This window comes from Bufo bufo, chromosome 3 (genome assembly GCF_905171765.1).
Source record: "Bufo bufo chromosome 3, aBufBuf1.1, whole genome shotgun sequence".
In the NCBI taxonomy this organism is placed as follows: Eukaryota; Metazoa; Chordata; class Amphibia; order Anura; family Bufonidae; genus Bufo; species Bufo bufo.
Genome location: NC_053391.1, coordinates 533,278,612 through 533,350,700, shown reverse-complemented (window position 1 = coordinate 533,350,700; position 72,089 = coordinate 533,278,612). Strand labels below are relative to the sequence as shown.

The 72,089-nt window shown below is 44.1% G+C and overlaps 1 long non-coding RNA gene across 1 annotated transcript; it reads right to left on the bottom strand.

Moving 5' to 3' along the window:
• Window positions 1-32,476: 32,476 nt before the first annotated feature.
• LOC120995895 lies at window positions 32,477-54,605 on the bottom strand. The gene is made up of 3 exons (XR_005777692.1): window positions 54,466-54,605; window positions 47,123-47,130; window positions 32,477-32,487 (listed from the first exon to the last, which is right to left on the bottom strand). It is a non-coding gene; the product is annotated as an uncharacterized LOC120995895 (long non-coding RNA).
• Between the last annotated feature and the right edge of the window lie 17,484 nt (window positions 54,606-72,089).

Below are 72,089 nucleotides of genomic sequence, written 5' to 3'. Positions count from 1 at the left end.
AAAAACGCTTCTGGAGTTGATGGAAGAGGATGTGGCACAGGAGGAGGAGGAGGAGGAGGAAGAGCGATCATTTCATAGGGTTTCCGGCCAGTCATTCACAAGTGGCTCTGAGGGTGGGTTCCTGCACCCACAAACCCAAGGTACACAATTGTCCAGCCAGGCCACAGTTCTGGAAAATGATAAAGTGGAGGGTGAGGAGGAGGAGGAACCTTGTTCACTGCAGAGTGGCACCCAAACCAGCTCATGGCCATCACTAGTGAGTGGCTGGGGGGATACAGAGGACACAGACGATACACCTCCCACAGAGGATAGCTTGTCGTTGCCTCTGGACAGCCTGGCACACATGGGTGATTACATGCTGCAGTGTCTCCACAACGATCGCCGAGTTGGCCACATTCTAACTTGTGCTGATTACTGGTTGGCCACGCTGCTGGATCACCATTACAAGGACAACGTACCGTCGTTAATTCCCTCACTGGAGCGCGATCGTAAGATGCACGAGTACAAGCGCACGCTGGTAGACGCGCTGCTGGTGGCATTCCCACCTGACAGCATGGGCACAGTGGAAGCACAAGGCGAAGGCAGAGGAGGAGGTCGTCAACGCAGCTGGGGCACCACCAGCACCTCAGAAGGCAGGGTTAGCATGGTCGAAATGTGTAAAAGCTGATATAGAACTTCTTAGCAGGAGACAGCATTTCAGCAACATGGTGGAGCAGTATGTGTGCACACGTCTACACGTACTCAGGGCCGTCTTTACCAAGGGGCAAAAGGGGCAGCTGCCCCGGGCCCAGTTGCTCCTGGGGGGCCCAAGGCAGCTGCCTCTTGAGCCCTGCTAGCCACTGCCCCGGGTGTCAGGCTGTCAGCTCTACAAGGATTCCAGGCATCATGATCGTACTGTGTTAAAGTTGTGATTTAGGACCTTAATGACATCATCACCATGTGACCAGTAACCTAGCAATTACTGGTCACATGGCTATGAGGTCATCACAGGTCCTGTGGAGTGTTGCAGAAGTTAACTGTGGAGCTTTTTTGTGTGAAGATTACATCAGAAAAAGGTGACAGGGGCTGTTATGTTAATATACTGTAAACTACTGTATAGTGGGGTGCTGTATACTGTGGGGGGCTGTATACTGTGTGGGCTGTATATTGTGTGGGACTGTATACTGTGTGGGACTGTATACTGTGTGGGGGCCTGTATACTGTGGGGGCCTGTATACTGTGGGGGGATGTATACTGTGTGGTGGGCTGTATACTGTGTGGTGGGCTGTATACTGTGAGGGGCTGTATACTGTGTGGGACTGTATACTGTGTGGGACTGTATACTGTGTGGTGGGCTGTATACTGTGGGGGGCTGTATACTGTGGGGGGCTGTATACTGTGTGGGACTGTATACTGTGTGGGACTGTATACTGTGTGGTGGGCTGTATTCTGTGTGGTGGGCTGTATACTGTGTGGGGGGCCTGTATACTGTGTGGGGGCCTGTATACTGTGTGGGGGCCTGTATACTATGGGGGGGCTGTATACTGTGGGGGGGGCTGTATACTGTGGGGGGGGGGCTGTATACTGTGGGGGCCTGTATACTGTGGGGTGCTAAACTGCATACTGTGTGGTGCTGTATACTATAGGGTGCTATACTGCATACTGTGGGTTGCTGTATACTATAGGGTGCTATACTGCATACTGTGGGGTGCTGGGGTGCACTGGAACACTAGGGTGAGCCGAGCCCTGGTCTCCTTCCTGCAGAGCGGTGCCCACTTCCAGCCTGAGCTCAGCTGCCCAGAGCACTGACTCTGAGCCGCTGGAGTCTTCAGAACTGGAAGTATTTACAGTAATTCACTGGACTCTACCAGATGTGTGGATTTTTTGTGTGTGTGTTGTGGTGGAGGGCGTGATTGCCTGCTAAGGTGTGGGAAGGCGGGATCCAGGGGGCCCAAGTAAATTTTTGCCCAGGGTCCAATCGATATTAAAGACGGCCCTGCACGTACTGAATGACGGGTCTGCTCCCTTCAACTTCTGGGTTTCCAAATTGGGCACCTGGCCTGAGCTTGCCCTTTACGCCTTGGAGGTGCTGGCCAGCCCTGCAGCCAGTGTATTATCTGAATGTGTGTTTAGCACAGCAGGAGACGTTATCACAGACAAGCGCAGCTGCCTGTCCACAGCCAATGTGGACAATCTTATGTTCATTAATATGAACCAGGCATGGATCCCACAGAACTTGTCCGTACCTTGTGCAGAATAGACATGTATACCAGCCTTACCCAGCCATTGCTATACTACAGCGCAATTGCTAATTGTTGTATTTTTGATATTTCCCACTCTTTTGGGGTGTACCATAATTAAAAAAATATATATAAAAAATTGAACGAGAAAACAGTGTTGGCTACCTCGTCCTCCTCCACCGCCGCTTCCACCTACACTGCTATGTCCACAGCCTCCTCAACCTCCTACTCCATATGGACCTCAACCTCATACATCCAGATAATTTTTTTTTATTTGTACGTATTTTATTTTATTTTATGTCATTTCACTAATTTGTCTGTTAAATTTTCGGATGAAATTCACCAATTTTTGGCTGTGATATACCCCTGCTCTACCTAGTAGACAGGTAAACAAATTTCACTAATTTGTCTGTTACATTTTTGGGTGAAATTCACCAATTGTTGGTTGTGATATAGCCCTGCTCTACCTAGTTGACAGGTTAATAAATTTCACTAATTTTTCTGTTATATAGTTGGGTGACATTCACCAGTTTTTGGCTATGATATACCCCTGCTCTACCTAGTAGACAGGTTAATAAATTTCACAAATTTTTCTGTTACATAGTTGTGTGACAATCACCAATTTTTGGCTGTGATATACCCCTGCTCTACCTAGTAGACAGGTTAATAAATTTCACAAATTTTTCTTTAACATTCCTGGGTGACATTTTACCATTTTTGCCGTAAAAAAAAACCCTGCTCTGCATAGGTGACAGGGACCGAAATTTTAAAAAATCATCTGTTCCATTGGTGGGTGACATTAACCCATTCCTGGCGATGAAAAACCCTGCTCTGCATAGGTTATAGGGAATTCAATTTGTAAAATTCGTCTTTAATTGGCCCTTTCAGTCGATCCTTCCGCTTTAATAACTTGTCCCACATTTTAGCTTGATCACATTGCAGCACTTGACCTCCCTTGGATGTGGTCTCCCTTTCTCACGCTCTTCTCCGGCGTGGAACCCTGATTCGCCGCTATTCGTGATCAACATGGTAGGCTCAGAAAAGAACATCGAAAGTTGATAGAGAAGATATCCAACTGATCATGGAAGTCACGGGGATGTGCGATCAGTCAGAAGTTATCTAGAGTTAACAAAGCTGCAGCAGGGCCTCTCCTGTCTAACGTTTCCAAATCCAAAATACCGCAGTTAGCGTTGAGAGAACCCGAACTGTAAAGTTCAGGTTCGTACCAAATTTTAGGTTTTTCGGCACCAGGACCCGTACCCTAACATTTACGTAAAAGTTTGGGTTCGGATTCGGTGTTCGGCGCTTTCTTGGCGCTTTTTGAAAGGCTGCACAGCAGCCAATCAACAAGCGTCATACTAGTTGCCCCAAAAGGCCATCACAGCCATGCCTACTATTGGCATGGCTGTGATTGGCCAACTGCAGCATGTGACCCAGCCTCTATTTAAGCTGGAGTCACGTAGTGACGCCCGTCACTCTGCTCGGATTAGTGTAGGGATAGACTGTAGCTGCTGTGAGGGAGAGATGAGGGAGAGATCAGGGAGAAATCTTATGAAGAACTGCTTCTTTACTCAGCATTCTACAGCAAATGTGTTTAATGGGTGCATTGCACAATTGTTTTAAGCATGCCATGAGCCAACTACTACTGAAAATGAACTTTTTTTCCTTCAGTTAGTCAATATCAATACATAATCGGCAGCCATGTTATGCAATGATAGTGCACCAGCACAGGATATCTGCATGTCTGCAAGTCCAGAAATACTGCTTTGAGACACTGGGGTTAAAAAAAAACTTTTTTTCATATAGTGCACATCTAGGATTAGACGTGGTCCACCTAACCACAGATACGTGGACCAGTAAGCACGGCCAGGGACGCTATATCTCCCTAACTGCATACTGGTTAAATGTAGTGGCGGCTGGGCCCCAGGCGGAGAGCTGTTTGGCGCACGTCCTTCCGCCGCCAAGATCGCAGGGCATCATTCTTTGCCTCCTGTTGCCTCCTCTTCCTACTCGGCTTCCTCCTCTTCTTCTACCACCTCCTCATCCGGTCAGCGACAGACCTTCACCACCAACTTCAGCACAGGCAGGGGTAAATGTCAGCATGCCATTCTGAAACTGATGTGTTTGGGGGACAGGCCCCACACTGCGAAGGAGTTGTGGCGGGGTATAGAACAACAGACCGACGAGTGGTTGCTGCCAGTGAGCCTCAAGCCCGGCCTGGTGGTGTGCGATAATGGGCGAAATCTCGTAGCAGCTCTGGGACTAGCCGGTTTGACGCACATCCCTTGCCTGGCACATGTGCTGAATTTGGTGGTGCAGAAATTCATTCACAACTACCCTGACATGTCAGAGCTGCTGCATAAAGTGCGGGCCGTTTGTGAGCGCTTCCGGCGTTCTCATCCTGCCGCCGCTTGGCTGTCTGCTCTACAGCGTAACTTTGGCCTTCCCACTCACCGCCTCATATGCGATGTGCCCACCAGGTGGAAATCCACCTTGCACATGCTGGAGAGACTGTGCGAGCAGCAGTAGGCCATAGTGGAGTTTCAGCTGCAGCACGCACGGGTGAGTCGCACTGCGGAACAGCACTTCACCACCAATGACTGGGCCTCCATGCGAGACCTGTGTGCCCTGTTCCGCTGTTTCGAGTACTCCACCAACATGGCCAGTGGTGATGACGCCGTTATCAGTGTTACAATACCACTTTTATGTCTCCTTGAGAAAACACTTAGGGCGATGATGGAAGAGGATGTGGCCCACGACGAGGAGGAAGAGGGGCCATCTCTAACACTTTCAGGCCAGTCTTTTAGAAGTGGCTCAGAAAGAGGATTTTTGCAACAGCAGAGGCCAGGTGCAAATTTGGCCAGCCAGGGCCCACTACTGGAGGATGAGGAGAAGGAGGAGGAGGATGGGGATGAAGCTTGTTCACAGCGGGGTGGCATCCAACGCAGCTCGGGCCCATCACTGGTGCGTGGCTGGGGGGATACGGAGGACGCAGACGATACGCTTCCTACAGAGGACAGCTTGTCCTTACCTCTGGGAAGCCTGGCAGTGACTACATGCTGCAGTGCCTGCGCAACGACAGCAGAGTTGCCCACATTTTAACGTGTGCTGACTACTGGGTGGCCACCATGCTGGATCCCCGTTACAAAGACAATGTGCCGTCCTTAGTTCCCTCACTGGAGCGTGATCGGAAGATGTGCGACTACAGGCGCACGCTGGTAGACGCGCTCCTGAGAGCATTCCCGACTGACGCTGGGGGACAAGTGGAAGCACAAGGCGAAGGCAGGGGAGGAGGAAGAGGTCGCCAACACAGCTGTGTCAGCACCAGCACCTCGAAAGGCAGGGTTAGCATGGCCGACATGTGGAAAAGCCTTGTCACCTCGCCGCAACAACCGGCCCCAACTGCTGATATGGAGCATGTTAGCAGGAGGCAGCATTTGAACAACATGGTGGAACAGTTCCTGTGCACACGACTACACGTACTGACTGATGGTTCTGCCCCATTCAACTTCTGGGTCTCCAAATTGTCCACATGGCCAGAGCTTGCCCTGTATGACTTGGAGGTGCTGGCCTGCCCTGCAGCCAGTGTACTCTCTGAACGTGTATTTAGCATGGCCGAAGGCGTCATTACAGACAGACGCAGCCGCCTGTCCACAGCCAACATGGACAAGCTCACGTTCATTAAAATGAACCAGGCCTGGATCCCACAAGACTTGTCTGTACCTTTTGCAGAATAGACAGTTTTAAAAGCCTCAACCATCCATCCTTGTACTCAAGTGCACTTATAACTTTTTTTTTTTATATGTCCCAATATTTTGTGGGATACCCCTATGTAAAAATGCAAAATAACACACATCTGTGTTGACTACCTATTCCTCCTTCGCCGCCGCTTCCACCTAGACCTCCACGTGAGCCTATACGGCCACATCCACCCATTCACCGCCTCCTCAACCTCTTCCTCCTACATCATTCTTAATTTTTATTTTTGTTAAGGTCTTTTATGTTTTTTTTATTCATTTCCCTATCCACATTTGTTTGCAGAGCATTTGCCATGCTCTTAAGCACATTTTGCTGCCTTTTGCAGCCCTCTAGCTGTTTCCAGGGCTATTTTAGAGCCATTTTAGTGGCCAAAAGTTCAGGTCCCATTTGACTTCAATGGGGTTCGGGTTCGGGGTCAAGTTCGGGTCAAGTTCGGGTCCCGAACCCGAACTTTTTTTTCAAGTTCGACCAAACCTGCCGAACCCGAACATCCAGGTGTCCGCTCAACTCTAACTGCAGTGACATTTCCTATAATTTTTTATTAATCATTCCAATAACAGGGCATCTTAAGAGTCCTGTATTGTTATTTATCGTCACTATCTCCCCGAGAAACGGGAGTGGGTAATTGCCGCGCGCCCCCTCCTTTACTTGGAAGCTTTGGCTTCAATAATTTGTCCCACATTTCAGCTTGATCACATTGCAGCCATTGACCTTCCTTGGATGTGGTCTCCCTTTCCCACGCTCCCTCTCCGGCGTGGAACCCTGATTCACCGCTAACCGTGTTCAACATGGTAGGCGCATAAAAGAACATCAAAAGTTGATAGAGCAGATATCCAATTGGATCGTGGACATCACGGGGACGTGCGACATGGTGGAGCAGTATGTGTGCACACGCCTACACGTACTGACTGATGGGTCTGCCCCCTTCAACTGCTGAGTCTCCAATTGGGCATATGGCCTGAGCTTGCCCTTTATGCCTTGGAGGTGCTGGCCTGCCATGCAGCCAGTGTATTGTCTGAACGTTTGTTTAGCACGGCTGGAGGGGGTTATAACAGGTTATATTTAACCCAAATAAAAAAAAAAAAAAAAAAAACAATATCAAAAAACATTGTTGGCTACCCCCTCCTCCTCCACCGCCGCTTCTACCTACACCACCACAGCCTCCTCAACCTCCTACTCCATAAGGACCTCGTCCTCCAAGATCAATATTATTATTTTTTATTTTTATGTATTTCATGTTATTTTAAGTCATTTCCCTATCCACATTTGTTTGCAGAGCACTTGCTGTGCTTTTAACCACATTTTGCTGCCATTTGCAGCCCTCTAGCCCTTTCCGTTACTTTTTTATTGCCATATTAGTGCTCAAAAGTTCGGGTCCCCCTTGACTTTAATGAGGTTCGCGGTCAAAATCGGGTCAAGTTCAGGTCCCGAACTCGAACTTTTTTGTGAAGTTCGGCCGAACCCGTCGAACCCGAACATTCAGTTGTCCGCTCAAATCTACTAATAAGACCTACGTACAGTCGTGGCCAAAAGTTTTGAGAATTACATAAATATTGGAAATTGGAAAAGTTGCTGCTTAAGTTTTTATAATAGCAATTTGCATATACTCCAGAATGTTATGAAGAGTGATCAGATGAATTGCATAGTCCTTCTTTGCCATGAAAATTAACTTAATCCCCAAAAAAACTTTCCACTGTATTTCATTGCTGTCATTAAAGGACCTGCTGAGATCATTTCAGTAATCGTCTTGTTAACTCAGGGGAGAATGTTGACGAGCACAAGGCTGGAGATCATTATGTCAGGCTGATTGGGTTAAAATGGCAGACTTGACATGTTAAAAGGAGGGTGATGCTTGAAATCATTGTTCTTCCATTGTTAACCATGGTGACCTGCAAAGAAACGCGTGCAGCCATCATTGCGTTGCATAAAAATGGCTTCACAGGCAAGGATATTGTGGCTACTAAGATTTCACCTCAATCAACAATTTATAGGATCATCAAGAATTCAAGGAAAGAGGTTCAATTCTTGTTAAGAAGGCTTCAGGGCGTCCAAGAAAGTCCAGCAAGCGCCAGGATCGTCTCCTAAAGAGGATTCAGCTGCGGGATCGGAGTGCCACTAGTGCAGAGCTTGCTCAGGAATGGCAGCAGGCAGGTGTGAGCGCATCTGCACGCACAGTGAGGCGAAGACTTTTGGAAGATGGCCTGGTGTCAAGAAGGGCAGCAAAGAAGCCACTTCTCTCCAAAATAAACATCAGGGACAGATTGATCTTCTGCAGAAAGTATGTTGAATAGACTGCTGAGGACTGGGGCAAAGTCATATTCTCCAATGAAGCCTCTTTCCGATTGTTTGGGGCATCTGGAAAAAGGCTTGTCCGGAGAAGAAAAGGTGAGCTCTACCATCAGTCCTGTGTCATGCCAACAGTAAAGCATCCTGAGACCATTCATGTGTGGGGTTGCTTCTCATCCAAGGGAGTGGGCTCACTCACAATTTTGCCCAAAAACACAGCCATGAATAAAGAATGGTACCAAAACACCCTCCAACAGCAACTTCCAACAATCCAACAACAGTTTGGTGAAGAACAATGCATTTTCCAGCACGATAGAGCACCGTGCCATAAGGCAAAAGTGATAACTAAGTGGCTTGGGGACCAAAACGTTGACATTTTGGGTCCATGGCCTGGAAACTCCCCAGATCTTAATCCCATTGAGAACTTGTGGTCAATCCTCAAGAGGCGGGTGGACAAACAAAAACCCACTAATTCTGACAAACTCTAGGAAGTGATTATGAAAGACTAGGTTGCTATCAGTCAGGAATTGGACCAGAAGTTGATTGAGAGCATGCCCAGTCGAATTGCAGAGGTCCTGAAAAAGAAGGGCCAACACTGCAAATACTGACTCTTTGCATAAATATCATGTAATTGTCGATAAAAGCCTTTGAAACGTATGAAGTGCGTGTAATTATATTTCACTACATCACAGAAACAACTGAAACAAAGATCTAAAAGCAGTTTAGCAGCAAACTTTGTGAAAACTAATATTTGTGTCACTCTCAAAACTTTTGGCCACGACTGTATTTTTCCTATTAATACACCCTGTAAATGGCTGTATCACCCAGCACTTGAACCCCAAAGCAAGGTTTGCTGGAATTTCTGAGCTATCATATAGTGCAAACCTAAACACAGCAATTTGGATCCCCAATTAGTGCAGCAAGGTGTAATAGTAATCGCTCCTATTACCCAGGCTGTACACTTGCCTATTGGACCCTGTTCTCCTTTTATAGTGTGGATAATGCCTCCCTATCCTTTCCTTACACTATGAATAATCTTTCCATGAACTTCTAAATTGTTTTTTCAGCACAATAAAGTCTTCCTAGCACTGTCCCTAGCGCCTGTCACATCTCTCCCTGCACTAAGTACACTGGAAAATGGCAGAATCTAAGATGGCTGAGGCTATTTATAGGGCTGTGACATCACATGGGCCGGCTGGCTGCTGATTGGCTGCATGCATGGCATTGTGAGTGATCCCTCGTTCCCAGAGTTCTTTGCTCCATGTCCTAAGAGGTACAGCAGCTATTTTAAGAAAAAAGATCATTCATTACCATGAAGCGTGAGTAAATTCAACTTCAGTGCGAATCAAATTTTAGGATTTTTCAGATTCGATTTCCACTTTGTCAACTTTGATTCGCTCATCTCTAATCTTGATTGAAGATCCCTCGTGAAATCTTGTGCATGGGGACGTATGACATCACCACGCCAGCCACGCTTTCAATTTCGCACTGGATCTTTAAGCAAGATGGCCATGGTGGGCTCTTCACAATCAAATAGACAGGGTCATCTCAGAGGCCGACGGGTTCTGGGTGTCAGATCAGGTATTTATGACCTACCCTGAGGACAGGTCATCAATTTTAAACACCTAGAAAAGCCCTTTAAGTTATTAGAGTTATATAGGAATCAGCAACAATTTTTTATTTTTTTTTCAGTGTGGAATTTATTGAAAACAGTACACCTAAGTTAAATACAGTACAACTAAGTTGTAATACTCAAGTTGTAAAGTTGTAATGTCAAAGACTATACAGTACCTGTATGCCGTTTCCTGGCTAGATGAGTGTTGATATAGGCTTTATTATCAGGCTTTTAGAAAGGAAAACAGAGTTACACAGTAAGGCTCTATTCACACGTCCGCAAATGGGTCCGCATCCGTTCTGCAATTTTGCGGAACGGGTGCGGACCCATTCATTTTCTATGGGGACAGAATGGATGCGGACAGCAAACAGTGTGCTGTCAGCATCCGCATTTGCGGAGTGCGGCCCCGATCTTCAGGTCCGCAGCTCCGCAAAAGATAGAACATGTCCTATTCTTGTCCGCAGTTGCGGACAAGAATAGGCATTTCTATAGGGGTGCCGGGCGGGTGTGTGCGGTCCGCAATTTGCGGGTCCGCAACACACCACGGACGTGTGAATGGAGCCTAAGAAACGTCTCCAAGCCAGGATTGAGGAGAATGGGTAGGTTGATATCTGCGGCAGATAAATTCTGGCAGAAGAGCAAACTACCAGAATTCACTGTATCCGGCATAGTCAAACACTGCCACACAATGCCGAGCACAGCCAAATCCTTATTTCCTAATGGATAATGCCTCATTTACACATCAGTGTTTTGGTCAGTGATTTCCATCAGTGATGTTGAGCCAAAACACAGAACAGATGCAAATCTTTCCCTTACACCTTATGTCTGTGGAGGCTCCATTCCTGATTTTGGCTCATAATCACTGATGTATTGGGCACTGCTGGATCCCCATTACAGTGAATGTGGATCTAGTAGTGGGTGGCAGTGTCCAATTATGCTGGATATATAAACTCCGGTAGTCTGCTCCTCTGTCGCAACAGACTTCCAGATTTAAATGTCACAGATGTGAACCTACGATAACAGAGAACCATGTCAGCATTTCAACAAACAAAACAATATCTAGAGACTGTTATTGGTTGCTGTTTGCTAAGTGCATAGTCAAAGGCTCAACGGAGGGAATTTTTCAAGACCTGCACTCTAGAATTCTGGTTTCACAAAGTCACAAAATAAAGCTTTTTGACTTTTGGGCTTATTTGTGCAAAATGGTTTGTAAAATTTTGCATTTTTACACCAGTCACTTCACTTTTGAAAGTGAGTGAGAAAGAGGACATGATTATCTTGTCCAGATGATTTAAGCCAACTGCAAAATTTTAAAAAGTTGTAAAAATTGGCATAATCTTACTCCAGTAAAGGAATGGCGTAAAAAGTGGAGTGACATCTCAAGACATTAGGCTTCAGACCTAAAGATGCACCAAATTTATCAAGGATTGTGTGATGTGATAAATGTACCACAAAGTATAGAAATAAAGACTTCTGCCTTAGACTTAAAGGGGTATTCTAATTATATAAAGTTATCCCCTATCCACAAGATATAGGATAACTATTAGATTTATGGGAGTCCTACTGCTGGGACTTCCATTGATCACGATAATACTCTCCATTCATTTCTATGGTAGTTCCGGAGATAGCTCATTACAGCTCTTGGCGATCTCTGGAACTCCCATAAAAATGAAGAGAACTGAAATACATCTTAAATCTCTGCAAGGTGATGAGGACTTTAATAGTAGAATAATTAGGCTACACTCTACAGGATATTCCTCCTCAGTAGACTTCAAACTGTGACTGGTAGTGGTCTGGGACAAAGATGTAGTCATCGGATGCATATTTTGTAGAAGAAAGAGTGAAATCCTTGAAAGTAGTGTTGAGCACGAATATTTGAATAGTGAATTTTTCTCGCGAATATAGGCACTTCGATAATTCGCAAATATTTAGAATATATTGATATATATTCGTTAAAATAAATACTCTTTTTTTTTTTCCATCTAAACCCATTAGTAGTAAATGTAATGGGTTCAGATGAAAAGCAAAAAAAAAGAATATCGCTATATTCTACATATTCGACAATTCTATCAAGCCAACCCAATAGGAAGGTTGCTTAACACCCTTACGCAATTCGATTAATGCGCATATTTAATTGCCAATTTTGGCATAAGATAAACTATATTAAATAATGAAGAATATTTTAATTCAGTACTAAGATATTTTAGCCTTCTCACATTGGCCTTAATGGTCCATTACCAGCCTACTTTTTGCTTGTGGGCCAATGTGAGAAGGCTAAAATATATTAGTCAGTACTGAATTAGAATACTCTTCATTATTTAATATAGTTTATCTTATGCCAAAAATCGGCACATAAATATGTGCATTAATCAAATCGCGCAAGGGCGTTAAGCAACTTTCCTATTGGGATGGCTTGGTAGAATTGTCGAATATGTAGAATATAGCGCTATATTCATAATTTACTAATATAGCGCTATATTCTACATATTCAACAATTCTACCAAGCCAACCCAATAGGAAAGAACGTCCTTACGCAATTCGATTAATGCGCATATTTAATTGCAGATTTTTCGCAATATATAAACTATATTAAAGAATATTTTAATTTAGTACTGACTAAGATATTTTTGCCTTCTCACATTGGCCCACAAGCAAAAAGCAGGCCAGTAATGGACCATTACTTGTGGGCCAATGTGAGAAGGCTAAAAAATCTTAGTCAGTACTGAATTAGAATATTCTTCATTCTTTAATATAGTTTATCTTATGCAAAAAATGCGCACACGAATATTTCAATGATGATTTTTCGCAATAGAATAGCATTGTACAAATATAACGAAGTCTCGAATTAGCGAATATATCATGAATAGTTAGCAAAATTTCCGTGAAATATTGTGAATTCGAATATGGCACCTGCCGCTATTGTAAAGGTTGGAATATGAATATTCATCAAACTTGGTTAGATAAGCCCGGTCAAAGTACAATATACACCGAATTTATACAGGTAAAATGCCAGTGATTTTTGCCACCATGTCTGATACCAAGCAGTGGAATAGTAGAGCACTTACTCTTTCTAGTTCTGGAGGCTAATGTCACACACTGCAAATAAGTTAGATGAGAGCCATCTTGACACCAAAGCTTAATATGGGGCAACTAGCAGCTCATGTGGCTAGATGTAACAGAGGCTGCTGTACGGCTCTGTTATCCCGCTTACCGCCGTTGTCCTGGGCGCCGTGCTTAGCTGTGATCCTTCCGTCCACCGCTGCAGTCCTGGGCTTTGTCACTGTACGTGCTGTGGTGATGAGGATTACGCTTCACAGGTTCCACTCAGCTCTGGCCACAGCATGCTTTCTGCTGGTTTCTTGTTACACTGCCCTAGGGGCGGCGCGCATCACTCCTTGGGCTGCATGGGTTGGGTCATGTGACCTCGCTAACCAACCCAGGCTCTCCTGCAAGTACTAAAGTGGCTCAGCCAGCTTACCAGATGCCTCAGTGTCAAGGTCCTTGTGATTGCTAAGCACCAGATACTCATGTGTGCTCCTGTCTTATACCTTGTTCCTGGATTCTGCTACTCGTCTGATCCCTGATTGCTTGCCTTGACTCTCCTGTTGCCAACCCGGATTGCCTGACCTGTTCCTGTGCTGCTTGCCCTGACTATTTGCCTGTCTGACTACGCCTCTGCCTCATCCTCATCCTTTGGTCCTGCACTGTTGCTCCTGGTAATGACTTCACCTGCCTGACTACGCTTGTACTTCTTGTACCTACTCAGGTACCTCCTGATCCGCCTGGACCAGCTGCCTTGTGTGCCTATCCTCCTCAAGAGGTAGCAACCTGTTGTTCCCCTCTGGAAAGTCTAAAGTCAATGTTTTGTTAATCTGAATTTTATGCGATGGATCAGAACACAATAGTCTAAGTTGGTGAAGTGAAATGAGAAAAATATATAAATAAAACTCTTTTTTAGATATAGAAAACAGAAAATTGGCATGTGTGTATGTATTCACCCCCTTTGTTAGGAAGCCCATAAAAAGCTCTGGTGCAACCAATTACATTCAGAAGTCACATAATTAGTGAAATGATGTCCACCTGTGTGCAATCTTAGTGCCACATGATCTGTCATTACATATACAAACCTTTTTTGAAAGGCCCCAAAGGCTGCAACACCTAAGCAAGAGGCATCACTAACCAAACACTGCCATGAACACCATGGAACTCTCCAAATAAGTAAGGGACAATGTTGTTGAGAAGCACTAGTCAGGGTTAGGTTATAAAAAAATATTCAAATCTTTGAAGATCCTCAGGAGCACCATCAAATCTATCATAACCAAATGGAAAGAACATGGCACAACAGCAAACCTGCCAAGAGACGGCCGCCCACCAAAACTCATGGATCGGGCAAGGAGGGCATTAATCAGAGAGGCAGCACAGAGACCTAAGGTAACAATGGAGGAGCTGTAGAGTTCCACAGCAGAGACTGGGGTATTTGTACATAGGACGATAATAAGCAGTACGCTCCATAGAGTTGGGCTTTATGGCACAGTGGCAAGAAGAATGCCATTACTTTTAGCTAAAAACAATAAGGCATGTGGGAGACTCTGAAAATGTATGGAGGAAGGTGCTCTGGTCTGATGAGACTAAAATTGAACTTTTCACCCATCAAAGAAAACGCTATGTCTGGCGCAAACCCAACACATCACATCACCCAAAGAACACCATCCCCACAGTGAAACATGGTAGTTGCAGCATCATGCTGCGGGCATGTTTTTCAGCAGCCGGGACTGGGAAACTGGTCAGAGTTGAGGGAAAGATGGATGATGCAAAATACAGGGATATTCTTGAGCAAAACCTGTACCACTCTGTGCGTGATTTGAGGCTAGGACGGAGGTTTACCTTCCAGCAGGACAATGACCCCAAACACACTGCTAAAGCAACACTTGAGTGGTTTAAGAGGAAACATGTAAATGTGTTGGAATGGCCTAGTCAAAGCCCAGATCTCAATCCAATAGAAAATCTGTGGTCAGAGTTAAAGATTGCTGTTCACAAGCACAAACCATCCAACTTGAAGGAGCTGGAGCAGTTTTGCAAAGAGGAATGGGCAAAAATACCAGTGGTAAGATGTGGCAAGCTCATAGAGACTTATCCAAAGCGACTTGGAGCTGTGATTGCTGCAAAAGGTGACTCTACAAAGTATTGACTTTAGGGGCAGAATAGTTATGCACATAGACTCTTTCTGTTATTTTGTCCTATTTGTTGTTTGCTTCACAATAAAATATAAAAAAATCTTCAAAGTTGTGGGCATGTTCTGTAAACTAAATGATGCAAATCCTCAAACAATCCTTGTTAATTCCAGGTTGTGAGGCACCAAAATGTGAAAAAAGTCAAGGGGGGTGAATACATTTGCAAGACACTGTATGCATTATCTGGGGGGTACACTTTCTCATTACAGAGAGTGCTTAGTATACATAGTATGTGTGCAAGCAGATGTAATTTTTAGTGTTGATCGAGCACTAAAGTGCTTGTGTGCTCTGGCAGAACACATCGGTATGCTCGAGTGCTCTACCGAGCACAATGGAAGTCAATGGGAGATCCCCAGGCACCCTCTGCTCGGAAGAGTAGAGGATGTCTGGTTCACGAAAAAAGGTTAGAAATTGATGGAAATCAATTTGGCTTGAAAACAGCATTAAGAGGATGGCTGGATGTGTCTTGAACTTCTATTATATATGACATACAATAGACAACCACACAAAGGCTATATGCCAAAAGCCAGGTATGTGGAAGCCAACAATCTATCCATGAGACTGATAAGAGTCAGCATACCTTACAATGGCAGCCTTGTGAACTATGAGACATTCCAAACCAGCTCTCATCTGACTGAGATCCAGTAAGCCTCAAAGTTGCTTCACATCTGTTGGATGGCTTGGGTGGACCTCCACACCAAGATCAATATCATCAGGGTGACAAAAAGTTTTCTGAATGTCCTAAAATAATATTCAATAACCTTTCTATACAGTTTTTTCATGTAAAAACTAATTTGCATAAACATGGGCATATGGGAAAGACATGCAAATGAGCAGAATCTGCCTTGTTTTTCAGCTGAAAAACCATTTGCATGGAAAATTTGCGATCTACACTACTCATGAATGACACCATCTATTGGATTCATAGTCTTGTCATAAGACTATGAAACCAATAGATGGCGCTGTTCATGGGTCACGAACAGCGCCATCTATTGGTTTCATAGTTTTATGACAAGACAATTAGACTATGAGTCTTATGACAAGACTATTAGTCTTGTCATAAGACTATGAAACCAATAGATGGTGCTGTTTATCTTGTTGGGACGCTAGTAAGTGGTGCACCCTGCTCAACAGAGTCTACACACCATGTAGCACTCAGCCTTTTGCATGGAAAATTTGCGATAAAAATTTGCGATTAGAATATTTGCGATCTACACTACTCATGAACAGCGCCATCTATTGGATTCATAGTCTTGTCATAAGACTATGAAACCAATAGATGGCGCTGTTCATGAGTCATTACAATCAGGGCAATAGTCCTCAGATAGACCCTAGCAAGCTTATATTACCACAGATAAAGTGCTAGAAGATGTGTGAATGATAGCAGCAATCAAAAATGGAGATGGAAACTTTTAAAAACCTTATGGCGGTGGCTGTCCCTCAGTACGTGGTTCCCAGCCACCACTACTTTTCCAGGCGAGCTATCCCTGCCCTGCACAACCAAGTGGGGGACAAAATCAGGTGTGCACTGCTCAATGCCATTTGTGGCAAGGTCCACATAACCACTGATTTGTGGACCAGTGTGCACGGGCAGGGACATTACATCTCCCTAACTGCACACTGGGTAAATGTAGTGGAGGCTGAGCCTGAGGCGGATAGCAGTTTGGTGCATGTCCTACCACCACCGAGGATTGCAGGACGTTTTTTATCATTGCCTCCTCCTCCTACTCCGCTTCCTCCTCTACCGCCTCCTTATCTGGTCAGCGTAACACCTGCATCACCAACTTCAGCTCAGCCAGGGGGAATGACAGCAGACTGTTCTGAAACTCATATGTTTGGGGGGAAAACCCACACCGCGCAGGAGCTATGGATGGGCATTGAACAACAGACCGATGTCCCTTGCTGGGACATTGATGCATACCTGGAAACCTTTGACATTATGTGCAAGTCTCACTGTATTGCAGAAGAGGACTGGACACATCTACTGGCTGGGAAACAAATTCTACCTTTCTTGTCCTCTCAGAGGAACAGCAGTTGGACAATGCTGGGGTTAAGGGGGCCCTATTAGCATGTTATGCCATCACCCCCAAATATCATAGACAGTGTTTACATGATCTACTAAAAGGGATTTATGACACCTATTTGGGATTTAGCAATAAGCTGGTCCATGACCTGAACCACTGGACTTGTGGCTGTGGGGCAGAGACTTTTGAGGACCTCCACCAGATATTTCTGAAGGCCCTGTTCTTGGAAAGGTGTCCAGTAGGAACTAGAGAGTGAGTGATGGACCGGGAACCCCAAACATTGGAGGAGGCAGCCTGCCTTGCATATAGGTATGTGGAAAGTCAGTCCACAGCTCAGGGAACCCCAAACATGGGAGGAGGCAGCCTGCCTTGCATATAGGTATGTGGAAAGTCAGTCCACAGCTCAGAGAAGGTTAGCACCAACTACTATAACACCAGCCAAGTCAAATGGCCGTACCACCCCGGGGGCCTCCTCCCAACTTTTACAGGCTTCCTGTCAACTATCTGCAATGGCTTCTGCTGGTTTAAATGTGGTTGCCTAGGGTATCTTCAAGCAGCTTGCATAGAGGCCAGGAGGCCACCTCTGGTTCCTCCTATCACAAGAGCTCCAGTGGCACACCTAATTGCTTTAGTCAGTGAGGAAGGGATGGGCAGCTGAACATCTAATGGACTACAGAGCATGAGAGACCCTGAGTATGTGGTGATACAAATCCACTGGACTGTCGATAAAAAGAGGGGAAATCACATAGTTCCGGTATAGGTGAATGGACAACCAGCTGAAGGCTTCATGGACTCCGGAGCTCTGGTAGAACCCCATGTCGTCACCTTGGACAAAGTAATCCCAGGACAGAAAGCAAGGATTGACTTGTCTGGAGGAGAGAGACATTAAGTGCTAGTTGCCCAAGTGACTCTGGACTCAGGGGAAGGACCCATTAATCACAATGTAGGTGTAATGGACCTAATCTACCTGCGGACATACTCCTGGGAAATGATGTTGGGATCATCTACTGCAGCATTACCAAGAGACAGGCAGCAGCAGGGAATGGCTCACAAGAGGGCACCCATCAGGCCACAATGGCATCCAGAGGAGCCGCTGAACAAGTCTGCAAAGATCCCAATCCCATTCTAGATGGCCGCAGGGCAAATGTGAACCTCGCTTATATTGGATCTCAGCCTAGGACTCTCCAAGATGGTTTACCCATAAGGGTTCAGCAGCTACACCCAGCCTTCATCCAGAGACCTATTGGGCTGACACCAGCATATATCTTCCCACCCATCCTCAACCAGCCATGTGTGGTCATTCCAACCAAACTACCTCTGTATATCCTATATAATCAAATCCCTCTGTGCCTGCTATATGTCCGTGCGTGTGTGCCAAAGTTAAATGCGTATGCACGATGTGCCAAGCTAAATGTGCATGTGCGATGCGCCGAGTTAGATGCGCATGCATGATGTGCCAAGTTAAATGTGCATGCGTGATGCGCCGAGTTAAGTTTGCATGCGTGGTGTGCCAGCCAATAGAATTGCAGCTCACCACACAGCCGCCCGGACCTCCCACAAGCGCCGCCATCCTGTCAGACACAGATCCAGCAGCTGCTGCTGCCAGCAGTATTAGCGACAGTGCCCGCAGTCTCAGCCACCAGTCAGTGTCAGTCATCTTAGCCATCAGTCAGTGCCAGCAGTCTCAGCAATTAGCCGCAGTCAACGGTCTCAGGCACAGCCGCAGTCTCAGCACGACCTGTCAGTGCCAGCTGTCTCAGCCACCAGTCACAGTGCCCGCAGTCTCAGCCACCAGTCAGTGCCAGCCGTCTCAGCCACCAGTCAGAGCTAGCCATCTCAGCCACCAGTCACAGTGGCCGCAATCTAAGCAACCAGTCAGTGCCAGCAGTCTGAGCAATTAGCCACAGTTAACAGTCTCAGCCACAGCTGCAGTCTCAGCACCACCAGTCAGTGCCAACCGTCTCAGACACCAGTCACAGTGCCCACATTTTCAGCCACCAGTCAGTGCCGGTTCAATCAGCCATCTTTGATTGCCACCAGTCACAGTGCCAGCAGTCTCAGCACCACCAGTCAGTGTCAGACATCTCAGCCACCAGTCACAGTGCCAGTTGTATCAGCCATCAGTCAGTGCCAACAGTCACATTGCCAGCAGTCTCAGCACCAGCAGTCAGTGCCAGCCATCTCAGCCACTAGTCAGTGCCAGCCGTCTCAGCCACCAGTCATAGTGCCCGCAGTCTCAGTCACCAGTCAGTGCCAGTCGTCCCAGCCACCAGTCAGTGCAAGCCATCTCGGCCACCAGTCAGTGCCAGCTGTCTCAGCCATCAGTCAGTGGCACCAGCCACATCCACCAGTCACAGTGCCAGCAGTCTCAGCAATTAGTCGAAGTCAAAAGTCTCAGCCACAGCCGCAGTCTCAGCACCACCAGTCAGTGACAGCAGTCAGTGACAGCCGTCTCAGCCACCAGTCACAGTGCCCGCAGTTTCAGCCACCAGTCAGTGCCAGCCGTCCCAGCCACCACTCAGTGTCAGCCGTCTCAGCAATCAGTCACAGTGCCAGCAGTCTCAGCCACCAGTCAGTGCCAGTCGTCTCAGACACCAGTCAGTGCCAGCCGTCTCAGCCATTAGTCAGTGCCACAAGCAACAGCCACCAGTCAGTGCCAATCGTATCATCCATCAGTCAGTGCCACCAGTCACCAGCCACAGAAGTCTCAGCATCATCAGTCAGTGCCAGTGACGTATATTAGAACCACATATGAGCCAGTATCACAGTAACAATACTGGGACTTTCTACTAACAACATGACACCCAAAAAAAAAGACATGTCACGTAGGACAAAAGACACAGACAATGAAATCCTACATAAGCAACTTCTCCTGGAGAAACGGTCAACTCAGCAAGTAAACATCAAAAAAAGAAAGGCTGAACAACAAAGAAAAAACAAGCAAATAGATCAATAAAAAAAAAAAGAGCATCTCAAAAACACTAAAAGAGAATGACTCAGAAGAGCAAATAGATCTATGCAAGAACTGGAAAATGAAGGTAAACAAATGCCAAAAGACAAAGAGTTAGGGGAGCAAGTCTTACTGCAGATGAATGAAAAACACTAGGTCAGCAACAAGCAATAAAAAGAGGCAGGATAACAGATCTACAAACAGACACAACACATTTATCAACAGCCACACAGGAGAGGATAAATGATATAAGAGAAAGACAAAAACGTAAGAGACATGCTGAAATATAAAATGCTGGGAGAACAAGTCTTACATCAGAAGAACGACAATTACAATGTTTGCACCAAGCACAATTACAGAGACTGGCCCGGAGTAAAAAAGTAGAAACAAATGAATCTAGGGCCGCAATAGAAAAAATGGCACTTATAAATGATATAGTTAATATTAATGAGGGTGACATTATACCCCACACATGTGGAGATTTAAATCAGATATGCAATTTTTGTCAAGCAAAACATTTTGAAGGAGAAAGACCATCTGATCAAAAGTTTACACAGTGTTGTTGCTCAAAAGGAAAAGTAAATCTTCAACCAATTCGAACAAATCCGTTTATACAGCAGCTCATGATGGGTCAGCATCATTACAGCAAAAATTTCATGCAAAATATAAGGTCAATAAATAGTGCTCTAGCATTTGCATCTATGGGAGCTAACATTAGTCCGCCTTCTGGCTATGGGCCATACTGTTTTCGAATCCATGGTTCGATTTGTCACAGAGCAGGAACACTGCATCCTCAACAGGGTGAAAACAGACAGTTTGCACAATTATACATTTTAGATCCTTCTGAAGCTGCAGAACAAAGAATGCAAATTTCTGCCAACTCAGGAATAAATACAGAGCTTATGCAAACATTAAGTACATTTATGGCGCAATTCAATCCTTTTGCCGAGGCCTGCAAAATGTTGTACCAAGTTGAAAGAGAATATGAAGAGGATGTCGAAAAAAATGACAATGTTATTATGTAAGTGTCCATGACAATAGTACAAGATTGTGAAAATGACCAAAGGCGCTATAACGCACCAAAATATATTGAGGTTACTTTTATTTTTCAAAATTATGATGGAGAACCAGAAATATTCTTATACACTGCAAACCAAGTGAAGATTATACAAAAAAAAACACAAAGAATTAGTGTCCTTGATCCTAATTTGGAACCCATGGTTTATCCATTGTTATTCCCCTACGGGGATCAAAGCTGGGGAATTGACATTCCATTGCAAAACAGACCACAAGCTTTATTAAATTTACCAAACCAGTCACACAATCCTAGAGTTAGAGTCACTCAAATGCAATACTACGGTTACCGTCTTTCCATTAGAGAGGATTTTAACCCTTTCTTAAATGCAGGATGCCTTACATAGCAATATATAGTTGATGCATACTCTGTCCATATTGTTATAGTAAATGTATGTAATAAAAAGGAAAGTTCAGCAGCTCTCACCTGCCTCTCCTTCAGCTGTGAGCACGGATAAGGCTACTTTCACACTAGCGTTCGGAGCGGATCCGCCTGATGTTTCATCAGACGGATCCGCTCCGATAATGCAGACGTTTGCATCCGTTCAGAACAAATCCGTCTGCATTATTACTTAGAAAATTTTCTAAGTCTGAAAGTAGCCTGAGCGGATCCGTTCAGACTTTACATTGAAAGTCAATGGGGGACGGATCCGCTTGAAGATTGAGCCATATGGTGTCATCTTCAAGCGGATCCATCCCAATTGACTTCCATTATAAGTCTGGACGGATCCGCTCGCCTCCGCACGGCCAGGCGGACACCTGAACGCTGCAAGCAGCGTTCAGGTGTCCGCTCACTGAGCGGAGCGGAGGCTGAGCGCTGGCAGGCGGATGCATTCTCAGTGGATCCGCCTCCACTGAGAATGCATTGGGGCCGGACAGCTGCGTTCAGGACCGCTCGTGAGCCCCTTCAAACGGAGCTCACGAGCGGACACCTGAACGCAGGTGTGAAAGTAGCCTAACCCGAATCAGGTAACGAGCAGCAGTATGCAAAAAGAGGTTTGAAGGAATCCAGCTCCAATTGATTAAAGGAATATAAATTCATTTTGCTTGCAGTAAAAACTCATCCATCAGTTTACAAAAATAGCAGTCTTGTCTACATGTTTCGGGCTACCAGAGACAATATCAGCCCTTCCTCATGACACATTTTGACATAAAAAAATGAGAACTTTTAAAGGGGAAGGCATACCTGTTTCTACTAATTGTCTTCACAGTTCTGTAACCACCCCCAAGAAAAGGTGCCACACCTTTACATAGCTCTTCTCATGAAAATAAAAAATAAAAAACACAAAGGAACATTAACCACTTACCGCTAAGCTAACGCCGAAAGGCGTCATTGCTGCGGCGCTCCCAGGCTACACTAACGCCGATTGGCGTCATCTCGCGAGAGGCGAGATTTCCTGTGAACGCTCGCACACAGGCGCGTGCGTTCACAGGATCGGAAGGTAAGCGAGTGGATCTCAAGCCTGCCAGCGGCGATCATTCGCTGGCAGGCTGGAGAAGCGATTTTTTTAACCCCTAACAGGTATATTAGATGCTGTTTTGATAACATCGTCTAATATACCTGCTACCTGGTCCTCTGGTGGTCCCTTTTGTTTGGATCGACCACCAGAGGACACAGGTAGCTCAGTAATAAGTAGCACCAAACACCACTACACTACACCCCCCCCTGTCACTTATTAACCCCTTAATAACCCCTGATCACCCTATATAGACTCCCTGATCACTCCCCTGTCATTGATCACCCCCCTGTCATTGATCACCCCCCTGTCATTGATCACCCCCTTGTAACGCTCCATTCAGACGTCCGTATGATTTTTACGGATCCACGGATACATGGATCGGATCCGCAAAACACATACGGACATCTGAATGGAGCCTTACAGGGGGGTGATCAATGACCTGGGTGATCACCCCATATAGACTCCCTGATCACCCCCCTGTCATTGATCACCCCCCTGTAAGGCTCCATTCAGACGTCCGTATGATTTTTACGGATCCACGAATACATGGATCGGATCCGCAAAACACATACAGACTTCTGAATGGAGCCTTACAGGGGGGTGATCACCCCATATAGACTCCCTGATCACCCCCCTGTAAGGCTCCATTCAAAAGTCTGTATGTTTTTTACGGATCCACGGATACATGGATCGGATCCGCAAAACACATACGGACATCTGAATGGAGCCTTACAGGGGGGTGATCAAAGACAGGGGGGTGATCACCCCATATAGACTCCCTGATCACCCCCCTGTCATTGATCACTCCCCTGTCATTGATCACCCCCCTGTAAGGCTCCATTCAAACGTCCGTATGTTTTTTACGGATCCACGGATACATGGATCAAATCCGCAAAACACATACGGACAGCTGAATGGAGCCTTATAGGGGGGTGATCAATGACAGGGGGGTGATCACCCCTTATAGACTCCCTGATCACCCCCCTGTCATTGATCACCCCCCTGTAAGGCTCCATTCAAACGTCCGTATGTTTTTTTACGGATACATGGATCGGATCCGCAAAACACATACGGACATCTGAATGGAGCCTTACAGGGGCATGATCAATGACTGTGGTGATCACCCCATATAGACTTCCTGATCACCCCCCTGTCATTGATCACCCCCTTGTCATTGATCACCCCCTGTCATTGATCACCCCCCTGTCATTTATCACCCCCCTGTAAGGCACCATTCAGACATCCGTATGATTTTTACGGATCCACGGATACATGGATCGAATCCGCAAAACACATACAGACTTCTGAATGGAGCCTTACTGGGGGGTGATCACCCCATATAGACTCCCTGATCACCCCCCTATCATTGATCACCCCCCTGTAAGGCTCCATTCAAACGTCCGTATGTTTTTTACGGATCCAGGGATACATGGATCGGATCCGTAAAACACATACGGACATCTGAATAGAGCCTTACAGGGGGGTGATCAATGACAGGGGGGTGATCACCCCATATAGACTCCCTGATCACCCCCCTGTCATTGATCACCCCCCTGTCATTGATCACCCCCCTGTAAGGCTCCATTCAGACGTCCGTATGATTTTTATGGATCCACGGATACATGGATCGGATCCGCAAAACACATACAGACTTCTGAATGGAGCCTTACAGGGGGGTGATCACCCCATATAGACTCCCTGATCACCCCCCTGTCATTGATCACCCCCCTGTAAGGCTCCATTTAAACGTCCGTATGTTTTTTACGGATCCACGGATACATGGATCGGATCCGCAAAACACATACGGACATCTGAATAGAGCCTTACAGGGGGGTGATCAATGACAGGGTGGTGATCACCCCATATAGACTTCCTGATCACCCCCCTGTCATTGATCACCCCCCTGTCATTGATCACCCCCCTGTCATTGATCACCCCCCTGTAAGGCACCATTCAGACATCCGTATGATTTTTAAGGATCCACGGATACATGGATCGAATCCGCAAAACACATACAGACTTCTGAATGGAGCCTTACAGGGGGGTGATCACCCCATATAGACTCCCTGATCACCCCCCTATCATTGATCACCCCCCTGTAAGGCTCCATTCAAACGTCCGTATGTTTTTTACGGATACACGGATACATGGATCGGATCCGTAAAACACATACGGACATCTGAATAGAGCCTTACAGGGGGGTGATCAATGACAGGGGGGTGATCACCCCATATAGACTCCCTGATCACCCCCCTGTCATTGATCACCCCCCTGTCATTGATCACCCCCCTGTAAGGCTCCATTCAGACGTCCGTATGATTTTTATGGATCCACGGATACATGGATCGGATCCGCAAAACACATACAGACTTCTGAATGGAGCCTTACAGGGGGGTGATCACCCCATATAGACTCCCTGATCACCCCCCTGTCATTGATCACCCCCCTGTAAGGCTCCATTTAAACGTCCGTATGTTTTTTACGGATCCACGGATACATGGATCGGATCCGCAAAACACATACGGACATCTGAATAGAGCCTTACAGGGGGGTGATCAATGACAGGGGGGTGATCACCCCATATAGACTCCCTGATCACCCCCCTGTCATTGATCACCCCCCTGTAAGGCTCCATTCAAACGTCTGTATGTTTTTTACGGATCCACAGATACATGGATCAAATCCGCAAAACACAAACGGACAGCTGAATGGAGCCTTATAGGGGGGTGATCAATGACAGGGGGGTGATCACCCCATATAGACTCCCTGATCACCCCCCTGTCATTGATCATCCCCCCTGTCATTGATCACCCCCCTGTAAGGCTCCATTCAAACGTCCGTATGTTTTTTACGGATACATGGATCGGATCCGCAAAACACATACGGACATCTGAATGGAGTCTTATAGGGGGGTGATCAATGACAGGGGGGTGATCACCCCATATAGACTCCCTGATCACCCCCCTGTCATTGATCACCCCCTGTCATTAATCACCCCCCTGTAAGGCTCCAATTAAACGTCCGTATGTTTTTTACGGATCCACGGATACATGGATCGGATCCGCAAAACACATACAGACATCTGAATGGAGCCTTATAGGGGGGTGATCAATGACAGGGGGGTGATCACCCCATATAGACTCCCTGATCACCCTCCTGTCATTGATCACCCCCCTGTCATTGATCACCCCGCTGTAAGGCTGCATTCAGACATTTTTTTGGCCCAAGTTAGCGGAAATTTTATTTTTTTTCTTACAAAGTCTCATATTCCACTAACTTGTGTCAAAAAATAAAATCTCACATGAACTCACCATACCCCTCACGGAATCCAACTGCGTAAAATTTTTTAGACATTTATATTCCAGACTTCTTCTCACGCTTTGGGGCCCCTAAAATGCTAGGGCAGTATAAATACCCTACATGTGACCCCATTTCGGAAAGAAGACACCCCAAGGTATTCCGTGAGGGGCATATTGAGTCCATGAAAGATTGAAATTTTTGTCCCAAGTTAGCGGAAAGGGAGACTTTGTGAGAAAAAAAAATATATATCAATTTCCGCTAACTTGTGCCAAAAAAAAAATTATTCTATGAACTCGCCATGCCCCTCATTGAATACCTTGGGGTGTCTTCTTTCCAAAATGGGGTCACATGTGGGGTATTTATACTGCCCTGGCATTTTAGGGGCCCTAAAGCGTGAGAAGAAGTCTGGGATCCAAATGTCTAAAAATGCCCTCATAAAAGGAATGTGGGCCCCTTTGCGCATCTAGGCTGCAAAAAAGTGTCACACATCTGGTATCGCCGTACTCAGGAGAAGTTGGGCAATGTGTTTTGGGGTGTCATTTTACATATACCCATGCTGGTCAAATGCCAACTTTGTATAAGAAATGGGAAAAGTTGTCTTTTGCCGAGATATTTCTCTCACCCAGCATGAGTATATGTAAAAAGACACCCCAAAACACATTGCCCAACTTCTCCTGAGTACGGCGATACCACATGTGTGACACTTTTTTGCAGCCTAGGTGGGCAAAGGGGCCCACATTCCTAAGAGCACCTTTAGGATTTCACAGGTCATTTTTTACACATTTTTATTTCAAACTACTTACCACACATTAGGGCCCCTAGAATGCCAGGGCAGTATAACTACCCCACAAGTGACCCCATTTTGGAAAGAAGACACCCCAAGTTATACCGTGAGGGGCATGGCAACTTCCTAGAATTTTTTATTTTTTGTCACAAGTTAGCGGAAAATGATGATTTTTTCTTTTTTTTCTTACAAAGTCTCATATTCCACTAACTTGTGACAAAAAATAAAAACTTCCATGAACTCACTATGCCCATCAGCGAATACCTTGGGGTGTCTTCTTTCCAAAATGGGGTCACTTGTGGGGTAGTTATACTGCCCTGGCATTTTAGGGGCCCGAATGCGTGAGAAGTGGTTTGAAATCAAAATCTTTAAAAAATGTCCGGTGAAATCCGAAAGGTGCTCTTTGGAATGTGGGCCCCTTTGCCCACCTAGGCTGCAAAAAAGTGTCACACATCTGGTATCACCGTACTCAGGAGAAGTTGGGCAATGTGTTTTGGGGGGTCTTTTTACATATACCCATGCTGGGTAAGAGAAATATTTTGGCAAAAGACAACTTTTCCCATTTTTTTATACAAAGTTGGCATTTGACCGAGATATTTATCTCACCCAGCATGGTTATATGTAAAATGACACCCCAAAACATATTGCCCAACTTCTCCTGAGTACGGCAATACCAGATGTATGACACTTTTTTGCAGCCTAGGTGGGCAAAGGGGCCCACATTCCAAAGAGCACCTTTCGGATTTCACCGGCCATTTTTTACAGATTTTGATTTCAAACTACTTCGCACGCATTAGGGCCCCTAAAATGGCAGGGCAGTATAACTACCCCACAAGTGACTCCATTTTGGAAAGAAGACACCCCCAGGTATTTCGTGATGGGCATAGTGAGTTCATGGAATTTTTTATTTTTTGTCACAAGTTAGTGGAATATGAGACTTTGTAAGAAAAAAATAAAATAAAAAAATCATCATTTTCCGCTAACTTGTGACAAAAAATAAAAAATTCTAAGAACTCGCCATGCCCCTCACGGAATACCATGGGGTGTCTTCTTTCCAAAATGGGGTCACTTGTGGGGTAGTTATACTGCCCTGGCATTCTAGGGGCCCTAATGTGTGGTAAGTAGTTTGAAATCAAAATGTGTAAAAAATGACCTGTGAAATACTAAAGATGCTCTTTGGAATATGGGCCCCTTTGCCCACCTAGGCTGCAAAAAAGTGTCACACATGTGGTATTGCCGTACTCAGGAGAAGTTGGGCAATGTGTTTTGGGGTGTCATTTTACATATACCCATGCTGGGTGAGATAAATATCTTGGTCAAATGCCAACTTTGTATAAAAAAATGGGAAAAGTTGTCTTTTGCCAAGATATTTCTCTCACCCAGCATGGGTAAATGTAAAATGACACCCCAAAAAACATTGCCCAACTTCTCCTGAGTACGGCAATACCACATGTGTGACACTTTTTTTGCAGCCTAGGTGGGCAAAGGGGCCCACATTCCAAAGAGCACCTTTCGGATTTCACCGGCCATTTTTTACAGATTTTGATTTCAAACTACTTCGCACGCATTAGGACCCCTAAAATGCCAGGGCAGTATAACTACCCCACAAGTGACCCCATTTTGGAAAGAAGACACCCCAAGGTATTTCGTGATGGGCATAGTGAGTTCATGGAAGTTTTTATTTTTTGTCACAAGTTAGTGGAATATGAGACTTTGTAAGAAAAAAAAAAGAAAAAAAATCATCATTTTCCGCTAACTTGTGACAAAAAATAAAAAGTTCTATGAACTCACTATGCCCATGAGCGAATACCTTAGGGTGTCTACTTTCCGAAATGGGGTTATTTGTGGGGTTTTTCTACTGTCTGGCCATTGTAGAACCTCAGGAAACATAACAGGTGCTCAGAAAGTCAGAGCTGCTTCAAAAAGCGGAAATTCACATTTTTGTACCATAGTTTGTAAACGCTATAACTTTTATCCAAACCATTTTTTTTCCCTCAAACATTTTTTTTTTATCAAAGACATGTAGAACAATAAATTTAGAGAAAAATTTATATATGGATGTCGTTTTTTTTTTGCTAAATTTTACAACTGAAAGTGAAAAATGTCATTTTTTTGCAAAAAAATCTGTAAATTTCGATTAATAACAAAAAAAGTAAAAATTTCAGCAGCAATGAAATACCACCAAATGAAAGCTCTATTAGTGAGAAGAAAAGGAGGTAAAATTCATTTGGGTGGTAAGTTGCATGACCGAGCAATAAACCGCTAAAGTTGTGGAGTGCCGATTTGTAAAAAAGGGCCTGGTCTTTAGGGGGGTATAAACCTGTGGTCCTTAAGTGGTTAAACCATACATATACATAGTGTAAATACCTATACAAAGATAAGAATAAAAGGGATACGCATAAGATGTACACAAATTATTTAGCTAAAATAATGGAGTGTACTGAAGCCATAATAGAAAAAGGGGTAAAAAAGAGAAAGAAAAAACCCCTGAAAGTGGTCCCAAAAAACCTGGATTATAATGTGTACATTATTGCTGCAAGATCAGATCCAAACGTTTATTTAAACCATCTGGTTGGCACGTATTCAATGCAAAAATCCAAAAAGACTCTCTGTTTAATAATTTTCTTCTGTGGTCTCCTCCACGTTTAGGCAAGAAAACTTTTTCTATGCCTTGTACCACCATATCTGATGTGTCCCCACCATGGCAAACAGCAAAGTGCAGACTAGCTGCAGATACATTGCGATTGCGATGGTGGGGCACATCAGAGATGTGTTTGCGTATTGTGGACTTGATTGCATTAATAGTACAGCCCACATACTGCAGTTTACATTTTGTACATGTGATTAAATAAACTGCATGGGTTGTATTACAAGTAAGATATGCTTTCCCAGGGAAAACTCTGTTATTTGAAGCTGAGGCAAAAGTTTTGGATATTAACATATGTGTGCAGCAAATACACCTATGGTGTCCACACCTATAACTTCCCTTGGTCCTAAGCCAGACTGGTTGCGATTTTTTCTCTTCCTGGTACAGACTGGGGCTGACATAGCTTGCGATTGTGGGCGCTCTCCTAGCTGCACATTTGACTCCATCTGCAACTATGTCAGTCCATTCTTTATCATATGCCAGCACAGGAAAAAACTTTTTTATTATTTGACATATTTGTTGGTACTCTGTACTATATTGGGTCACAAATAAATTATTTTTCCTGCCGCTACCCTTATTGTTATAATTTTTATTTCTGTTTTTATTACTATTTGTACCTGTGTTGCCGGATGAGCTCTCTTTTTGTAATAATTTTTCCTGTCTAGGATAAAGAAGTGATCCCCTTTCAATTGTTGAGACCTGTCGTATAGCCTCCTCAACATGTTTTATGCCATAAGCTCTCTTACCCAGTCTATGCAGTTTATTTAATCACATGTACAAAATGTAAACTGCAGTATGTGGGCTGTACTATTAATGTAATCAAGTCCAGAATACGCAAACACATCTCTGATGTGCCCCACCATGGCAATCGCAATGTATCTGCAGCTAGTCTGCACTTTGCTGTTTGCCATGGTGGGGACATATCAGAAATGGTGGTACAAGGCATAGAAAAAGTTTTCTTGCCTAAACGTGGAGGAGACCACAGAAGAAAATTATTAAACAGAGAGTCTTTTTGGATTTTTGCATTGAATACGCGCCAACCAGATGGTTTAAATAAACGTTTGGATCTGATCTTGCAGCAATAATGTACACATTATAATCCAGGTTTTTTGGGACCACTTTCAGGGTTTTTTTCTTTCTCTTTTTTACCCCTTTTTCTATTATGGCTTCAGTACACTCCATTATTTTAGCTAAATAATTTGTGTACATCCAGCATATACCTTATGCGTATCCCTTTTATTCTTATCTTTGCATAGGTATTTACACTATGTATATGTATGGTTTAATTTTCCTTTGTGTTTTTTCTTTTTTATTTTCATGAGAAGAGCTATGTAAAGGTGTGGCACCTTTTCGTGGGGGCGGTTACAGACCTGTGAAGACAATTAGTAGAAACAGGTGTGCCTTCCCCTTTAAAAGGTCTCATTTTGTAATGTCTAATTGTGTCATGAGGAAGGGCTGGAATTGTCTCTGGTAGCCCAAAACGCGTAGACAAGACTGCTATTTTTGTAAACTGATGGATGAGTTTTTACTGCAAGCAAAATAAATTTATATTCCTTTAATCAAGTGGAGCTGGATTCCTTGAAACCTCTTTTTGCATAAATGTACAGTCGTGGCCAAAAGTTTTGAGAATTACATAAATATTGGAAATTGGAAAAGTTGCTGCTTAAGTTTTTATAATAGCAATTTGCATATACTCCAGAATGTTATGAAGAGTGATCAGATGAATTGCATAGTCCTTCTTTGCCATGAAAATTAACTTAATCCCCAAAAAAACTTTCCACTGTATTTCATTGCTGTCATTAAAGGACCTGCTGAGATCATTTCAGTAATCGTCTTGTTAACTCAGGTGAGAATGTTGACGAGCACAAGGCTGGAGATCATTATGTCAGGCTGATTGGGTTAAAATGGCAGACTTGACATGTTAAAAGGAGGGTGATGCTTGAAATCATTGTTCTTCCATTGTTAACCATGGTGACCTGCAAAGAAACACGTGCAGCCATCATTGTGTTGCATAAAAATGGCTTCACAGGCAAGGATATTGTGGCTACTAAGATTTCACCTCAATCAACAATTTATAGGATCATCAAGAACTTCAAGGAAAGAGGTTCAATTCTTGTTAAGAAGGCTTCAGGGCGTCCAAGAAAGTCCAGCAAGCGCCAGGATCGTCTCCTAAAGAGGATTCAGCTGCGGGATCGGAGTGCCACCAGTGCAGAGCTTGCTCAGGAATGGCAGCAGGCAGGTGTGAGCGCATCTGCACGCACAGTGAGGCGAAGACTTTTGGAAGATGGCCTGGTGTCAAGAAGGGCAGCAAAGAAGCCACTTCTCTCCCAAAAAAACATCAGGGACAGATTGATCTTCTGCAGAAAGTATGGTGAATGGACTGCTGAGGACTGGGGCAAAGTCATATTCTCTGATGAAGCCTCTTTCCGATTGTTTGGGGCATCTGGAAAAAGGCTTGTCCGGAGAAGAAAAGGTGAGCACTACCATCAGTCCTGTGTCATGCCAACAGTAAAGCATCCTGAGACCATTCATGTGTGGGGTTGGTTCTCATCCAAGGAAGTGGGATCACTCACAATTTTGCCCAAAAACACAGCCATGAATAAAGAATGGTACCAAAACACCCTCCAACAGTAACTTCTTCCAACAATCCAACAATAGTTTGGTGAAGAACAATGCATTTTCCACCACGATGGAGCACCGTGCCATAAGGCAAAAGTGATAACTAAGTGGCTCGGGGACCAAAACGTTGACATTTTGGGTCTATGGCCTGGAAACTCCCCAGATCTTAATCCCATTGAGAACTTGTGGTCAATCCTCAAGAGGCGGGTGGACAAACAAAAACCCACTAATTCTGACAAACTCCAAGAAGTGATTATGAAAGAATGGGTTGCTATCAGTCAGGAATTGGCCCAGAAGTTGATTGAGAGCATGCCCAGTCGAATTGCAGAGGTCCTGAAAAAGAAGGGCCAACACTGCAAATACTGACTCTTTGCATAAATGTCATGTAATTGTCGATAAAAGCCTTTGAAACGTATGAAGTGCGTGTAATTATATTTCACTACATCACAGAAACAACTCAAACAAACATCTAAAAGCAGTTTAGCAGCAAACTTTGTGAAAACTAATATTTGTGTCATTCTCAAAACTTTTGGCCACGACTGTATGTAATGTACTGTTATAGATTATACTGTGATGTTAATTTGACGTTGCTGCCATCTAGTGGTCAGAGTTAGTTATTATTATGCCAGGACTTGACAAGAAGTGGTAATTTTCACAGAGAGAGAGACAGTAACCTTTAACCTGGAACTTTCCATCCTCCATTTCGTGACCGCTTTTGGATCTGGCAAGCAGCATTCAGTGGAGCTCTGAGGTATTCCTGGACTTATAGTGGAATTATCGGTGAGTACTCCCACTGATGTAATCAGGCTGTTGTATAATGTTTAATGTGCTGATACATACCATATTTTTCGCCCCATAAGAGGCAAAAGTGGGGGAAAAGTGCTTGTTGAAAAATACTCTGGATTAATGGATCATTTACTTAATAAAGTCAATGAAGCAGGCTTGAGTCCTGGAAAAATGTATATTTTGCTTTCTTCATTTGCAGGGAGCCACAGAACCATGCAACAAAATTATCAAGATGCTATGGCAATTGTCAGAAAATATGGAAAACCAGATCTTTTTATTACAATGACATGCAATCCCAAATGGGAAGAGATTGTACATCACCTACAATATGGAGAAACTGTTGATGGACAACCACATTTAGTTGCAAGAGTATTTCAATTAAAACTTAAAGCTCTAATTGATGACATCAGTAAAACTCATATTTTTGGAGTCACAAAAGCAATGGTCTACGTGATATAATTTCAAAAGAGAGGTTTACCACATGCTCACATACAGCAAAAAAAGCTGTAAACCAAAAAATGAAGAACTGATGGATAAAATTGTCTCTGCTGAAATCCCTAACATAGAAATCACTCCTCACTTACATGCAATTGTAACAAAGCATATGATTCATGGACCATGTGGAGCACTCAATCCTAATTCTCCATGTATGACAAATGACAAATGTAAGGATTTTCCAAAGGAATTCCAACAAAAAACTATTGCTAACAGCAATGGCTATCCAAAGTGCAAGAGAAGAAATACAGGCCAAACTATGATTCTTAACGGAAAGAATATTGATAATTCTTGGGTTGTACCATATAATCCTTACTTAGCGTTGAAGTACAATTGCCACATTAATGTGGAAGTTTGAGCATCAGTGAAAAGCGTCAAATACCTTTTTAAATATGTGTACAAAGGTCATGATTGTGCAAATGTTGTCATTCAAGAACAAGGTACTTTGAATCATGATGAAATAAACACCATTATTAATTCTAGGTTTGTCAGTGCTCCAGAAGCAGCATGGTGTTTGCATGGGTTTGAAATGCATTATCAATCCCATACCTTCCATAGATTAGCGGTGCATCTGCCTGAAGAACAATCAGTTTTTTTTCAACCCAAATAACATTACCAAAGCGGTACAGAGAGCTTTAAACCGTGATACTCAATTGACAGCTTGGTTCAAATTGAATCAACAAAAAGAGGAAGCAAAGAATATATTATATTCGGACATTCCTTATATTCTGACATTCAAAATTGTTGTTGGAAATTGCGTCAACGTGGTGCAGAAAATATTATTGGACAAATGTATTCTGTCAATTTAGCATCAGATACAGAGCGTTACTGTCTGCGTCTACTATTGCTGCATGTGGCTGGTGCAGTATCCTTTGAAGATCTGAGGACAGTACATGGAAATGTCTATCCCACTTTCCAAGAGGCTGCAAAGGGAAAAGGACTTATTAATGATGATGTGGGAGAACACTCTGGAAGATGCTGTCCACTTTACAATGCATAAACGACTTACGGAATTATCTGCATATATCTGTGTTTTTGCATCATTACAAAATATGAATGCACTTTTTCTAAAATATGAGCAATATCTCATTTAAGATTTAGTTCACAAACATAAACAACACAATGATGATTGTACAATTTGTCGTAAGATCGCACTTAAAGAAATAGCCAACATTCTGGTACTACATGGCAAAAACTGTGAAGATTTTGGATTGCCTTCCACAATGCCAAATACTGATCCACTTTGGAATATGTATGACAAGGAATTACAAAAATGCATATGTGAAGAAAGGGAGAAAACATTAAACAGAGAACAAAAAACAGCTTTAGAAAAAATATTGTCTGCAAGTAAAAATGACAACCTTTGCAACAGTAGTTTTTTCTTGGATGGTCCAGGAGGTAGTGGTAAAACGTATCTTTACAAAACCCTACTGAGCACAGTTCGTGGAGAAGGTAACATTGCACTCCCTGTAGCCTCAACAGGTATAGCAGCCAATCTTCTTGAGGGTGGAAGAACATACCACTCTCAGTTCAACTTACTTGTTCCGATAGTTGAGAACTCAATATCAAATATGTTTCTCAATTCTGCTGATGCCGAAAATTTTAGATCATCTACAGTACTCATTTGGGATGAGTGTACAATGGCCCCGTGTATTGCTCTTACAGTGGTCGACAAAGTGCTAAAAGAAATAATGGATATCCACAAACCCTTTGGAGGAAAAGTTTTATTACTTGGTGGAGTTTTTCGGCAAACACTTCCAGTGGTTCCTCATGGCGACCGGACAAAAATTGTAGAAGCATGTATAAAGTATAATAAACTGTGTCAAAACTTCCAAATATTTAACCTTACTAACAATATCCGTTCAATTGACACTGAATTCAGCAATTGGTTGATCCAAGTTGGCAATGGTGATACACCACACATTGATGGTTTGCCCGAAAACATAATTGAAATCCCTTAAAAAATTTTATGTACAGGAAATACACTGTCATTTTGCTGTCAGATGCCTTGGCATATGAGGGTTACAATGATGGGAGGCGGCACAATCACCGCTCCCTGTCATTGCACTCACTACTTACAAAGATTTTTTTTTGTAAAATTCGGCGAAGCGGCCTTATCAAATTTTTTTTATAATTCACTCATCACTGTTTATGCCCATGCAAATTTTAGCTTTTCCTTTTTAATGGCTTTGCTAAATATTCCCAAATCCTCATTATGGGGTATTGAGTGCAGATTAATGGGTGAAAACATGTTTTTTTTTTTTTGTTTTTTTTTACTTTAGCAGGGCTCTCCAGGGCTTTGATTTTGCTAAATTCTAGCTTTCACACAACCTGAAGAACCAAATTTGTTTCACAACTACTTAGCATTCCATTGTGCCACCAATTACACACTCTGGGCTGTACTCCGAGCACCACCTGACTGGCCTCTTCTGGTAATGTCTCTGCTGGATATAGTCCTATGCCTTCATTTTCAGCTGAATGTACACCATACAGCTGAACAGAAACACATAGTAGCATATCCGGTTGAGACATCAGCGAAAGAGCCCACCACCAGTTAGATGAGCATAGCCCTGATTCAGAGGAGCAATGGAATGGTAAGTAGTTGGGAAACAATCTTCCTTCCACAAGTTTTATGTATGTATTTAAACTTGTTTTTATTCTGTTTAAAGAGAAAACATAGGTGGAAACAAACATGTTATAATTTCAGCAATTGTATGAAAACTGAAGACATATTCTATCCCCTCTCCATGTTGGATATAATTATTTTCAACATTATTACAATATCATATTATTTTTCCAGGTGGGTCAACTTGTAAAGTTGTGGCACCTGTGTTTTATAGTAAGCGCCAGCTTATTACCGATTTTGCATCTATCTTATTTTCTGATAGTTGTACAATAATCAAAGAACACGCAGTGGTAATCTGACTAGAATTTAGAACAGATTTTGCTTTTAAATCTTCCTTGGAATGCTTTTCCCTTTAATCCCTTTGCAATCTGTTCTTCTATCAGAGTAACAACATGTGATGTTTTGTGAACTGTTTGTATTAAACCTCAAATGCATGGGAATTTTAACCCTTTATTCTGAACAATGCATCAATTCAGTTACAGCCCAAATATTACCTTAGCCAGCCGTATGTCATCATAAATGTGTAGCATTTCTGCACCACTAAATAACATGAACATGATAGCTAAACAATTAAATAGAAGGTCAATTAAGTTAATGAATTATGCAAACTATGCATCAGCGAGAAGACAGGCAATGATGAAAATGATATGTAATCTATTTAAAGGCTTCACACCTACAATTCAACAAATAAACTGCTGTAGGAGCTGCTTGTATTTAACTAGCCTCAATGAATGGGTGGTATTAGACAGGATTTCAAAAGCTTACATACTTAAATGATAGTTGCTGAATCTCCTTCACAAGCTTCCAGGAGAAAAGTAATTTGCAGGCAGTTCATTATCAAGAATGTCGCTTAAAAATTAAACTTTTTAAATTAGTTCCTTGAGATGACCAGTTTTATTTATATGGCATGCAACTTCCTAATAACATTTTTGGTCCATTTTCAAGGTTTTCCCTCAACGTTTTTGTTAAATACAGAGGCTGAAAAACTATTCCTGAGATTATTTGAGGAATTTAAACATAAACTATGTAGGAAAAGGCCCTAATACTTCATTATACAAGGAGTAAGCCCTTTTTATATCCAGACCCACTGGCACCTCGCTGATTGATGAAGGACTGTTATTTCATTCATTTATATACAGTAGTGACTACATATTTCATCAGCCACCACATCCCTAATGGTACTCACAATTTACATTTCAAATTATCCTATCAGTATGTTTTTGGAGCATGGGAGGAAACCAAAGTAAACAAAAGAAACCCTCAAAAACACAGGAAGAACATACAATCTCCACGTAGATGTTGCCCTTGGTCAATTTTGAATCCAGAGCCACAGTGCCCACAGAATAATAGTGCATTCACACGACCGTATGTTTTTAGCAGTTCACAAAAACTACAGATGACGTGTTACATACATTTTCTTTATGGATCCATTATTACAGTGCCTTTTCCTGTCCACAAAATGGACAAGAATAGGACATGTCCTATGCGGAACAGGCATACAGATGCAGACAGCACACGGTGTGATGTCTGCATGTTTTGCAGACCAATTGAAATGAATGGGTCCACATCCAATTCCCAAAAATGGATGCGGGCGAACAATACAGTCCTGTGAATGGGGCCTACCAGTGCTGAGCCACATGATAGAGGCCTGGGCTATAGGGAGACCTTTTGTAGTGCTACAGTGCTACTGACTGACTTTATCAAGCCACAGCTGAAGTTCAAAGGAATGTGCTCGGAATGCGTTCAGGTGCATGTAATCTTGTGGATTGTGCTGTCTGTAAAGTTAACCTCTTAAGGAAAGCACCCAGTTTGCATCATAATAGTATGCTGTGGTTGAAAGGTGGCTATTAGTGTTGGTCGAGCATGCTCGGCTGAACACTTTTTTATTCAAGCATTGCGATGCTCGGCACATCGCGATGCTCGAGTCTCCTCCCTGCACGTTTGTTGGCTGCTACCCAGCCAATAAACTTGCGCGGAGGTACTGGCACTTACTGTAATGCCGTAGCAATGTTGGTTACTGGCATTACAGTGATTGGCTGGCCAGAACGCATCATCGGATGCTATATAGCACCCGATGACACGTGGTTCGGATCAGTCTTAGTCAGGGGAAGCTACAGCAGAAGGGACAGATAGTGTAGGGACAGGAATAGTTTATTTTTTTTTTAGGCAGGGTTTACTGGTGAATGCTGTTAGAAACCCAAAAGTCCTTTTAAGGACTATTGTTTATCTGGCTGCCATATATATTATCAGCGCAACCTGCGCTAAATTGCATGCAACTGTTTGGCCACTGCAGACAGTGACACAACCTCTGCTACATCTGTTGCGTTACATTTGCGGTGTGAAATTAAGTGCAATTGTTTTGCCGCTGGTGACAGCGACATTACATGCGCTACATCTCTAGTATAACGCTTGCGCATCTGAAATATCAGTGACATTCAGTTTAATATTTTCGTCCCTGGTGACAGCGACATTACCTGTGCTACATCTCCTGTATAACGTTTGCACATCCAAAATATCAGTGACATTCAGTTTAATATTTTTGCCGCTGGTGACAGCGACATTACCTGCGCTACATCTCATATATAACTTTTGCACATTCTAAATATCAGTAACATTCAGTTTAATTTTTTTGCCGCTGGTGACAGCGACATTACCTGAGCTACATCTCCTGTATAATGTTTGCGCATCCTAAACATTATTAATATTTTCGCCGCTGGTTACACCGACATTACCTGCGCTATTTCTCCTGTACAACGTTTGTGCATCCAAAATATAAGTGACGTTCAGTTAAAAAATGTTGCCGCTGGCGATAGCGAAATTACGTGAGCTACATCTCCTGTATAATGTTTGCGCATCCTAAATATTATTGAAATGTATTTTTATTATTTTGCTGCTAGTGACTGCGACATTACCTGCGTTAAATCTCCTGTATAACGTTTGCGCATCCTAAATATCAGTGACATTCAGTTTAATATTTTCGCCGCTGGTTACAGCGACATTACCTGCGCTACATCTCCTGTATAATGTTTGCACATTGTAAATATCAGTATAACGTTTGCGCATCCTAAATATAAGTGTTATTCAGTTAAATTTTTTTGCCGCTGGTGACAGCGACATTACCTGAGCTACATCTCCTGTATAACGTTTGCACATCCTAAATATCAGTGACATTCAATTTAATATTTTCACCACTGGTGACAGCGACATTACCTACGCTATATCTCCTGTATAACGTTTGCACATCCAAAATATCAGTGACATTCAGTTTAATATTTTTGCCGCTGGTTACACCGACATTACCTACGCTATATCTCCTGTATAACGTTTGCGCATCCTAAATATAAGTGACATTAAGTTAAAAAATTTTGCCGCTGGTGACAGCGACATTACCTGAGCTACATCTCCTGTATAACGTTTGCACATCCAAAATATCAGTGACATTCAGTTTAATATTTTCTCCGCTGGTGACAGCAACATCACCTGCGCTACATCTCCTGTATAACGTTTGCGCATCCTAAATATCAGTATAACGTTTGCGCATCCTAAATATAAGTGTTATTCAGTTAAATTTTTTTGCAGCTAGTGACAGCGACATTACCTGAGCTATATCTCCTGTATAACGTTTGCATATCCTAAATATCAGTGACATTCAGTTTAATATTTTTGCTGCTGGTGACAGCGACATTACCTGCGCTACATCTCATATATAACTTTTGCACATCCTAAATATCAGTGACATTCATTTAAATATTTTCGCTGCTGGTGTCAGCGACATTACCTGCACTACATCTCCTGTATAACGTATGCACATCCTAAATATCAGTGACATTCAGTTTAATATTTTTGCCGCTGGTTACACCGTCATTACCTACGCTATATCTCCTGTATAACGTTTGCGCATCCTAAATATCAGTGAGATTCAGTTTAATATTTTCGCCGCTGGTGACAGCGACATTACCGCGATGTCACATGTCCTGTATAGTGTTTGCGCATCCTAAATATCAGTGACATTCAGTTTAATATTTTCACCGCTGGTGACAGTGACATTACCTGCAAACATCTCCTGTATAACGTTTGTGCATTCCAAATATTTGTGACATTCAGTTAAATTATTTTGCGCATACACTTACAAAACATGCACTACTGTACGTGTGACATACTTGCAATCATATATACTATTTAATATGCTCAAGGCGAGCAGCAAGGTAAGGGAAAGTCCTAGCTTCATGTCCCAGTTTGAAGGGCGGCACAGGACACCACTCTCGAATTCACACCAGTGTGACCAGGTGGTAGGTTGGATTGCAGCAGATAATGCTTCCAGTCAGTTAAGCACCACCCTGTCTTCCACAAAGTACAGTCTCAGTAGCCAAAAGTCTGGTCAACAAAATCCTCACTCTGATCCTCCTTCCTCCCACTAGAGATGGCCCGAACTATCCGACGGCGAACAGTTCCCGGCGAACATAGCTTGTTCGCGTTCGCCTCTGCCGGGCGAACACATGCGATGTTCGGTCCGCCCCCTATACATCATCATTGAGCAAACTTTGACCCTGTACCTCACAGTCAGCAGACACATTCCAGCCAATCAGCAGCATACCCTCCCTCCCAGACCCTCCCACCTCCTGCACAGCATCCATTTTAGATTCATTCTGAAGCTGCAGTCTTAGTGAGAGGAGGGAGACTGTAACTGCTGCTGATTTAATTGGGAAATCGATAGCTAGGCTAGTGAATTCAGTGTCCACTCCAGTCCTGAAAGACTCATCTGATCTCTGCTGTAAGGACAGCGTCCTGACAGCACCCCAAAAAGCCCTTTTTAGGGCTGCAACATTAGTCTGCTTTTTTTTTTTCCTTTATATACATATTGCAGTTGCCTGGCCTGCCTGTGTGTGAGGAGCTGCAGGCCCACAGACTGTAGTGTGCCCACTGCCAGTGCTCACCCCTGTCATTCCGTGTGGCACAGGACTTTGCTTAAAAAAAGGCACTTAATTTTTACACTTTAATCTAAGGTTAGTTGCCTGCCAGTGTGTGTCAGGCTGACTTCCACTGACTGTAGTGTGCCCACTGCCAGTGCCAACCACTCATACCGGCTGGCACAGGACTTTGCATAAAAAAGGCATTTAATTTTTACACTTTAGTGTAATTTCAGCTGCTTGCCTGCTGCTAGTGTGTGTCAGGCCGACTTCAACTGACTGTAGTGTGCCCACTGCCAGTGCCCACCCCTGTCATCCCGTGTGGCACAGGACTTTGCTTAAAAAAAAGGCACTTCATTTTTACACTTTAATCTAAGGTTAGTTGCCTGCCAGTGTGTGTCAGGCCGACTTCAACTGACTGTAGTGTGCCCACTGCCAGTGCCCACCCCTGTCATCCCGAGTGGCACAGGACTTTGCTTAAAAAATAGGCACTTAATTTTTACACTTTAATCTAAGGTTAGTTGCCTGCCAGTGTGTGTCAGGCTGACTTCCACTGACTGTAGTGTGCCCACTGCCAGTGCCCACCACTCATACCGGCTGGCACAGGACTTTGCTTAAAAAAGGCATTTAATTTTTACACTTTAATGTAATTTCAGCTGCTTGCCTGCTGCTAGTGTGTGTCAGGCCGACTTCAACTGACTGTAGTGTGCCCACTGCCAGTGCCCACCCCTGTCATACCGAGTGGCACAGGACTTTGCTTAAAAAATAGGCACTTAATTTTTACACTTTAATCTAAGGTTAGTTGCCTGCCAGTGTGTGTCAGGCTGACTTCCACTGACTGTAGTGTGCCCACTGCCAGTGCCCACCACTCATACCGGCTGGCACAGGACTTTGCTTAAAAAAGGCATTTAATTTTTACACTTTAATGTAATTTCAGCTGCTTGCCTGCTGCTAGTGTGTGTCAGGCCGACTTCAACTGACTGTAGTGTGCCCACTGCCAGTGCCCACCCCTGTCATACCGAGTGGCACAGGACTTTGCTTAAAAAATAGGCACTTAATTTTTACACTTTAATCTAAGGTTAGTTGCCTGCCAGTGTGTGTCAGGCTGACTTCCACTGACTGTAGTGTGCCCACTGCTAGTGCCCACCACTCATACCGGCTGGCACAGGACTTTGCATAAAAAAGGCATTTAATTTTTACACTTTAGTGTAATTTCAGCTGCTTGCCTGCTGCTAGTGTGTGTCAGGCCGACTTCAACTGACTGTAGTGTGCCCACTGCCAGTGCCCACCCCTGTCATACCGAGTGGCACAGGACTTTGCTTAAAAAATAGGCACTTAATTTTTACACTTTAATCTAAGGTTAGTTGCCTGCCAGTGTGTGTCAGGCTGACTTCCACTGACTGTAGTGTGCCCACTGCCAGTGCCCACCACTCATACCGGCTGGCACAGGACTTTGCTTAAAAAAGGCATTTAATTTTTACACTTTAATGTAATTTCAGCTGCTTGCCTGCTGCTAGTGTGTGTCAGGCCGACTTCAACTGACTGTAGTGTGCCCACTGCCAGTGCCCACCCCTGTCATACCGAGTGGCACAGGACTTTGCTTAAAAAATAGGCACTTAATTTTTACACTTTAATCTAAGGTTAGTTGCCTGCCAGTGTGTGTCAGGCTGACTTCCACTGACTGTAGTGTGCCCACTGCCAGTGCCCACCACTCATACCGGCTGGCACAGGACTTTGCTTAAAAAAGGCATTTAATTTTTACACTTTAGTGTAATTTCAGCTGCTTGCCTGCTGCTAGTGTGTGTCAGGCCGACTTCAACTGACTGTAGTGTGCCCACTGCCAGTGCCCACCCCTGTCATACCGAGTGGCACAGGACTTTGCTTAAAAAATAGGCACTTAATTTTTACACTTTAATCTAAGGTTAGTTGCCTGCCAGTGTGTGTCAGGCTGACTTCCACTGACTGTAGTGTGCCCACTGCCAGTGCCCACCACTCATACCGGCTGGCACAGGACTTTGCTTAAAAAAGGCATTTAATTTTTACACTTTAATGTAATTTCAGCTGCTTGCCTGCTGCTAGTGTGTGTCAGGCCGACTTCAACTGACTGTAGTGTGCCCACTGCCAGTGCCCACCCCTGTCATACCGAGTGGCACAGGACTTTGCTTAAAAAATAGGCACTTAATTTTTACACTTTAATCTAAGGTTAGTTGCCTGCCAGTGTGTGTCAGGCTGACTTCCACTGACTGTAGTGTGCCCACTGCCAGTGCCCACCACTCATACCGGCTGGCACAGGACTTTGCTTAAAAAAGGCATTTAATTTTTACACTTTAGTGTAATTTCAGCTGCTTGCCTGCTGCTAGTGTGTGTCAGGCCGACTTCAACTGACTGTAGTGTGCCCACTGCCAGTGCCCACCCCTGTCATACCGAGTGGCACAGGACTTTGCTTAAAAAATAGGCACTTAATTTTTACACTTTAATCTAAGGTTAGTTGCCTGCCAGTGTGTGTCAGGCTGACTTCCACTGACTGTAGTGTGCCCACTGCCAGTGCCCACCACTCATACCGGCTGGCACAGGACTTTGCTTAAAAAAGGCATTTAATTTTTACACTTTAATGTAATTTCAGCTGCTTGCCTGCTGCTAGTGTGTGTCAGGCCGACTTCAACTGACTGTAGTGTGCCCACTGCCAGTGCCCACCCCTGTCATACCGAGTGGCACAGGACTTTGCTTAAAAAATAGGCACTTAATTTTTACACTTTAATCTAAGGTTAGTTGCCTGCCAGTGTGTGTCAGGCTGACTTCCACTGACTGTAGTGTGCCCACTGCCAGTGCCCACCACTCATACCGGCTGGCACAGGACTTTGCATAAAAAAGGCATTTAATTTTTACACTTTAGTGTAATTTCAGCTGCTTGCCTGCTGCTAGTGTGTGTCAGGCCGACTTCAACTGACTGTAGTGTGCCCACTGCCAGTGCCCACCCCTGTCATACCGAGTGGCACAGGACTTTGCTTAAAAAATAGGCACTTAATTTTTACACTTTAATCTAAGGTTAGTTGCCTGCCAGTGTGTGTCAGGCTGACTTCCACTGACTGTAGTGTGCCCACTGCCAGTGCCCACCACTCATACCGGCTGGCACAGGACTTTGCTTAAAAAAGGCATTTAATTTTTACACTTTAATGTAATTTCAGCTGCTTGCCTGCTGCTAGTGTGTGTCAGGCCGACTTCAACTGACTGTAGTGTGCCCACTGCCAGTGCCCACCCCTGTCATACCGAGTGGCACAGGACTTTGCTTAAAAAATAGGCACTTAATTTTTACACTTTAATCTAAGGTTAGTTGCCTGCCAGTGTGTGTCAGGCTGACTTCCACTGACTGTAGTGTGCCCACTGCCAGTGCCCACCACTCATACCGGCTGGCACAGGACTTTGCTTAAAAAAGGCATTTAATTTTTACACTTTAGTGTAATTTCAGCTGCTTGCCTGCTGCTAGTGTGTGTCAGGCCGACTTCAACTGACTGTAGTGTGCCCACTGCCAGTGCCCACCCCTGTCATACCGAGTGGCACAGGACTTTGCTTAAAAAATAGGCACTTAATTTTTACACTTTAATCTAAGGTTAGTTGCCTGCCAGTGTGTGTCAGGCTGACTTCCACTGACTGTAGTGTGCCCACTGCCAGTGCCCACCACTCATACCGGCTGGCACAGGACTTTGCTTAAAAAAGGCATTTAATTTTTACACTTTAATGTAATTTCAGCTGCTTGCCTGCTGCTAGTGTGTGTCAGGCCGACTTCAACTGACTGTAGTGTGCCCACTGCCAGTGCCCACCCCTGTCATACCGAGTGGCACAGGACTTTGCTTAAAAAATAGGCACTTAATTTTTACACTTTAATCTAAGGTTAGTTGCCTGCCAGTGTGTGTCAGGCTGACTTCCACTGACTGTAGTGTGCCCACTGCCAGTGCCCACCACTCATACCGGCTGGCAAAGGACTTTGCTTAAAAAAGGCATTTAATTTTTACACTTTAGTGTAATTTCAGCTGCTTGCCTGCTGCTAGTGTGTGTCAGGCCGACTTCAACTGACTGTAGTGTGCCCACTGCCAGTGCCCACCCCTGTCATACCGAGTGGCACAGGACTTTGCTTAAAAAATAGGCACTTAATTTTTACACTTTAATCTAAGGTTAGTTGCCTGCCAGTGTGTGTCAGGCTGACTTCCACTGACTGTAGTGTGCCCACTGCCAGTGCCCACCACTCATACCGGCTGGCACAGGACTTTGCTTAAAAAAGGCATTTAATTTTTACACTTTAATGTAATTTCAGCTGCTTGCCTGCTGCTAGTGTGTGTCAGGCCGACTTCAACTGACTGTAGTGTGCCCACTGCCAGTGCCCACCCCTGTCATACCGAGTGGCACAGGACTTTGCTTAAAAAATAGGCACTTAATTTTTACACTTTAATCTAAGGTTAGTTGCCTGCCAGTGTGTGTCAGGCTGACTTCCACTGACTGTAGTGTGCCCACTGCCAGTGCCCACCACTCATACCGGCTGGCACAGGACTTTGCATAAAAAAGGCATTTAATTTTTACACTTTAGTGTAATTTCAGCTGCTTGCCTGCTGCTAGTGTGTGTCAGGCCGACTTCAACTGACTGTAGTGTGCCCACTGCCAGTGCCCACCCCTGTCATACCGAGTGGCACAGGACTTTGCTTAAAAAATAGGCACTTAATTTTTACACTTTAATCTAAGGTTAGTTGCCTGCCAGTGTGTGTCAGGCTGACTTCCACTGACTGTAGTGTGCCCACTGCCAGTGCCCACCACTCATACCGGCTGGCACAGGACTTTGCTTAAAAAAGGCATTTAATTTTTACACTTTAATGTAATTTCAGCTGCTTGCCTGCTGCTAGTGTGTGTCAGGCCGACTTCAACTGACTGTAGTGTGCCCACTGCCAGTGCCAACCACTGATACCGGGTGGCACAGTAGCTTGCCGATAAATAAGGCATTTAATTTTTAGACAGTAGTCTAAATTCAGTTGCTTGCCTGCTGCCAGTGTGTGTCAGGCCCTCTTCCACTGACTGTAGTGTGCCCACTGCCAGTGCCAACCACTCATACCGGGTGGCACAGTAGCTTGCCGATAAATAAGGCATTTAATTTTTACACTTTAGTGTAATTTCAGTTGCTTGCCTGCTGCCAGTGTGTGTCAGGCCCGCTTCTACTGACTGTAGTGTGCCCACTGCCAGTGCCAACCACTGATACCATCTCCCCGTTCGAAAAATCTATTCAATAAATGGCACCCAGATTGGGGACGTTAGAGGGATTAAACTGATGAGAATAGTACTACAGAAAATACCACTCATATCGGGTGTGACAGTAAATTGCACGGCGCAGACGCAGTCACCGTGGATTAAAACAGAGTGGAGGGAGCCAGCGTTTTTTTAACCATCTCCCCGTCCGAAAAATCTGTTTAATAAATGGCCCCCAGATTGGGGAGTCGGGGACGTTAGAGGGATTAAACTGATGAGAATAGTACTACAGAAAATACCACTCATATCGGGTGTGACAGTAAATTGCACGGCGCAGACGCAGTCACCGTGGATAAAAACAAAGGGGAGGGAGCCAGCGTTTTTTTAACCATCTCCCCGTTCGAAAAATCAATTCAATTGACCTTTCGGGGACCCTTGGTGTTGTACGTGGCTGGGTGGAGGAAGAAACCTTCAATGACATCACCGGGACGTGGCTAGCTTGGTATCCAACCTTGTGCAAATGGGGAGTTTGCGGTTGTGCAAATGAACTGTTTGCGGTGCATTAAAAGGGGAGTTTGGTCTGTCAATGTCTGTGATGCGGGCGTAACCCTTACACTACCTGATCGATACAACATCATACCTGATCGTATACACACACTGGATGTTTTAAAGCACGTTATTCCAAACAATTTAGGAATGTTAGTTGATTTATGCCCTTTATGGATTAAAACCCGACTCTGCGTCCACTACGTAATTTTCCATGGGAGTTTTGCCATAGATCCCCCTCCGGCATGCCACAGTCCAGGTGTTAGACCCCTTGAAACAACTTTCTCATCACTATTGTGGCCAGAAAGAGTCCCTGTGGGTTTTAAAATTCGCCTGTCTATTGAAGTCTATGGCGGTTCGCCCGGTTCGCCAGTTCGCGAACATTTGCGGAAGTTCGCGTTCGCTGTTCGCGAACTGAAAATTTTATGTTCGCGACATCACTACCTCCCACCATGGAGAGTCTTGGCAAGCAAGTGATCCCACACTCAGATATTCCAATGATCTCTTTTCATCACCATTCCTTGATTTGGCCCTTTCGCCAAGCTCGCTTGAAGAGGTACGTGAGGACATCTTGTTCTTTGATTACCCAAACTCTTGAGCATCCACAGTCAGAAAAAGATGAAATTGGGGAACGGCAATTAGTGTTTCAAGAGGTGGATGATGGTGATGGTGATGATGATGATGAGACACAGTTGGCAATAAGTCAACTGCAATTAGTGTCTCAAGAGGTCATGATGAGGATCAGACACAGTTGTCAATAAGTAAGGTTCTTGTTAGGTCAACAAGTCAGAAGTATGACCAGAGTGAGGAAAGGTGGTGGACGATGAAATCACTGACCCAACCTGGAAGGTGGCAAGCTGAGTGAGAAGAGCAGTACAGAGTGGGAGGGATATGCAGCACCGCAACAGGCTGTAAGAGGTACTGGGGTGGCAAAAGGGAGAAGGAGGCCACACCAAACAGGCCCACAACTATTGCCCGGAGCACCGCCTTGCGGCAATCTCCCTTGCCAAGGGGTGGGTGTTCCGAGGGCTGGCGCTTTTTTGAGGAAAGTGCAGATGATAAAAGAATTGTTATTTGCAACCTGTGCTGTATCAAAATGAGCAGGGGCGCGAACACTAGCAACCTGACCACCATGAGTATGATCTGCCACATGGCATCAAAGCACTCTAATAGGTGGGCTGAACATCTGGGTCCACAATCAGTGTCTGCGGGTGACAACACTGCCTCCTCTTCCTCTGTGTTACATGCTGGCCAATCTCCTGTCCAAGACGCAGGCCCGGATGCCTCCCGTCCTGCACCTAGACCTTCAAAGCACCATCAGCTAGCACATCCACTTCTGTGTGCCAGCGCAGCGTACAGGTGTCCCCAGGCCTTTGAACGAAAGCGCAAATACCCAGCCACCCACCCACAGGCCATAGCACTAAATGTGAACCTTTCCAAATTGCTGCCCCTGGAAATGTTGCCATTTAGACTTATAGACAATGAGGCTTTCCGCCGCCTGATGGCAGTGGATGTCCAACGGACCACCCTTCTCCTCCTCCACCTCCTCCTTCACTCGAACATGCGAACATATGGCTATGTCCGCCGGCGCCATATTTTTTTTACATTGTGAGAACTTTGACCCATGACACATTAACCAGGTGGGACAGGACATCCAATTGATACGTTTCAGCACACGGACACCCCCCCTACCCTATAAATAAACCTGATCTGGCTTACATTTTACATTCAGTCTTTTGCCAGTGTAGAGAGAGGTTGCTGTGTGGTGCAGGGACAGACTGTTAGAGACACCAAACGCTAGCTAATAGGGCCACAAAAGTCCTTTTAAGGACTGGTATAGGTGTGATATCGATAGGTGTGACATACTGAGGAGTCTGCTATACCTATAATATAATTTCTAACATAGAAAGTATATTATAGTGCATTTGTATTGTGCAGCAGTTGTGTGCGGTTCAGAGGGACAAACGCTATTGGAGCAACTAAATGCAACTGGTGTGATATACTAGTTGCCCCCCCAAAAAACTGATTGAGGCAAGGGTGTGATATACCTATGATATATTTTCTATATGCTGCATTTGTATTGTGCAGCATTTGTGTGCGGTTCTGCGGAGATACCGCAGCTATACAGAGGGACAAACGCTTTTGTCACAACTGATTGCAACTGGTGTGATATACCAGTTGCCCCCCAAAAAACTGATTGAGGCAGGGGTGTGATATACCTATAATATAATTTCTATATAGTGCATTTGGAATAACTAATTGCAACTGGTGTGATATACCTGTTGCCCCAAAATAAACTGATTAAGGGGTTTGATATACCAGCTTTCAGCAAATACTCATTAAGGGGTTCTATATACCTGCTTTCACATACAATGCTCTTCTATAGGGACTATAGCAATGGCCGCAACCCAGCGGTCTGACGACAGTACCCAGATCAGACCAAGGAGGGTGGTCCCCGCTATTGCTGCCTACTCCGAGATCTCTAATATCAGTGGTGGTGAAGGTGACGATGATGAATTGTCAATGGACGTTGTGTGGGTGCCCACAACAGAGGAAGAGGAGGGGAATTTAGAGGGAGAGACAGAGCAGCAGATAGGGAGGTGAAGGAGGACAAGCAGGCAGAACTCACAGTGCACAGGAGGCAAAAAGCAGACTGCAAATGTTTCTGGAGCGACCCATCCACCATACACAATCACATCTGGCGCTCCAAGGATGCCGGCACATGGCTCCACAGTGTGGGCTTCTTTTACGTGTCAGCTGCTGACAATAGAGTTGCCATCTGCAGCCTGTGCTGTCAACGCATAAGTCTCGGTAAGCCCAACACTCACCTAGGGACGATCGCCTTAAGAAGGCACCTGGCCTCGCAACACCGAGCCCAGCGGGAGCAACACCGTCAGAACCCACAAAGCCACACTCCTGGCGCTCCACATTCTGCTTTTTCTCCTTCCCCTCTCTCCTCCCATTTGTCCACCACTCCACTTTCCACCATGCCGTCGTCGCTTTCATCTTGCAAAAGGCAGGCTTCCGTGGCCCAAATGTTTGAACGTAAAAAATTGATGACGCTGGATAACCCTCTTGCCCAACGGCTGACCGCTGGCTTGTCGGAACTGCTAGCCCGCCAACTACTACCATATAAACTGGTGGACTCGGAGGCCTTTAGAAAATTTGTGGCCATTGGCACACCACAATGGAAGGTCCACGGAAGGAAATATTTCTCCCAGAAGGGCATCCCAGAGCTATATGGCCATGTTCAGCGGCAAGTGAATGTATCTCTGGCACACAGTGTCGGTGCCAAGATACATCTGACCACAGACACGTGGTCTAGCAAACACGGGCAGGGAAGTTACATAACTTTTACTGCCCACTGGGTGAACCTTCTGACGGCTGTGAAGCATGCAACCCGTGGCACCCGTGTGGATTTGGTGTTACCGCCACAAATTGCATGTTCGCCTGCCTCTTCTTCTCCTCCTCCTACTTCATCCTCAGTCTCTTCCTTGGCTGACTCCTCCTTTTCCACTGCTACCGCTTCTTCCGCTGCACCCCCCCAGCTCCCTAGAACCTATTCAACATGCCAGGTGAGACGTTGCCATGCTGTGCAATGGCTGTTGTGCCTGGAAGCCAAGAGCAACACCGGTCTTGCTCTGCTTTCAGCTCTGCGGTCACAGGCCGATCAGTGACTAACCTCACTCAATTTGACAGTTGGTAAAGTGGTGTGCGACAATGGTGCCAATCTGCTGAGCGCGCTGAAAAGGGGAAAATGACACGCTTGCCGTGCATGGCACATGTCCTTAACTTAGTTGTGCAGCGATTCGTTGCCAAATACCCTGGGGTCCAGGACATCTTGCGGCAGGCCAGGAAAATCTCTGGCCATTTTAGAAGATCTTACACGGCCATGGCTCGCCTTGCTGACATTCAGCGGCGACACTATTTGCCCGACAGACGTCTAATGTTTTAGAAGGTCAGATGAGCAGCAGACCCTCACCCCAAATTTTTTAAATGGTCAGCTCAGCAGCAGACCCTCACCCCAAATTTTTTAGCTAGTCAGATCAGCAGCAGGCCGTTGCCCCTAATGTTTTAGATGGTCAGCTCAGCAGCAGACCCTCACCTCTAATGTTTTAGAAGGTCAGATCAGCAGCAGACCCTCACCCCTAATCTTTTAGATGGTCAGCTCAGCAGCAGACCCTCTCCCCTAATTTTTTAGATGGTCAGATCAGCAGCAGGCCTTTGCCCCTAATGTTTTAGATGGTCAGATCAGCAGCAGGCCTTCGCCCCTAATGTTTTAGATGGCCAGCTCAGCAGCAGACTCTCACACCTAATGTTTTAGAAGGTCAGATCAGCAGCAGACCCTCACCCCTATTTTTTTAGATGGCCAGCTCACCAGCAGACTCTCACACCTAATGTTTTAGATGGTCAGCTCAGCAGCAGACCCTGACCCCTAATGTTTTAGAAGGTCAGATCAGCAGCATGCTCTTGCCCCTAATGTTTTAGATGGTCAGCTCAGCAGCAGACCCTCACCCCTAATTTTTTAGATGGTTACATCGGCAGCAGGCCCTCGCCCCTAATGTTTTAGAGGGTCACCAGCAGGCCCTTGCTCCTAATGTTTTTGAGGGTCACCAGCAGGCCATCAATCATAATTTTTCAAGGGTTTGTATGAAGCCTTCCTTTATATGTAATGAAGAGTGTATTGGAGTGCCAGTTCCTTGTAATTTTTGTCAGCCCTTTCACGTAGTGCATAGGCTTTATGAGTGTAGGAGTCCCACTACCTGAACAATTGTACCACAATGTGAATGAGGCCCTCCTTCATGTTATATACAGGTTGTATCGGAGTGCCTCTTTCTTGTAATTTTTGGCAGCATTTGCACTTTATATATAAGTAAATATATGCAGGAAAGAATGTTGAATGAATTTCCTAACAATATTTCCTCTAAAATCGATTTTATCTTCGGTTTGGTGCGACTGCGTATTATTGTCAGTCTGTAAAAGTGGCATACTACTTGGACAACATCGTTCCCAGCAGCGACCTGGGAGTCCAAGATATATCCAGACATTCTCCCCATGCTGTTCCCGAACCATTTCAGTGGTGTTTCCATCAATTTCTGACCTTTTCCTATGAACCAGACACCCTCCCCTCTTCAGAGCAGGGGGTGCCTGGTTTAATGCTCGTGTTCTACCATTGACTTCCATTGTGCTTGGGTGCTCTGTAGATCACCCGAGCATCCCAAAGTGTTCTACTCAAGCACCCAAGCACTTTGGTGCTCGATCAACACTAGTGGTTATTGCTCATCTTGTACTGCTGATGCGTAGTGATGGCACAGATGCAAGAGTTGTGCCTGCACTAGCACCTGCAGAAATTGGCTGTATTATACAGTTGATATCTCCAATTTTTATGATTTAACCACTTAGATTCTGCAGCATCTAAGTAGTTAGAGAGAGGGAGATGTCATCATTCCATGGTGCCAAGTGTCTGTCATTGCAGACAGGGGCTTAAAGCGTTATTGCAGTTATGTAACTTTTTTCAACTCCGGTAGCATTGGTGTGTATGTGGTAGTCTGATACACATCAGCCTCTGAAGTGCACCCCACTTTTTCCAGGTCTGCTTCTCTTTCTTGAAACACACATTGGAGAGAGCATCCTCTTTCATGTGATGGTTTGATAAATACAAAACAATACATACAGACAGATGTGGAAAATAGTGAGAGATACATAGTGAAAAACATACAGACACACTGTAAGATTTGCAGACAGATAGGCTCAGACAGATTGACAGACACACAGTAATACAGAAACAGACAAATACTGACATACAGCTATATAGAAGGTAGAAACATACCAGTATCAAAAACACAGACGCAGAAAGTAGTTTGAAACAGCAAGTAACAGATGAAGCAAATAGGTTAAAGACCAATTGACACTGAGCAAGATCTACACAGGCAAGCTGGAAAAAAAAACTGAAAAAGCTACAACAAACCTAAGCTTACTGCTATATGTTAGGTTTATTCAGGTGACGTAGAGCATAGCTCCCTTACAGGCCTTGTGAAATCAGTAGACAACTACCTTTCTCAGCAGACAGGAAGTTCAGAGCAGAGAAGCCCTGACCAGAACTAGTTCTAGGTGCGAGACACTAGACACAGAACAGAGAAACTGAGTATGATCGACTAGCCGCAAGAGAGAGCAGACAGGTCATAACTAAGGGATGCAGAAGTGTTAACAAGGCACAGGGAGACTAAGAAGTAAGTAGATATTATTAGAGAACAGGGCAAAAATGTTTGTTACAATATATTAGACATTTGTTAAACTTGCACAATGCTTTCAAAGCAGACCCAATTCTGGGAACCTGAATACCCCTTTAACAATGGCCTTTAAGTCTACCAAAGGCAAAGCCTCAAAGGCAGTGAGATTTAGATTTACAGATCAGATCTACTGTAACTAGCATAAAATACCATTAAAGTATATGGGCAACCAGAGGATCCTAGCTTATAGGGATTTAAAAGAAAGATCAGAAAAAAAAGTTTGGAAAAATGTAAAAAATAATATAGAGCCCTTTTTTGAATTACAAAACCTTTACATTCATAAAAAATAACTAAATAAAAATATATATATATTGCTAACATAATTGGTGAAACGATTTGTACTCATAATAAAATGATTACATATGGTGATCATCCTAAAGACTTGTTATTAATAAAAAAAATGTGAACTTGCTGTTTTTGTTCATTGCACATCACAAAGAAAATAATAGAATGTGATAAAAAGTCATATGTACTGTACTTCGAAATGGTACCAATTAAAACTACAACTACAACAAATATAACTTGAATAAAATGACACAAAAATAAATGATTTTCAAAAACTTTTATTCTGCAAAAATAGAAAAAGATAAAAACACTATATAAATTTAATATCATCACAATAGGAGTGACTAGCAGCATACAGTTATGTAATTTCTACCACACTGTGAATGTTACAGAAACAAAACCCAAACAAAAGTTGAGGAATTGCTGTATTTTTTCATGCTGACCCCTCAAAAAATTGTCACATCTATACACAGTGGTGCTTGAAAGTTTGTAATCTTTTAAAGTGTGAAGATGGAGTCTCTGATCATACAGACTTCACTGTGGCTGATAAAACTATCCTGACCTATAAATAAATTGAAGACGTGTCTAAAATGTTTGTGCTAGACAGTGTCCATTGTTATTTGATAGTTTGAACAAAGAGACATGTCTGAAATATATGTGCAAGGTATTGTCCCTCTTATTTGTCCTAAAAATGAAATGTTTGTGCAAGTTTGCATTGTCTACCAAGATTATTTTAGGATTTTCATTAATTGCAGATTTGAGAATTTGCCACTCCAAGGTGTGAAATAATAACAGATAAACAGGATACACAATACACAATGACCGTTATAGACTGCATAAGCTGGCTACATTCCACCAGGGGGTGAAGCTCTTTGTTTAAATGGTATAAAAGCTGGAAATTTTCAGCTAGCAGTTGAAGTTCATCTATGGAAGGATGCTTTGCATAGAAATGTTTTTCAGATAGAGACTCTGATGGCTTTTGCTGAAACTGACTGATGTGTTGCTGTCAGATGATGTTAACTCAATCGATAATGTACATTTTCTACTGTTTGTATATATTTTTGATGCAAAAAAAGGCATCAAATATCTATATAATTATTGTTATTAGAGATGAGCAAAGTTTTGAAAAATTTGATTCGGACAATTAACTGAAGTTTTTTATGAAATTTGATTAGTTCTGGAATAATTTGTCACAAATAATGATAAATCTGGTATACCCAGGCCACTGTGCCTAATTATATACATCACACTTGGTGTCCTAATCTCAGTGTGAAGGCTCGGAATTTAAACGGCAAGGACAGTTCAGGGAGAGTGCATTACGTTCTAGTGCGCCAACATTCATAGTTAAATGGGTTCTCCAAGAATATAAAATGGCCCCTCATGTGCCAGGTACCCCACATGGAATATACTTACCCCGGTCCCCGCACTGCCACTGCTGCTTCTTGCTGAACGCGGATGAAAACATCTGGTGTCGGGGGGCAATAACCATAATAATAGTGGCCCCATAACAGAGTGAGGACATGGCATCAGTGGTACCAGTGGAAGTTACTGTAACAGAGTAAGGAGGGGGGACAGCGGCAGTGGCAGTAACTGTAACAGAGTGGGGAGGGGGGACAGCGGCAGTGGCAGTAAGGCTGTGTTAACATTACTGTTTATCACTGTTTCCGTTATTCTGATCTGTCAGACATAAAACAACATAAAACAACAACAAAAAAGTTCTATATTTTGAGCATCCATAAAGGCTCTTTCACATGGTCAGTATTTTGTCAGTGTTTTGCATGAGTATTTGGTCAGTAATTGCAAGTCAAAAACTGGTCCAAAACAGAGAAAATTTAATAGAATTATTTGCATCTCATCTGTGTTTTGAACACACTCCTGCTTTTGGCTTACAAATTCTAATCAAATACTGATGCAAAACACTGACCAAACCCTGACTAAAAGAAAGTATTAGCTACGATGAATTTGGGTCAAGTTGGTGGAGTGATTTGTGTGGTTCATTCCAATAACACACAACACTGCTCCCATATGTCAATAATCCAACTGCCATATTTAATCCATCCAGCAAGATCGGCCCACCTGGTTTTAACCCAAATACATTTTGAAAGCAAAATAAAACCATTAATTTCATAGTATGGAGGGATCCCAGATCTTATGAAGGGATCCACATGGGCAAAAATTTTGTTGCACTGCACAGTGACATAGAATTTGTTTAACATTTTTTGTGGCTGTCAGGCCTCTTGCACACGAATGTGTGCGCCCCATGGTCGTGCTGCGGCCCGCAAATTGTGGGCCAAAATGCACGAACACTCACTGTGGGGCAGCCGCAGCAGATCGCGGACCCATTCACTTTAATGTCTCCGCGATCTGGCCGTTTCGCAAAAAGATAGGACATGTTCTATCTTTTTGCGGAACGGAACTACGGGATGAAACTCAACAGAAACACTCCATAGTGCTTCCGTAGTGTTCCGTTCCGTGCTTCCGTTCCGCACCATTCTGCATCTCCGGATTTGCGGACCCATTGAAGTGAATGGGTCCGCATCCGTGATGCGTAATGCACACGGAACGGTGCCCGTGTACTGAGGATCCACAAATGCGGTCCGCAATATGGCCACGGAGCGCACACAGAGTGATGAAGAATAACATTTTCCATAACAGAACATGGTATCTAGGAATGATGAATTTGAGTCCAGGTGGTGCGATTTTTCTGGTAATACCGCCATAGTTCCGACCAAAAATGATTGCAAAAATGACGCAAACAAATTTTTTTGCTAAAAGAATGTATTAGCAACAATGAATTTGGGTCGAGTTGGTGCTGTGATTTGTGTAGTTTATTTTGATAACCAAAGACTCTCGCCCCGTATGGCAATAATCTATTTGCCATGTTTGATCCATTTAGCAACCTTTTTTAACCTAATTTGTAAGGAGTTATTTGACCCTAGGCGTTCCGCGTCCAACTTCCTGGAGGGATAACTGTTCTGTGATGTACTTATATGTCCAGGGCTGCAAACATGCTGCACTGAAGGGATCACCATATATCTACCCGACAGGTGTGGGATATACGCTCAACATCGTTCGTCATAGGGAACGGTAATTATAATAGTGGAGCAGGCTAATTTATTTGGTAAAAGACTAATTTATTTGGTAAAAGACTAATCTTTTTGCCAATGTTTTTGTTAATAAAATAATTTGCCAGATAAAAGAATAATTTTTCCAACAAAAAATGATGATCAACATGTGGGCAACTCTGCTGTGTGAAGAATCAATTTATTTGCACTGCCCACAGGGTGTTAAAGACAACTCTGTAACACTAAATCACAGTAACTGGCTAACAGCTATTAATGTTGACACGCCATAGATAGTAGAATGAGACAGGTGTATCACCCCAATTTGTGACTCAGGGCTTAATAGAATTGTTTATCTATTAATAAATGTGGACACGCCACAAACAGTAGAAAGAGACCATTGTGTCTAATGACCGTGTGGCTGCCATAAAGCAATTTTGTTAATGATTTGTAAATGCTGTTAAAAAAAAAGCTGTCCAGGCAAGATGGCAGCACCCATAATCATGTTCAGGAAATGGAATGAAAAAAAATCTGTAATCAGAAAATAAAAACTAATTAGAAAAAAGGATAAGTGTCGCTATCTGATTTTAATGGTAGAAAAAAATGTTAGTAAAACATTTCCTTTAAATTTAGGTCTTGGGTAAATGACTGGTCATCATCTTAAATTCCCAAGTTTTCCAGTCTCTACTATTCTTAAAATTTGCTTTCAAAATTAAAACCTTTAAATCGTTCATGGAGTGTCCTGGCCCAGATAAATGGTTTCCCACAGTTGTATCGGCCTTCTGTTTTATAGTGTACGATCTTATACCGGATAGTCATAAAATAGAGACCTTTTGCATGCTACTAAAAATACATAAAGAAGGGAAACCTGACAGACCAATCATATTAGATATTAGGACCGTAACCAAAGACATCTCAGGTTGGATAGAGAATATTCTAAAACCTTTTGGTGAGGAGACCCAGTTATATCCAAGACACCACAGGCATTCTCTGCAAGCTATCAGCTCTTGTTCCAATACCAATACCAGTACAACACAACAATATGAGTTTCTCTAATTTAATATCCCCCACAAGGATGGCATAGCCGCAGGGGTGGATTGGTCATAGAGGGAAATTTCCCATTGGGCCAATGCCCAGGACGCTGCCCAAGCCCCTCCTCTCTGCAACAGGGTATATAATGAGCTCTCAGCAATAATTAAACCTACTCATGTACCCAGCCAGCAACCGCACATGCTCTCCTGAATTCAACTAAGGCCCACACTTCACCTCTTAATCCCCCTTCTGCACATCTTAAAGAGGACCTTTATGACCTTTCACCACTCTTGACATGCTTGTTTTAATAGCTTCTTGCATTCTATATGTAATAACAATTCTGGAACATCTATTCTTATGGCTCTAAGCTGTAAAATTCCTTTATTATTTCCACTAGAAGTTATGAATCAATTGCAATTAGCCTTCAGTTAGGGTACAGAGGGGAGGTAACAAGTTGGGGGGATGTCCCTGCCCAGTCTGAACATGACAGCACTGATTGCATAGAGTGAGTCTGTGCAGGTACACCCCCCAACTGGTTACCACCTCACTGTACCCGTACTGGAGGCTAATAGCAATTCATTCATACAGTAACTTCTAATAGAAATAATAAAGGAATGGCATAACATAGAGCCATAAGAATAAATGGTCCAGAATTGTTATTACATGGAGAATGCATGAAGCTATTGAAACAAACATATCAGGAGTGGTGAAAGGTCCTCTTTAAGCAGAGACAACTGGATGAGGGGAACAGAAAATGACATCTATTGATGGCCACCACAGAGGGCCAAATTTTTGGGGCAATATATGGCTATGATTATATAGTGCTGCACTGTAATATGTGATTCTGATAGGACAGCATTGTGCTCCATGGTATTGCTGACCCTGCCCACTTGTGTTGCCCCGCCTTCTGTCAGTTTGGATACGTCAACAACATGGGGCCACTTTTAGTTTTTTTTTCCAGGGCCACTTTAGGTCCCCATTCCCCCCCTGCATAGCCGCATGCCAGTACTTCCTACAAAAAAAAATAATCTTGCTATGAAGACTGCCCTTTAACTTATCAGGTATGTACTTCACCACAATTCCTCTTCATTTAGAAAGACCTGCAGTGTATAGGGAGCGCCATGAGCAGTAGAATTTCACCAAAGTATGCCAATCTGGCCAAACTTGAGGAGAAGTTTCTATTGACCTGCATCTGAGGGGGTTCAATGACACCATCGCTGTTCCCGTCATTGTGCCCAGTTTTTACAAAGGAATGTGATTTGCGACAAAGTAATTTGTAACTAATCTAATTTCTTTGAGAAATTCGACGAAGCTGCAAAATCAAAATTTTATTAACTTTGCTCATCACTAGTACTTCTGGTATATACCTATTGTTTTTGTTTACAAGTTATTATTTCACATTTGTTTTTTAGGTTTGACATGAAATTAAAATATATATATTGTATATAGGGCACATTGGGCATAAAACAGTATATAGGGCACATTGGGCATAAAACAAGGTCTGAAACCAATAGGAAGATTAGTATCCATCTATCGCCTATAGAACATTATGTAACAAAAGGAATAGAGAAGGAAGAAATGGAAAGAGGAAAAAGGAAAGAAGAAAAATTTATAACAGAACAGAAATAAGAAATTAAAAAGAGAAAAAAGAAGCCACTGAAGTCAATAGAGGCATTGTCATTTTGATTCATTGATCATGTTCTTTTTTGTTTTTTTTGTTTTCTGTCTGGACTTCTTTTAGACTGTAAAAAATCTCTTTGGTCCATCTTGGGCCCTTTTATAATCACTTTATATTGTATATTTGTCACCATAACTTATTCATAGATGTCTCTAATAGGGATGAGCGAACCCGAACTGTATAGTTCGGGTTCGTACCGAATTTTGGGGTGTCCGTGACACGGACCCGAACCCGAACATTTTCGTAAAAGTCCGGGTTCGGGTTCGGTGTTCGGCGCTTTCTTGGCGCTTTTTGAAAGGCTGCAAAGCAGCCAATCAACAAGCGTCATACTACTTGCCCCAAGAGGCCATCACAGCCTTGCCTACTATTGGCATGGCTGTGATTGGCCAGTGCAGCATGTGACCCAGCCTCTTTATAAGCTTGGGTCATGTAGCGCTGCACTTCACTCTGCTGATTCAAGCATAGGGAGAGGTTGCAGCTGCGACGTTAGGGCGAGATTAGGCAGATTAACTCCTCCAAAAGACTTCATTCTGTGATCGATCTGCAGCTGTGGATCATTGAAGTGCTATTATTGATTTGCTCACTTTTTTGAGGCTGCCCAGAGCGTTTTTAGATCACTTTTTTTCTGGGGTGATCGGCGGCCATTTTGTGACTTGTGGTGCGCCAGCACGAGCTATCACCAAGTGTATTTAACCATCGATAGTGTGGTTATTTTGTGCTATATCCTACATCAGCTGCAGGCTGAGCCTGTGTCACCGAAGTGCATTTAACCATCAACAGTCTGGTTATTTTTTGGCCATATACTACATCAGCTGCAGGCTGAGTCTGTTTCACCCAAGTGCATTTAACCATCAACAGTCTGATTATTTTTTGGCCATATACTACATCAGCTGCAGGCTGAGCCTGTGTCACCCAAGTGCATTTAACCATCAACAGTGTGGTTATTTTTTGGCCATATATTACATCAGGGGCAAGTTGAGCCTGTCACCCAGCGCCTAAAAAATAGACCTGACATTTCTATTCAACCAAATCTGCACAGTTTTAGCTGATCAAGTTATTTGTAGTGACCGTCAAAGCAGACTTTTTGTTCTGGGTTGAAAAAGCATTCCCAAATTTGCCATTCTGAAAATAACTAGTTTGTGGTATTTGAGGCCTACTTGAAATCTATCCCAAAAAGAAAATCTTACATTGAAGTTATTGATAGTGTCATTCAGAAAAACCTAAGACACACGCTAGCGTGCTGATAGAAGTGTCATTCTGTGATTAAACCTATAACTGTCACACAGCGCAAAAAAAAACAGGTCTCACATCTCTATTCAACCAAATCTGCACAGTTTTAGCTGGTCAAGTTATTTGTAGTGACCGTCAAAGCAGACTTTTTGTTCTGGGTTGAAAAAGCATTCCCAAATTTGCCATTCTGAAAATAACTAGTTTGTGGTATTTGAGGCCTACTTGAAATCTATCCCAAAAAGAAAATCTTACATTGAAGTTATTGATAGTGTCATTCAGAAAAACCTAAGACACACGCTAGCGTGCTGATAGAAGTGTCATTCTGTGATTAAACCTATAACTGTCACACAGCGCAAAAAAAAACAGGTCTCACATCTCTATTCAACCAAATCTGCACAGTTTTAGCTGGTCAAGTTATTTGTAGTGACCGTCAAAGCAGACTTTTTGTTCTGGGTTGAAAAAGCATTCCCAAATTTGCCATTCTGAAAATAACTAGTTTGTGGTATTTGAGGCCTACTTGAAATCTATCCCAAAAAGAAAATCTTACATTGAAGTTATTGATAGTGTCATTCAGAAAAACCTAAGACACACGCTAGCGTGCTGATAGAAGTGTCATTCTGTGATTAAACCTATACCTGTCACACAGCGCAAAAAAAAACAGGTCTTACATCTCTATTCAACCAAATCTGCACAGTTTTAGCTGGTCAAGTTATTTGTAGTGACCGTCAAAGCAGACTTTTTGTTCTGGGTTGAAAAAGCATTCCCAAATTTGCCATTCTGAAAATAACTAGTTTGTGGTATTTCAGGCCTACTTGAAATCTATCCCAAAAAGAAAATCTTACATTGAAGTTATTGATAGTGTCATTCAGAAAAACCTAAGACACACGCTAGCGTGCTGATAGAAGTGTCATTCTGTGATTAAACCTATACCTGTCACACAGCGCAAAAAAAAACAGGTCTCACATCTCTATTCAACCAAATCTGCACAGTTTTAGCTGGTCAAGTTATTTGTAGTGACCGTAAAAGCAGACTTTTTGTTCTGGGTTGAAAAAGCATTCCCAAATTTGCCATTCTCAAAATTGTGGTGAACGGGAACAATGAGGAAAACATCTAATAAGGGACGCAGACGTGGACATGGTCGTGGTGGTGTTAGTGGACCCTCTGGTGCTGGGAGAGGACGTGGCCGTTCTGCCACAGCCACACGTCCTAGTGAACCAACTACCTCAGGTCCCAGTAGCCAGCAGAATTTACAGCGATATTTGGTGGGGCCCAATGCCGTTCTAAGGATGGTAAGGCCTGAGCAGGTACAGGCATTAGTCAATTGGGTGGCCGACAGTGGATCCAGCACGTTCACATTATCTCCCACCCAGTCTTCTGCAGAAAGCGCACAGATGGCGCATGCAAACCAAGCCCATCGGTCTGTCACATCACCCCCATGCATATCAGGGAAACTGTCTGAGCCTCAAGTTATGCAGCAGTCTCTTATGCTGTTTGAAGACTCTGCTGCCAGGGTTTCCCAAGGGCATCCACCTAGCCCTTCCCCAGGGGTGGAAGAGATAGAATGCACTAACGCACAACCACTTATTTTTCCTGATGATGAGGACATGGGAATACCACCTCAGCACGTCTCTGATGATGACCAAACACAGGTGCCAACTGCTGCGTCTTTCTGCAGTGTGCAGACTGAACAGGAGGTCAGGGATCAAGACTGGGTGGAAGACGATGCAGGGGACGATGAGGTCCTAGACCCCACATGGAATGAAGGTCGTGCCACTGACTTTCACAGTTCGGAGGAAGAGGCAGTGGTGAGACCGAGCCAACAGCGTAGCAAAAGAGGGAGCAGTGGGCAAAATCAGAACACCCGCCGCCAAGAGACTCCGCCTGCTACTGACCGCCGCCATCTGGGACCGAGCACCCCAAAGGCAGCTTCAAGGAGTTCCCTGGCATGGCACTTCTTCAAACAATGTGCTGACGACAAGACCCGAGTGGTTTGCACGCTGTGCCATCAGAGCCTGAAGCGAGGCATTAACGTTCTGAACCTTAGCACAACCTGCATGACCAGGCACCTGCATGCAAAGCATGAACTGCAGTGGAGTAAACACCTTAAAAACAAGGAAGTCACTCAGGCTCCCCCTGCTACCTCTTCTGCTGCCGCCGCCTCGGCCTCTTCTGCTGCTGCTGCCGCCGCCTCGGCCTCTTCCTCCGCCTCTGAAGGAACGTTGGCACCTGCCGCCCAGCAAACATGGGATGTACCACCAACACCACCACCTGCGTCACCAAGCATCTCAACCATGTCACACGGCAGCGTTCAGCTCTCCATCTCACAAACATTTGAGAGAAAGCGTAAATTCTCACCTAGCCACCCTCGATCCCTGGCCCTGAATGCCAGCATTTCTAAACTACTGGCCTATGAAATGCTGTCATTTAGGCTGGTGGACACACACAGCTTCAAACAGCTCATGTCACTTGCTGTCCCACAGTATGTTGTTCCCAGCCGCCACTACTTCTCCAAGAGAGCCGTGCCTTCCCTGCACAAACAAGTGTCCGATAAAATCAAGTGTGCACTGCGCAACGCCATCTGTGGCAAGGTCCACCTAACCACAGATACGTGGACCAGTAAGCAAGGCCAGGGACGCTATATCTCCCTAACTGCACACTGGGTAAATATAGTGGCGGCTGGGCCCCAGGCGGAGAGCTATTTGGCGCACGTCCTTCCGCCGCCAAGGATCGCAGGGCAACATTCTTTGCCTCCTGTCTCCTCCTCCTCCTACTCAGCATCCTCCTCCTCTTCTTCCACCTGCTCATCCAGTCAGCCACACACCTTCACCACCAACTTCAGCACAGCACGGGGTAAACGTCAGCAGGCCATTCTGAAACTCATATGTTTGGGGGACAGGCCCCACACCGCACAGGAGTTGTGGCGGGGTATAGAACAACAGACCGCTGAGTGGTTGCTGCCGGTGAGCCTCAAGCCCGGCCTGGTGGTGTGCGATAATGGGCGAAATCTCGTTGCAGCTCTGGGACTAGCCGGTTTGACGCACATCCCTTGCCTGGCGCATGTGCTGAATTTGGTGGTGCAGAAGTTCATTCGCAACTACCCCGACATGTCACAGCTGCTGCATAAAGTGCGGGCCGTCTGTTCGCGCTTCCGGCGTTCACACCCTGCCGCTGCTCGCCTGTCTGCGCTACAGCGTAACTTTGGCCTTCCCGCTCACCGCCTCATATGCGACGTGCCCACCAGGTGGAACTCCACCTTGCATATGCTGGACAGACTGTGCGAGCAGCAGCAGGCCATAGTGGAGTTTCAGCTGCAGCACGCACGGGTCAGTCGCACTGTGGATCAGACCCACTTCACCACCAATGACTGGGCCTCCATGCGAGACCTGTGTGCCCTGTTGCGCTGTTTCGAGTACTCCACCAACATGGCCAGTGGCGATGACGCCGTTATTAGCGTTACAATACCACTTCTATGTCTCCTTGAGAAAACACTTAGGGCGATGATGGAAGAGGAGTTGGCCCAGGAGGAAGAGGGGTCATTTTTAGCACTTTCAGGCCAGTCTCTTCGAAGTGACTCAGAGGGAGGTTTTTTGCAACACCAGAGGCCAGGTACAAATGTGGCCAGACAGGGCCCACTACTGGAGGACGAGGAGGACGAGGATGAGGAGGAGGTGGAGGAGGATGAGGATGAAGCATGTTCACAGCGGGGTGGCACCCAAAGCAGCTCGGGCCCATCACTGGTGCGTGGCTGGGGGGAAACACAGGACAATGACGATATGCCTCCCACAGAGGACAGCTTGTCCTTACCTCTGGGCAGCCTGGCACACATGAGCGACTATATGCTGCAGTGCCTTGCCAACGACAGCAGAGTTGCCCACATTTTAACGTGTGCGGACTTCTGGGTTGCCACCCTGCTGGATCCCCGGTACAAAGACAATGTGCCCACCTTACTTCCTACACTGGAGCGTGATAGGAAGATGCTCGAGTACAAGCGCACGTTGGTAGACGCGCTACTGAGAGCATTCCCAAATGTCACAGGGGAACCAGTGGAAGCCCAAGGCGAAGGCAGAGGAGGAGCAAGAGGTCGCCAATGCAGCTGTGTCACGCCCAGCTCCTCTGAGGGCAGGGTTAGCATGGCAGAGATGTGGAAAAGTTTTGTCACCACGCCACAGCTAACTGCACCACCACCTGATACGGAACGTGTTAGCAGGAGGCAACATTTCACTAACATGGTGGAACAGTACCTGTGCACACCCCTCCACGTACTGACTGATGGTTCGGCCCCATTCAACTTCTGGGTCTCCAAATTGTCCACGTGGCCAGAGCTAGCCTTTTATGCCTTGGAGGTGTTGGCCTGCCCGGCGGCCAGCGTTTTGTCTGAACGTGTATTCAGCACGGCTGGGGGTGTCATTACAGACAAACACAGCCGCCTGTCTACAGCCAATGTGGACAAGCTGACGTTCATAAAAATGAACCAGGCATGGATCCCACAGGACCTGTCCATCCCTTGTGCAGATTAGATATTAACTACCTCCCCTTAACAATATATTATTCTACTCCAGGGCACTTCCTCATTCAATACTATTTTTAATTTCATTTTACCATTATATTGCGGGGCAACTTAAAGTTGAATGAACCTCTCCTCTGTCTGGGTGCCGGGGCCTAAATGTGTGACAGTGGCCTGTTCCAGTGGTGGGTGACGTGAAGCCTGATTCTCTGCTATGACATGAATACAGATTCTGCGCTGACATAAGGCCAGATTCTCTGTTACGGGACCGCTCTCCTCTGCCTGGGTGCCTGGGCCTAAATGTGTGACAGTGGCCTGTTCCAGTGGTGGCTGACGTGAAGCCTGATTCTCTGCTATGACATGAATACAGATTCTGCGCTGACATAAGGCCAGATTCTCTGTTACGGGACCGCTCTCCTCTGTCTGGGTGCCGGGGCCTAAATGTGTGACAGTGGCCTGTTCCAGTGGTGGGTGACGTGAAGCCTGATTCTCTGCTATGAAATGAAGACAGATTCTGCGCTGACATAAGGCCAGATTCTCTGTTACAGGACCTCTTTCCTCTGCCTGGGCCTAAATGTGTGACAGTGGCCTGTTCCAGTGGTGGGTGACGTGATGCCTGATTCTCTGCTATGACCTGAAGACAGATTCTGCGCTGACATAAGGCCAGATTCTCTGTTACGGGACCTCTCTCCTCTGCCTGGGTGCCTGGGCCTAAATGTGTAACAGTGGCCTGTTCCAGTGGTGGGTGACGTGAAGCCTGATTCTCTGCTATGACATGAATACAGATTCTGCGCTGACATAAGGCCAGATTCTCTGTTACGGGACCTCTCTCCTCTGCCTGGGTGCCTGGGCCTAAATGTGTGACAGTGGCCTGTTCCAGTGGTGGGTGACGTGATGCCTGATTTTCTGCTATGACATGAAGACAGATTCTGCGCTGACATAAGGCCAGATTCTCTGTTACGGGACCGCTCTCCTCTGTCTGGGTGCCGGGGCCTAAGTGTGTGACAGTGGCCTGTTCCAGTGGTGGGTGACGTGAAGCCTGATTCTCTGCTATGACATGAAGACTGATTCTGCGCTGACATGAAGCCAGATTCTCTGCTATGGCATGAAGAGACTGATTCTCTGCTGACATGAAGCCAGATTCTTTGCTATGGCATGAAGAGACTGATTCTCTGCTGACGTGAAGCCAGATTCTCTGCTATGGGACCTCTGTCCAATTGATATTGGTTCATTTTTATTTTTTTAATTTTAATTTTAATTCATTTCCCTATCCACATTTGTTTGCAGGGGATTTACCTACATGTTGCTGCCTTTTGCAGCCCTCTAGCTCTTTCCTGGGCTGTTTTACAGCCTTTTTAGTGCCCAAAAGTTCGGGTCCCCATTGACTTCATTAGGGACGAAGTTCTCGAACCCGAACATCCAGGTGTTCGCTCAACTCTAGTCTCTAATATTGGATGAATGCTAAATATTCATTTATGTTGTTTTTCATATACTATATTCAGGGTTTTCACCTCCCCGCTGTTCTGGGTTTCAGCTAACAATTGCTTGCATAATGTGCATATCTCACTAATATATATATTTTTTTTACATGTTTTTGGTTTGCATAGCATGCCTGCATTTACTTATTCAGTCTATTACTATTTAGGATCAATTCATTAGTTATGCTGATGGATATTTATGTACATTTAGCGCATGCACATGAATCATGCTTTATTCATAAAATTATTGGATACTGGTATTGTACAATTAATATATATATATATATATATATATATATATATATATCTTTTAAACACAATGGCATACAATTTTTCCAGGATCACATGGTGGATAATGTTTCCATTCACGTGGACATGATCATGCAATAGATTATATTTATTTAATTAAGAATTATGTTGTTTTTATTTTATTTGTTGCTAGCTTTAAGTCTTTAGGCACAAGAGAACTTTGTGTAGGCACATTGCTGTTTGGCTCTACATATTATATATAGGAGAGTGTAATAATGCTCTACTTCTGGTATGTGGAATACATGGTGGGACCTATGTCTGGCCATGTGCTTTGGTTATGAATTTATAATCTACATCATTATTCTTCTGTAACATGTGGGCTTAACATTATTTTGGTTTAAACACTGTATAGTAGAAAGCAATATCATATCAGTTGCGGTTTATGGAAAGCACTTCTGGCTATGCACTGTAGCAAACATAAGCAGCTTGACTCTGGGAATGCCAGTGATTTCATGGTGCGGTACTAATCTTTGAAATGTGCATACCATGTCAGGTTGATACAGGCGATTACTATATAAGTTTTAATTACTTTGACTATATATATATATATACACTCACCTAAAGAATTATTAGGAACACCTGTTCTATTTCCCATTAATGCAATTCTCTAGTCAACCAATCACATGGCAGTTGCTTCAATGCATTTAGGGGGGTGGTCCTGGTCAAGACAATCTCCTGAACTCCAAACTGAATGTCAGAATGGGAAAGAAAGGTGATTTAAGCAATTTTGAGCGTGGCATGGTTGTTGGTGCCAGACGGGCCGGTCTGAGTATGTCACAATCTGCTCAGTTACTGGGATTTTCACACACAACCATTTCTAGGGTTTACAAAGAATGGTGTGAAATGGGAAAAACATCCAGTATGCGGCAGTCCTGTGGGCAAAAATGCCTTGTGGATGCTAGAGGTCAGAGGAGAATGGGCCGACTGATTCAAGCTGATAGAAGAGCAATGTTGACTGAAATAACCACTCGTTACAACCGAGGTATGCAGCAAAGCATTTGTGAAGCCACAACACGCACAACCTTAAGGCGGATGGGCTACAACAGCAGAAGACCCCACCGGGTACCACTCATCTCCACTACAAATAGGAAAAAGAGGCTACAATTTGCACAAGCTCACCAAAATTGGACTGTTGAAGACTGGAAAAATGTTCCCTTATTTGATGAGTCTCGATTTCTGTTGAGACATTCAAATGGTAGAGTCCGAATTTGGCGTAAACAGAATGAGAACATGTATCCATCCTCTGATGGCTACTTCCAGCAGGATAATGCACCATGTCACAAAGCTCGAATCATTTCAAATTGGTATCTTGAACATGACAATGAGTTTACTGTACTAAAATGGCCCCCACAGTCACCAGATCTCAACCCAATAGAGCATCTTTGGGATGTGGTGGAACGGGAGCTTTGTACCCTGGATGTGCATCCCTCAAATCTCCATCAACTGCAAGATGCTATCCTATCAATATGGGCCAACATTTCTAAAGAATGCTATAAGCACCTTGTTGAATCAATGCCACGTAGAATTAAGGCAGTTCTGAAGGCAAAAGGGGGTCCAACACCATATTAGTATGGTGTTCCTAATAATTCTTTAGGTTTTTGTATATATATATATATATACACAGTATATATATATAATGATAGGTTTGGTCTGGGAAAATAGGTATTTTACACCCAGCATGTGCTGCTGCGGATTTTAAGTGCCGGTCTGGGTTTTGGCAGCACCTGGCTGTCCTTAAATAGGCAGCTGGTCTCAGAAGTGAGGTCTCTGTGTTGGGATCTGGGAGCCTTGTGTATGGATGAAGGATTTATACCTGTTTGGCGTGAAAACAGGTTGGTGCTGCTATGCTCATGGACTCTTTGAGGCAGAATTGCCGCATGGTGTGAATTACCACCAACACCACAAGGTGACTTTTTGCTTGTTTATGACTGCTTGTTTTGTCACTTGCCTAAAGTGTGATTAAAACACTGAACTGTTTGATCCAAATAACTTGTTGCTGCCTCTATACTGCGTCTTCTAATCCTATCTACCAGAGCGAAACCCCACAATATATATATCATTTGAACCACAAAACGTACAATTTGAGACCTCTGATGAAGCTGGTTATTCCAGTGATACACATGGCTTGTGTGCTTACTTGGACCTGTAGACCTCTACACCTATTTTCATACCAATGGAATTGTTACTTAATTTTTTGTATTCAAGGTCACGTTTTAGCATAGTATGCATGTTTATTCAATTATTTGTGGGTTGTTTGGACATTTAGCATTGTCATTATTTTGGACCAGTTTGCACACATTTATGTATTTACATATTCAGTCCTACATAATGCTTCTATTGTATACAATATTTTAATGTTGTAAACATTTTTTATATCTATAAGGAACAATACAATACAAACATCTGTCTATGATAAACCCACAGATCATCTAGCATATCTTAGATGGGACAGCTTTCACTGAAACAAAATAAAAAGTCCACCAATTACAGCCAGGCCCTACAATATATTCATATTTGTTCAGATGGTGAGGACAGAAAACACCTGCTGTCACTAAGGATTACATTCCTACAACAGGGATATCATTCCCTGGTCATAGAAGAACAAATACATAGAGTCATGAGGATTCTAAGGAACAGCCTCTTTAAATGCAGACAAAAGGAGGACATTAGCAATGTGCCAAAAGTGGTCACGTACAGCCCCAAATGAGCATTCAAAGGAAGATTGTGGTGGACTTCCAACCCATATTCAACAAAGACAGCAGACTAAAATAAATATTTCCAGAGTTACCTCTTCTGGCATACAAACAACCACCAATTTCCTTGTCAGAAGTGCCCTCTCATCACCACCAGAGACTGGCATGTTTCTGTGCAACAAAAACCCAAGACCTGCACACGTCTTATCCACAAATAAAGTCATAAACCCAACACCCAGCAGACCTATAACATCACAGACACTATTTCATGTGAATCCTCCAATGTAGTGTACAGATGTAGCCAAGCTAAATTTGACTCTGGTAACCCATCACAATGTTATCAATGTGTCCTAATGGATAGTTATAAGCGGCAGGGGCAATATTTGAATTTGTGATATATCACGAATATTTAGGCAAATATTCGCCAAATATTTGTGATTCTGCGATATTCGTTAGAAAATAAAAATTTAAATTCCTGTACTCCACTAGATTGCTTCAAGTGTTGTATTTTATTTAACAAGCGGATTTCCAGTTCAAATGAAAAGTACTGAACGTTTTCGGCATTTAGCCTTCTTCAGAACACTGGAATAATTAATGCAATTATTAGAAAATATGCACCAGCTAAGTTGCCCTATATTAGTTTTTTTCGAATATTCGCTATATTGCTATATATTCTTGTTTTAGAATATTACGAATATTCGAAAAAACGAAGTTATAGCAATATAGCGAATATTCGGAAAACAAAAAACAAATATAGAGCAATTTAGCTAAAATAGTGCTATAATATTCTTTGTCTAAAAGTTGAAAAATTCGCAATAAAAATGCGAAAATTCGAATACGAAAATTCGCATATTACACGATCATTACCTTGCCGATTTTTTGAGTAAAAGAAATCGGAGAATATAACGAATATTCGAATTTGCGAATATTCTACGAATATTCGATTAAATATTCGCGAAATATCGCGAATTCGAATATGACCCCTGCCGCTCATCCCTAGTCAGGAGTCCTCTGATAAGTCACCATTTTTTGGTGCATATGGGTTTCATCCGCAGTTTGGGACATTCTCTGGAGAGGGGGCTTCTGGTTTACCTGATGAGGAGAGATTCTCCTTGTCTTTGTCATCTATTTGGCAAAAGATTCAGGATAATCTAAAGAGCATGAGTGAGAGATATAAGCGTGTGGCGGATAAGAGACGTGTGCCTTGTCCGGACCTGAATGTTGGTGATCTGGTGTGGTTGTCTACTAGGAATATCAAATTGAAGGTTCCCTCCTGGAAGTTGGGTCCTAAGTTTATTGGGCCTTACAAAATCTTGTCCGTCATCAATCCAGTTGCCTACCGTCTTGATCTTCCTCAGACTTGGAAGATCCATAATGTTTTTCACAAGTCCCTATTAAAACCTTATGTTCAACCCACTGTGCCCTCCTCTTTGCCTCCTACTCCGAATGTGGTTGATGGTAATCTTGAATTTCAGGTCTCTAGGATTGTGGACTCTCGTATTGTCCGCGATTCTCTTCAGTACCTCGTTCATTTGGAGGGTTATGGTCCTGAGGAGAGGATGTGGGTTCCAGTGGCGGACATTAATGCCACTCGTCTTCTCAGGGCATTCCATAGGTCCCATCCTGAGAAGGTGGGCTCTGAGTGTCCGGAGTCCACTCGTAGAGGGAAGGGTACTGTCATCGCCAGATCTCTGAGAAGTTCTTATAGACGTTCTTCAGTACTTCCTGCATGATGTTCTTTTGTTTTGGTTTCGCTTTGACATCTCTTCTCCCTCTCCCAGCTGTCATCTATTAGCAGTGATTGCCTCCCTATATATCTCCTCCCATTCTGCTTAACTTTGCGGTTTATACTACTTCCTGGATTGGTTTCACTGCTTGAAGTTGCTACTGCTGGTTCCTCAAGATAAGTCTATTTCTGTATTTGTGTCTTCCTGTTGGCTTGATTCTAGGTGACCCTGACTCCCTCCGTATTGAGTGCAGGGAGCCGGTGGTCGTGTCCCCTCGCTATTATAGGGTTTGCAGGTGTCATTCAGTCTAAGGTACGTGGACATGTAACTTTCTATCATTGAGATCTTTGCATGGGCTGATCAGTGAGGGAGAGCTCTAGGGCATTAATAGGGCTCATCCTTTTGTTCCTTAGTTTGGGATCAAGTCAGTGGGATCTTTATTTGTTACTTATTGTTTCCTGCTACACCATCCGTGACATCCGGGCCTAAAATATTGTCCATATTCTGTGGTGTTCTGTAACCAATACTGTACTACATCAGAAAACAGTGTCTGTATTGCAGATTCCAATAATCTGGGCCTAATATAGTGTCCATAATCTGTGGTGTTCTGTAACCAATACTGTACTATATCATAAAACAGTGTCTGTTTTTCAAATTCCAATAATCTGGGCCCAATATAGTGTCCATAATCTATGGAACCCTGATGCCCCTCGCCCTGCACTTGGACCTTCGCATGAACCATCAGCAACAACACTCACTTCCCTTTCCCAGCGCAGCGTCCAAATATCCATAACACAGTCATTTGAACGCAAGCGCAAATACCCACCCACAGGCCATACGCAAGTTTCAAAATTACTGGCCCTTTAAATGTTGCCATTTAGGCTTGTGGACACTGATGCCTTCTGCAGCCTGATGTCGACGGCCGTCCCTTGGTACGCAGTCCCCAGCCGCCACTACTTTTCACGGTGTGCCATGCCTGCCTTACACCAGCATGTATCCCAGAACATCACCGGTGCCTTCACTAACCCAATTACTGGGAAGGTCCACATTAACCACGGACACATGGACAAGTGCTGGTGGCCAGGGATGCTACATTTCTCTGATCGCACACTGGGTGAATTTTGTGGAGGCCGAGAGTGAGTCGTACCCTGGGATGGCAAAGATGCTACCCACACCCAGGATTGTGGGCCCTACGTCCATCAGGGTCTCCACCAGCAGCTATGTTACTGGCTCCAACCCCCACTTCT